This window comes from Caretta caretta, chromosome 10 (assembly GCF_965140235.1).
Source record: "Caretta caretta isolate rCarCar2 chromosome 10, rCarCar1.hap1, whole genome shotgun sequence".
Lineage (NCBI taxonomy): Eukaryota > Metazoa > Chordata > Testudines > Cheloniidae > Caretta > Caretta caretta.
In genome coordinates, this window is record NC_134215.1 from 75,493,719 (window position 1) to 75,565,807 (window position 72,089).

Genomic DNA, 72,089 nt, shown 5'->3' on the forward strand with positions numbered 1-72,089 from the left:
TCTCTGCTTGGGAGCTGCTATAGAAGCCCTTCCTTGAAGATACCACTGCGGCTTTCTTCAAGACTTGCGGTAAAATCCTGGCCTCATTGAAGTCAATGGCAAAATTCCCACTGACTTCAATGGAGCCAGGATGTCACCGTTGATGTGAGGTCTTTCCGACTGGATTATCTTTGGCCATTTTTGCGTATTCTTTTCATTCGCTCTTCTTATTCCCAGTTAGTGACTTTTTGACTTTTTTTGTTGTTAGAATTGCAGGTCTCTAAGGGAAATTGGAGTCTTCAGAATCTAAACTGTTGTTTGTGGTGATGTTTCTGCTGCATACTTGAGGCTCATGATTAAGTTCTATACAAAATTAGAAAATAAGAGGTCAGTTCTACAGCCTTAACTACAGTAACCTGAAGAGCTCTGTGTAAGCTCAAAAGCCTGTCTCTCTCACCAACAGAAGTCGGTCCAATAAAAGATATCACCTCACCCATCTTGGCTCTCTACTGTGATTAAAGGCTGCTGAATTGAGCCTTCAGGAAGCAGCAGGTAGGCAGTATTGTCCAGCGGATAGAGCACAGTGCTGGGGTGAGGAGCTCCATGTTCTATTCCTGGCTCTGTCACTGACCCATGGAGTGATCTTCGGGTACTTATTTCACCCTTCCATGCCTCAGCCTCCCGATCTGTAAAATGGGGATCTTGACATTTGCCCTGCTTTGTCAGACACACTGATCTATGGAAAGGCATGGGAATAACGTTATCATTTTAAAGAATGGTATTTTAATTATTTCAACTCACCAGAATATACACATAGCAAAGATAAAAGTGCCTTATTTGTGTATGAGCCAATAAATAAATGCTTAGTTTTAAACAATACCAGTGAGAACATCCTGTAACATGGCTTGAAAAGAGGCATTTTTTCTTTGTTGTATTTGTATTTGTATTGCCTCTTGGGGCAATTACTGATACTTGTCTAAAAAGCCAGGACTTCTGGAGTATACATGTTCTATAGCGTAATATTGCAGTGCAATGCAGAAGCAAAAAGTGCAAAACCATAGGCAGTTTTGGGTATAGGTACATATATCATACCATGGAGCAAGTAGGAAATACGAGGAGGAAGTCTCTCTCCATAGAGATCTGGTGGTACCACACCTGAAATAGTGCATTAATTTCTAATCACTTCATTACCAGGAAGACATACTAGAGAAGTTCAGAAAAGAGCAAGCAAAATGGGGCTTCCAGAAATGGATTTATGTGAAAAGATCAAGATGGGTATAAGCTTAGCAAGCAAAAGGCCATCTAACTACAAATATTTGAATGGGGGTCAGACCGAAAGATGGGAATTCTTTAGGGTGGGATAAGGGTACTTAATTGGGAGTAAATGGATGAAATTAAGATGGAGAAAATGGAGGCAAAATATGATGGCTGGATGAATTTGTTAGGCCTACTTACAAAGCCACTCAAACATTGTGGACTCTGATGTTCAATATTATGGGGTTAAGGCAGACTGTGGAAAAAGGACAGAGAAAAATCCAACAAGAAAATAGAAAGGGGGAGTGAGTAAAATTCTAATGAAATGTTAAAATACAGTATCTATCCATCGTAAATAGTAGGTCACGCATGCCATTCTATCTCTTGCAGGGTGGGGGGTGATTCTTCTATCCCTATACAGTCAGACTTCCCTTTAGCTTGAAGTTTGTTTTGCTTTTTTAAATCATCCGTAAGAGGTGGGGAGAGTTTAAGTTACAAGAAGAAGGAGCTGTGAATAGAGCTGGTGGGCAATTTTATATCTATGCTGGCCTTATTGCCAATAGCCACATGGTTAGGGCACTCTGCTTGAGTGTGCAAGATCCAGGTTCAAGTCTGTGCTCTTAGCCAGACACAGCAGTGACTTGCACATGGGTCTCCCACAACTCGTCATTCTGGGGTGGTTCACTCTCTTTCTACAATTTTTTTAAAAAGCTCTAGTTTTCATTCAAATAATGAAAACAAATATTGAAACCTCACAATTTTTGCAGAATAGAATTCTTGTTTTCCAGTGAGCCCTATTTGTGAACTCTAGCTAGCTTTGAAAATCCTAATAATAGTCTGAAAGGGTCACAAACACTTGAACTGTCTGATTTTCCCCCAGCCCTACTGAATATAAAGACAAATGCTGACAGTGAGATGTATTAGACCGTGCAATAGTCTCCCATGTGGAAGTGATAGAAGCCCAGTCACATGGGACCCTTAAATCAAGATTGGACAAAACACTAGGCAATGTATTATAAGGAATGATCCTCAGCTAGCCCCAGGATCGATTAAACTTTCTAATAAGTGCTTATAGCCTCAAATTCTCTGCTTAAGGGTGGAGTGTAATTAGGCAGATTCCATCTCCAATTTCTGTGTAGCGAATCAGACAAAGCAGGTCCTTGTATTAATATATTGACAAGTTTCAGAGTAACAGCCGTGTTAGTCGGTATTCGCAAAAAGAAAAGGAGTACTTGTGGCACCTTAGAGACTAACCAATTTATTTGAGCATAAGCTTTTGTGAGCTATAGCTCACTTCATCAGATGCATCCGATGCATGCAGTTATTTATTCCAGTGAAGAGTGGATGCAAAACTCATTCTTTCTGATTTGGTGCTGTTTTATACTTTTTTTTGCACTGGGGTAAATGATGATTTAGTGTTCAGGGTGACCAGGAATTGGAACCACTATTGTCATATGTGATTTAATAATCAGTTAAAAAACAATGCATGCTACAGCATGTGTGATCTGTTCCATCAGCAACGTATACTATGCAAAAATTGTGATTTATAGTGTTGTCATAGGTAGATCACATGTAGTATCCATTCCAAACAGCCTGCTTAGGATTGATCCTTTCAGAGGTGACAGTTTACCCTCTGTGGCCAGCTGAAACTGGGATTTTTACCTTTTTTGATGGTTACATAGCTTAAGGAAGAGTAAAAAACAGGTTGTCAAAATATGGCAAGGCACCAGAATCACAGAGTCACTGTATTGACTTGCTGACATTATTGCAAAAGGAACTTTTAATGACCCCTAGCCTGATGTCATCAACAGTAAAGACCCATGTACCATGAAAGAGATAACATTGGGTAAGCATTTCGTTCATTGAAAATGTCGTTCATGCTTGATAAGCTCTGAGCTACTGCAGAAAAGAAAGAAGGGTGGAAAAAATTGAAAAGAAAAAGGGGAAAAAAGTGGTTTCTGTCTGTTTTGTCCTACAGGCAGAAGTGCCAGGACAAATCAGCAGGTCTTCAGGGGAATTTCCTAGTTACAGCAGATGAAGCATCTCGTAGGCCACTTTGACGGATTGTTAATGTTAGTAGGGCTGAGTGTGATTAATATGCCTGCTCCCTCAATGACAGGGAGGAAAAGGTTCTGCTAAAACTGAGCAGAGGTGACTCTGCTGGAATTTGTTAGAGGTACACAGCAGAGAGTGAATTTGGTGGAATGGAGGCAGTCCACTTTGAGCAGGGGAAGCATGAGTCTTTCATTCCCAGCTGTGGACTTTTGGATCAAAGCAGAGGTGCCACTGATTTGAAATGAAAGATTGGGGGGTGTCCCTACTCTGAATTGGCACGGGGAACGATTGATATCAAGTTGGTTCCCGTTCCCCCGTCTGAGAAAACAGTACAAAGAAGTAATAGTGCTGCTAAACTGTAAATGATTATGCGATTTTCAAACGTGTGAGCTGTCAGGTTAAACAAAAATAATAAGGGGTCGCTCTTTTGTCTGCTAACAGCTGTGTCCAACATTTGGATACTCGCACTAGGATTTTGCATGAGTCAAAATGAATGTATGTAATACCTTGACAGTAAATCTCTCACCACCATTAAAATATACTAATAAATGAGACTGATAAATGCGAAAGAGAAGCCATCGGAAAAGTCACGAGTGTCTGTCCAAAATATTAGGAATTAATATCTGCAAGTGGTTAGCAGGGTCAATGCAGAGTCTGAACAGTTCTGTTAACCATTCTGTTCAACAGGACCCAAGGGCAGATTTTCCTTCCACTTATACCAGTTTCACACCAGTATAGCGCCACTGATTTCAGTGGAGTTACTCCTAATTTTCACCAGCCTACAGGGGGAATAAAAGAGACCATTGTGCTTTGCGTGTGCACGCGCACGCTTGTGTGTGAGTGGTTTTAAGACAGTAAAAACACTCTTCCTGTCTCTAGTTACTCCAGAGATAGAGACAACATAATCTGTGATACTTTGCCACCAAATAGTGCAGGTTGTTACTGATCACATACTAGCATGCAAGCTTAAAGGCAGGTCAGTCTACTCTTCTCGGGAAGAATCTGAGCAGGGAGAAGCACAATCAGCTGTAAGGTGCAGGGAAAGCGACACAGAATATAAAACTCACTAGCAACAATAGTAATCGACTAATTTGTATTATGATAAAGGTACAAGGAATGAAATGCTTAAAGCACAGAAACAAAAATATGCTGCTGCTGATGGAACAGTTACAACCGGTAATAAGGTGAATATTTTCTTCCCAGGAGATAGCTTTACCTTTACTGAGTCTTATTCAGAACCTTTTACTGCTACAAGACTCAGAAATTATTTGTGAATATAAGCCACATACTCCTTACATTACTAACTGGGTATATAACTCCATCATCTTGATAGTTTTAGCTTGCCAGTGGCTTCAGATGTCAACGAGCTCGTGGTGAGATATATATATAAAAAAGGAACAATAAAGTTTTCTGAAACTCCTCAGGAAAAGAGTTTCAAACAAAAGCCCTCAAGCTGTGGAACTCACTGCTGCAAAATATGTCTGCCTGTTGAGGGCTAGAACTATAGACGTCAATAGGCCTGTGTCATTGCCTTTGTCTGGAGTTGGATCGGGTCCCTGGACTACCACATTTCAAGGGGAACAAACTGTGGGCTAGATCTTCAAGCCTTCCCAAGCTACAGTCGGTTTAGGATTTGAGGGGGAAGCAAAGATGGATTAAAGCTTAGAGATAAGCAAATAATGGATTTGTCAGTTTGGGGGCAAATTGAAAAATCCCCCTGAAAAATCAGTTCTGTTCTAACCAAAACTGATTTCTTAAAATATTTTGTTCCACCCAAAGTGAAATTTGATTAGTTTTTTTTTCATTTTGTTTGCCCAGAAATGATTTTTTTCCAGTTTTTCATTTGGGGTTATTTTCAGTGTTTTTCACTTTCTCTTTTGTTTTTTGATTTTATTTAAAAAAAAAAAAGCTTAAAATTTGAAACGAAATGCTATTTCAAAATTAAAAGTCAAAACTTTTCATTCTGAAACGGTTGAAATGAACATTTCAAAGTGGCCAAAACAAACCATCTTGATTTTCTTGCTGAAGCTATTTGCTGAATTCGACATGAATTCACAAAAGTTCACCCAAAAAAATCACTCAGCTCTATTTAAAAGCCACCTTTGCACTTCCCCAGTCCTGGGATCAGCTGGGGTCAGTTCAGCCTCTCTGATAAATTACAGCGGACTCTGAACTGATCTAATTGATTTAAAAAAATATATACTGGAACGGGAAAAGGTTCAGTAAAGGGAAACAAAAATGACAAGGGGTATGGAACTGCTTCTGTATGAGGAGAGATTAATAAAACTGGGACTTTTCAGCTTGGAAAAGAGACGACTCATGGGGGGATATGATTGAGCTCTATAAAATCATGACTGGTGTGGAGAAAGTAAATGAGGAAGGGTTATTTACTCCTTCTCATAACACAAAGACTAGGGCCACCAAATGAAATTAATAGGCAGCAGGTTTAAAACAAACAAAAGACTGTGTCATATTTGTTGCACCACTGTATCTCTGGCATGATGTTCATACACTTATGGCCTAATTCTTTTCAAAACATGTATGTTGCCAGCCCACTTACTGGAAGTCAAATCCATTTTTATTTCTTGTTGCTTCCTAATTGAGAGCAGCTAGTAACACACCAATATCTTCTGTGGAAATTTTAACTAATGGTAAATTAAAGAATTCTGGTTATATTGACACACATCATCTCCTCCAGCCAGAGTGACAATAAGGCAAAAATTAAACACAATAATGTTTCCTCAATGTTTCTGCTGAAGTAAAAACTAATGTAAAGAAGCAGAATCATCCCTGGCATAACTGCTGATTTCACTGGATTTACACCAGGACTTAATTTTGCCCAAAGTACCTGTGGCAGCGATGAGCAGAATGCTGCCTCATTTCAGAGAATGTTTTACAGTTAAACATGTTCACTTTATACAAGAAGATTATTTTCATGATCTTGTAGGTTGTATTTAAAAATATTTTATGAGAGCTATTTCTTCTTTTTCACCTGTTAAGACAAGTGTTGTAGGTACCACAGGTACAAATGTGCTGGCCTGGGATGGAAGCTAAGAAAAAAATTCATAGTTTAAAACGGCACAGAGTTTAAGACCAGAAGGGATTGAAATCATCTGGTCTGACCTCTCGTATATCACAGGCATTTTAAATTTCACCTAGGTACCCAAATATGCCCAGCATCTTTAAAATGAAAAACGTTTCAGTCCTCAGGAAACTGAAATCTCTTCAACAGACAGAGAATAGGAGAGACCAAGTGGTCACCAATGCCCACGGTCCCTGTAATGGCAGAGGACTGATTAAATGAAATATGCTGAGATGATCCCTGTAGGCAAACTATGCCCCACTCTACAAAAGAAGATGAAACCTGTTCAAGATCTCTACCAATCTGACCTGGGGGAAAAAATCTATCTGGATCCCAAATCTGGTGATTGGTATAACCCTGAGTAAGACACACAAACCAGGCATGTAGAAGGGCTTCTCTATACCACTTCAAAGCACTGGTCCACCTTGTCTACTGTCCCATCTCCAGCTGTGGCCAATCCCTGATACTTCGAAGTAAGGCAGAGGGGAAAAAAAACCAGAATACATTAAACCAATTAAAATCAGAAATAAATGTAAAACACCTTTAAAAATAAGATAAAATATTTTTCTATATATAAAGTTGTCCTGGAACAAATCCTCCGCTTGTACAAATTGGTGTTTGCCCATTGGAGTTGAAGGAGCTATGCCATGTTACACCAGCTGAGGTTCTCTCTCAGGACTTTGAGGTCTATTATGTTAGGCTGTTCCATGACTAGAAGTGAAGTCTGGGTCTGATCATGAAGCTAGGGATTTCCCCTCCCAGTGGAATAAATATCCTGTTTCTAGCTCTGCAGAAACATACAATAATGGACTCTAAAGCTAAGCCATTATGTGCATCAGGGAGAAGGAGGAAATATTTATCTGGCAAGTTGATTTAAATGGGGGAAATGAATTGTAGACTGTTACAGTCAGAATAGTTAGGTTACTCCTATCTTTCTAAATACAGGTATAGACCCCAATCCTGCAGTAAACCCACTGTAGCTCCTGGGTTCCTCCTACAGGGCTGTCGTTTCAGAATTGGAACCCTAATGCGATATCACCAAAGCAAATGGACATAAGAATCCCACCCAATTATATTCACATAAAATCATAACTAATTAGCAGCTTACACAATATCTGCTGCAATTAGAGAGATTAGAATGGTGGGACAGTCAGTGGACTATGCTATACTGAAGTAGGCTTTGTATGCTGACTGCTTATGGGCCAGCTGTTGTGTGTTTTGGGGAGAAGCACTGACTATGGAAAAAAAGCAATCAGCCTATTCTCTTGGTGAGGGAGAATGCTGTGGTGTCAGCCACCCGGTACGAAGTAGGGAGTAAAATATAGTGAATAGGAAGAGAAGAGGGAAGATTAGAGAAAAATAATGAGCCAAATTCTGCTCTCATCTAAGTGGTTCTAGATCTAGAGCCACCCAATGTCATCCATGAAGTTACACCAGATTTACAGCCACCCAGTAAATGAGAGCAGAATTTGGCCCACTATTTGTCTGAAGCGTATATTTCGCAGATGGTGAAAACTGACATAGCTCCATTGGCTTCAGTTCACAAGCTAAGGAGCTGAACTGATTTACACCAGCTGAGGACCTGTCCCACAATTTTTTGTGAGTGTTTGATAGGACCTGGTTTATCTACGATTATGAAATTGGAATGATATTGACGAAATGTTCACATTGTCTCTGAAATATAAAATATTAATACCCTCCTGCAATGCACTCTTTCAGTATCAGCAGAATTTCCTGTAATTATGCTTTATTGTGTTCAGCTTATTAATGACCAGAGTTGTTTTTGCTAATCCCAGTGGCTTCAGATACAGTTTTGTTTGAAAATGCAACATTTCGTTAACAAATCAGGCCCAAATTGTTATCGGCTTGTGTGTGGAAATGTATCTGGCTCGCCCCCAAGGTTTTGAGAACGTGGCCACTCCCCTTTAGTCATTATAGAAAGAGACCTGCCAAGATGAGAAATTACACCAGGAGGGTTGAATATTAGGATTAATTGTCTTGAACCAGTGCAGTGGAGCAGGTAGGCAAGTCAAATCGAGGTGGGGATAATGAGGGCCAATAAGCAGCCTTTATTGTCTTCTTTCATAAAGAAAAGTATTTAAAAGAAACTATTTCACATCTTTCAGCACAACTAAAATTGGAATTTAAAGCTTCTACGTTTTCAGCAATGTGAAAATTATAGTGTTTAATAAAGAGGGTTTTTTAATATATCTGGTTGAACAAAGATTGTCTGTGGGCCATTAGATATTTCTTTTTTCTTCAGTAGCTTGGCATCATATATTCTCTGCACCTGGTAGGATCAGTGTCACCTTTTTTATTGATCTTTGACCGGTTCAGTTGCACATTTTTTAGTTTGTTTCAACTGTAAACTGTACCTACTGACTGCTCTGAAAACTCTGTTGTGGTAATTCATTAAAGCTAATAGTAAATGAGATGGAAAAGGTGGAGGATGACCCTAAAAATTCTAATGTAAGAATGATGTTCTGTTGATAAACACAAAGAGCACTCGTGAAAATTAAGATTTTTTAAGTATGTGAGTTAAAATAATCATAATCTAATATTCCATATATTTATTTTCATTATTGCCTTCTTTGATCCACTGCTTTCTGAAGACTCACCCTAGTGCCACAGAATTTCAATATTCACACAACCAAGAAACTCAACAAGCTTTTCCCTCGACAGTATATTCATTAACGACCTCCCCTTTGCACATACCTCACAATGGTCCGCATTCCACCTGACATTTAGAGAGAACTTCAAATTGAACTTAGTTTTGACTTCACTCCTTTACCCATGTGTTTGTTCAGTTGTCCATTTTTAGCAAAATCTGAGAAGAACTTTCAAGATTTCAACACTATCAAATTCAAATCAAACAATCAGCCTCAACACAGTGACAAATCCTACACTCCATATTTCTTCCTTATTCAAGGAAACTGTCTTTGACTTTAGTAGGAGTTTTGCCTGAATAATGACTGAGTCAGTTATTTAGATTTAGTCTTCAGTCTAGATAGGTATCCTTACACTCCCTTTTCAGATCATTTAATATAGATGTAGATATGTAATATTAAATACACACACAACTAATATTGTATTAATCTTCTGTTGCAGGTCACTGTACTGTTGTATTTCCCTGCTGAATTCCAAAATAAGACAAACTGCACAATGCAATCCAGTGTCTTCCAATCAGGTAAGGGTTTGTTATTCAGATACTCAGGAAATGCATGTATGCCATATATCAGTTCCATTACAAAATCAGTATCACCACAATCAAAGTAAAGAGAATCCTCGTGTGTTTGATTTATCCTTATCATCATTATCTCTTTCCTTGGGCTTAACTAATTAGATCTCTAAAAGCATATGAATCATTTGCTGGGCCACAGACTTTCTGGGTGACCTTAGTATCTCTGTGCTTTGTTTCACCAGCAGTAAAATGGGTGTAGTGATACTTCTGTACCTGACAGGGCTATTGTGCAAAAAAAATTCATTGTTTGTGATGGGCTCAGTGATGGGGGCCATCTGAGTGTTAAGATAAATTTCTTTCATACAAATTCAGAGATGCTGAAGAAGGACATTTCATATTGTTTGTGTTTGAAAGGTAATGTGAATATAACTAAGCAATCAAGCTATACTGTTTACCTTTCTTCTAGGCTTTTATGTCTGTTACTAACAGACAGTAGTGTGGCAAAGCTGTTACTATAGCACTAAAATTATCGTTACAAAGATATAGCGAACATAGAAACCAATCCACAGCCCACTGAAAGCAAATGGAGGATTCCTGTTGACCTAAGTGCATTTGATCAGATCTATAGGAGATAGATTTCATTGATAACTAATCACCGAAAATGACTAAGCCTCTGGAATAATCTGGAAACAATTCATGCTTATCATTTGATTTTCATTGCTTCATCATGTATAAGGGATCAAATAATAGAGTATCAAAAACTAATTGCGGCACTGAGAGACTACTAAGTCTCTCTATGTAGGAAATATGTGACTTATTGTAGAGTTACTATTTTGTAATGATTTGTATAGCAGCACAGGTACGACGGTGTCTACATTAAAAGCGCTGAGTTATGTTCTGTAACTGTCCCATTATACTTTGCGGATAGCTTGGACTGGTGCCAGGGTATCCTGACAGGCAGCTAAGCTGCTGTTTAGTTTATTTTTGCACAGGTACTTTCGTCCAAAAGCCATCATGAACTTTCAAACATCCTTTCCCTCTCCCGTCCCCTGCCAGTCCAAACGGCCTGTGATTGTAGTTTGTTTGGAATTGTGGAAAACTTTCGTCATCTCAATCAGCTCTTTGTGATGAGAGAGGAAGCTCCCCCGAGATTTATAGGTTTCTCCCACAAGGGCCTTTTGTATCGCTGTTCTCCAGCTTTTCTGTCCCAAATGAAGTTATCATATCATCAAGCTCAGTGAATGGCAAAGGCAGCCTTATCAATAATGGAATGTACTTCACTTTCCAGAACAAATAAGTTGGGAGACTACATCACTATCCCAGGACTTAATAGATTTCATTCCAAATACATTTTTCTTGTATCCACCAAACATCCTTCTCCTCTCCACCACTCTCTAGCCACTCATTTTCCCGATCCTCTTTTTACCTCCTGTCAAGATACGTGCTTTTTGTAAAACTGGTTGTGATGTACCAACCGCTTTGAAACTCTGATGCTTCGACATATGATCACTTCTGCATGCAAGTGATCAAACGGCCTGTGTGTATCAATCCCATCTTTTCTATGCGCAGAAGACGATACACAAAAGTGATTTGTTTGTGTACACGAGAGCGAAGGGTGGGTTGAAATTCTGACCCACAATTATTATCACGGTATTTCATGTTTTCCAGAGAAAAGGGGGGGAGGAATCCCTGTGCATCCCATGCTCACTTCAGAATGGCTACAAAACTTTTGCCAATCTTTTACTAGCTAAGGCAAAAACCAATCTCTGTATGTCCTATTATTTTCTCTTTCTCCCTTGTTGATTGGACCTAACCCCAAAATAGATTCCCTCGATTTCTCTTTTGCATTAGTTCTATGCTTTGACAAAACTTAAATAATAAACATGTTTTATAGCTGAGACCACTTTACATCAAAGGCAGCAGGGTTTTTGTTTCCCAGAAGAATCATACTTTGAGAATGAGAATAAGAATAACTGAATCTAAAGAGACCAGTTTACATGTGGTCTGTAGGTTATCAAACATTATTAGAATTTTCCTCTGCTTTCCATTACAGCTAAAGTCTAAAGCTGCTTTGCAGGAATTTAGCACAATCCTGCTCCCTTTTAGCTCAATGGCAAAACTAGCTGGTTTCAATGAGGTTGCATCAGGGTGATCATTTCTTTCTGGTGTTTCACAGATAAAATTATTTTCCATTTTATCTATTTGAAATTGCCAATCAGTACTTCATTTTATTCTCTCTAATTTCAGTAGGGTCTTGACTGTTCTGTACAAGGGTATATCATAGCAACATAGCACTGGAAAGGAACCTCCTGGGTCATTGAATCCAGTCCTCTTCCTAAGGGATCTCTGTCCTTTGATAGGAGAGTAAGTAAAGGGCAAAAGTCTCCTTGATTCTAGGCATGTGGGCGCAGAAAATTAAAATCTTTCCATAAGGCAGTGCCAAAGATGGACCAAGGTATTTCCATTCTGAGGAAAGTGGATTAAATTTAGCTGAAAACACAAGAGAGCACCTCAGGACCTAGTTACACAAATAATAATAATAATAATAATAGTGAGTGTGTATGTATATATATTCACCACACACATACACACACACACACACAGATGCAGTGGTTCCCAAACTTTCCCCCTGCTCTATAAAATGGCATCCTCTGCACAGCCTGACCTGGCACATTTGGTGTGTGTGAGATTTTATAAAATGGCGCCCTTGGCCTACGCCTACTTGGGATTGCTGTGACCTCATTTGCTGACAGAGCAACCCCACTTGAGATCATGACCCACAGTTTGGGAAATACTGTCAGATGCCTGACGTGTTCTAGCAAATACAGGTCTGTTTACAAGCAACGAGAGATTCGTGTGGAATACATGTGAAAATTCCGGTATCATGCTTGTTTTCCAGGCCAAAAAAAAAAAAAATAGACATTTTATCAAAAATTCCAGAGAAACTAAATAAGAGGTGATGCAAAGCTTTGTTTAAAGTATTTGCAAAAACTTCCATGTGAAATTCCACAAAATAATTCTTAATTTCATACGGTGCTGATTTTTCAGTATAATTTTTTTAAAGATATCTCCTCTATTAATTAGGATTTCCATTTAATGAGGATTTTAAATCCTCCACGGGAGGAGGGCAGTTCCCATGTATGTGCATTCTAATATATACTGCATAAAAACACATTCATGGGAAAAACTGGATTCTTGTATTTGAAATTAATACTACTTCCGTTCTCCTTTTACACTTACATGCTCTGACAGAAACACTGCCTGCCTTTGACTCTCCTGTGGTTTATCTTTATTCAACAGTTTATACAAAGTAACTTTTTAGGTTTAGGAAACCTTCAAAGTTTCTTCTTCAGGTATTGGGGTACATGAAGCATCTGATCTGCCGTGGAAGATATTTTAGCCATCATCTAAGATATGCCCTAAGGTTTATACTTAACATTTTTTTAAGCTTATAAAAAGATTAGTCATAAAAATGGTCTAATTGGCCAGAAGTCTCTCCAAACATTATGCTGAGATAAATCTGACCTGACTTTTGCTAATGTTTTGTAAGAATAGAATACCAGACTATGTGGGAATAATTTTGCAGGTCCCTCCACCCCAGGAAACTAGCATTGCTTTTTAAAAAACCTTTTTGTGAATTTTCTATTTCCTATTATCAGGGATTTTCTCTTCACCCTCACTCATACCAAATAATGCACTGAAAAATGTCAAAGGTTAGGACAAAGGGCCAGAGAACTAGCCACCTGCTATCTGGGCAGCATAAGTAGTGACAAGGTCAGGATTGAAGTCCATGAATCCCTTCATTACCTCAGTCTCCCACTTTCTATTTCATTTTTAAGGTTGCCCTGAAATGTGAAGACTTCTTTTAATGCCTTAGAAGAGAGTTACTGTGAGAAAGGTGATCAAAAGGACTCTACTGACTTGGGTGCCCTTTATCTCCAAGGAAGGTGATGCACAGCATCTGGAGATGATGGAACGCATGATTAACGTTACCACAGAGAATGATTAATATCTTCTTAAAGCACCTACTTCCAGATTATCCATCATTTCATTAGAGTGAGAAAAAAAAGTTCTTTCTGAAAGGGGCTGTGCCCCTGAACCATGAATAACTAACCCACCTCTTGACATGTTTACCAATTGAGGAACAGAGTATTAATATTATGTTGCACAAATGATTTTTTCCCCATTTCAAAAAAAAAAAAGACAGCATTTTGGACAGTAGTTTAATAAAGCAGTTACGCAATTTTCATACTCATGTCAAGGTCTCATTTGTTAAAAATATTAACCCTTCCTTCTGACATAAACATTTATTTTATATTTTTGTCCTAAAATGTCCTAGCCATATTTTGTGCAAGGGATTTTTTTAATAAATACCAAAACATTGTAATTTGCATACATGTTCAACATTAAAAAGGGGCCTCTTTTGCCAGGATCTCTTAAAGAAGCCTGCTGCTTTCGCAGTGCAGCAGTTCAGGTAGGTAGATTTATTTAGGCCTTTCAGTGAATCAGCTGCATTACAGTCCAGGCCCAATCTTGCAAAAAGACTCTCAGGAAGAGGCCTTCTCTCAGTGCTAATGAATTTGTTAGCGGCTGCACCAAATCCATCAGGAACCACAGGCTGGTAACTTTTGGATCCGAATGAAGAGATATGGGAGCCTGCTGAGAAACTGTAGGAGGAAAGAAACATCAGTGTAAATTTGGCAACCATCTCCCTGTTTACTGGTATCTGCATTTTTTATTTTTATTTTTTATTTTTTGCTAATGGCACTGCACATCTCTAAAGTTCAGATCAATATAGTGCCACTTTGGTGTCATGCTCACATGCATAATATCTTCTTATGTTAATCCTATTTCCAGGGGGTTGTGACAGGTGGTGGTGATGCAGAATGCTGAACTGGTGATTATTAATCTTTTGATTTATCACATTGCAGTACAAATGTCTTTCAGATCAATAAGAGCTTACAGGAACTTTGTGTATGTTTGTGTCAATTTAACAGAAGTATCTGTGTAAATTAATAGTGTTATATATTTAATAATTTGTCATAAGGAACCTTTCCCCTTTTCCCTGAATCAGCCTGGTGAGTTGCAGATTTTACAGTACTTTCTTGCTGAAATGACATCCGAAAGGATCAAAACCATCAGTAGATGCTCTAAAACAGTACCTCTCCCACCACCCTTCTTCCTTTGTTAGAGTCTAGATTCACTTTTATTATAATGTGCCCAGATTCTATTGGCCAAAGTTTGAACTCTGGGCAGTCTCTTCTTGCTGTGTAGGTAACAACAGAAGCCAGGAGAAATGTCTCCTGAGAACTTCAGTCAAATGTTCGTTTAAATCCCTTAAAAACCATGAGAAGTGAAAACCAGCTTTCATCTTCCTGACTGTTTTCGGGATTGATGAAACAGCAGCCAGCAGCAAAAGAAAATGTCACATTTTTTAATGCTTCTCAATATCCAGAAGCCTCTTCCTAATGCATAGGTTGTGCAGGTGGTGGTATAGGGGAGAATAATGGCTCCGGAAAGATACCTATGGCCTATGTGTTACAAGAGACAATGAACTTGAACACTTTTCTCTCCCTCTTTTCCTCCAAAGACCATGCACTTGCGACTCAGTTGTGCATGCATGAAAGTTCTGTAAACATTACTTAAACAGCAGCCAAAAGTGACCTTTAGCCAGCTCTGGCCTACTTCTCCTCTTGTTGGAGCTCAGCACTCCCACTCAGTTGACTACTTGTCCTACTCTTTGCCCTCTCTGCTCTGTTGCAGTCGTCCTGCTTTTTTTCCTCTATGCAACTGCTGTCCAAACCAGCTGCACCCACTACATCTTCAGCAGTGGACCGGAGAGGGTATTAATCATATTTTTGAGGAGGACACTCTGCTATTTATCTCCCTGACACCTCCAGCATTTGGGAGCCCAGTGCTGCGCACAGACCATTGACTAGTAATATTACACATTACCGTGCTCCATTGCCTCTCCCTGCCCTCTTCATTGAGTGGCTGTTCAACAGTGGAGTTGTGTTTGTTCAATCAGACATAATTTATACCTTTTTTGTTCCTTCTGGAGAGCCCTTGTTAATTTTAAGTTTAAGCACTGCATTTCCCGTATAATTCCAGCCCCAACGTCACTGACACTGAAGATGCTAAAACAGACCTGATTCCAAACTCACTCAAACATATTGGTTTTAAATCACCAGATAGATGGGTTAAAAATAAAATGTCAAGGGAGATCATCTCATGCACACTCTAAAGCTTCTAAGTTTCATTGCATGTCTAATATATATGTCTTCTATCTTAAAAGGGAATTCCTATAACAACATATGGTACTGCGATTCCCTGGCTATTATCCAAAAGGCAAAGACTGAAAAGGGTAAGAGATTAATAATTCAGCTAATTTCTAGCAAGTTTTTTTTTAATTATTTAAAAAAAATTAAGGAGGAAAAAAATCTGTTGTACAGCAAAACAACTAATCATTCTTCCTGGAGTTTGTTACCCTGCTGGATTAATCAACCTGTGTAATGAGAGTACTTGGCTTATGATCTGCTTAATTTTATACCGTTTAGACAATATATAGAAATAGCAACTGTTATGTCTATAGGTTTGTGGGGAGGGGAGGGTTATTCATTGTGTAGTGCATGTGATTTATTTGTGATAGGAAGTCCTTCCGAAATCAGCTCCAAGTTCCTGTCTCTACTAAGTAAATACAGATATAAAATGTTATGTTTTAGCTTTTGCCTCTCGTGGAGCCCTAGGATGGATTATCAGCAAATGTAAATTGATGTGTCTCCATTGATTTCAGTGGTGTTGGGCTGATTTTCACCACTTGAGAATCTGGCCCCTTATGTCTCAAAGCAAAATGTCCTGTTGACAGAGCGGGATTGGAGGCAGATCCCTCCAGATCCAATTAGCACAGTGTATAATAATACTCCTTGCTCCAAATTGGCTTCAGCCCTCTCCACTCCATTGAAATTGCTCTTGCCAAGGTCTCCAGTAACTTTCATAGCCAAATCTCAAGGCCACTATTCCATTACCATTCTGCTTGACCTCCTGGCTGCTTCTGACAATGTTGGTTATAAACTCCTTTTTGAAACCATCCTCTTCTGGTTTTCCTACCTCTCTGCTCATTCCTTCAATGTGTCATTCAGTGAGTCCTCCTTACCTCTCCCACTCTTGCTGGGGTTCCTCTCTTCTTCTCTATTTACACCCTTTCTGTATGTGACCATATCTACTCACACAGCTTCAACTATTCCCTTGATATTAACAATTCACAATTCTACTTCTCTGCTTACTTGTCTTCAAGCATCCAGCCCTGGATCTTTGCCTTTCCCTCTGACATCTGCTTAAATTTAATATGCATAATACTGAAAGACAACTTCATCACTCCATCTTCCCAGTCACTCAGGCCTATCAACTTGGGTGACATCTTGATTCCACCATTCCCCTTTCCTTACATATCCAGGCAATGTCCAGATCTTGCCACTTCTTTCTATCACATTCCCAAGTTTTAGACTTTCATCCCAGACTCCACAGTTAAAAGTCCACTCCAGGTTGTCATCATCTCCCATCTTGACTGCTGTCACCCCTCTAACCTCCCTGGCACACTCTTTGAATCCCTTGAAAACGCAACTGCAAAGATCATCTCCCATTTTGCAACCATGTCACTCTCTTCTTTCAATCCCTCCACTGGTTCCCCCTTTTTCAACTCATCAGCTTCAAGTTTCTGGTCCTCACCTTATAGCCCCTTCACAGCTCAAACCTTCCCTATTTATCTGCATTTATCTTGTATTTTATCAATTCTTCCCCATCGCCTCTGTTCTGTTAATGATTCCAGGCTGTCCACATCTCACAAACGTATCTGCACTCTTTCTTCCATGCTATTCTTATTATGCATGGAATGCTCTCCATAAATCGTCTGTAAAGTCACTACCCTGTCCTCCTTCAAATCCATCCGGAAGCACCCTTTTCTTCCAACATGCCTACAGAAAATTGCCAACTAATAATGGAGTAGAGGGGCAGTGGACTGATGTCTATTTTATTTGTTTGTTTATTTATCTTGTACTTAACACCCACCACCACACACACTAAATAACTTGCAGCCATCAAGTTCAAATTCAATGTAACCACATATTCCTATCATTATTGCCCTCAGTCGTCTTCACTCAATCCCTTCTTTTGCTTATTACACCCTCTTATGTGTTTTGTCTTAAATTAGATTAAATGCTCTGTAGTGAAGGAATCACGTTTTCCTTCATGTTCCTATGGCACCTAACACACTGTACCCAAAGTCTCTCATATCTTCTACCCAAGAATCTCAAACAACCTCACAAATATTGATTCTCAAGCACCCCAAGACTGCATTATTTCCACTTTATAAACAAGGAAAGTGATGCACAAGGAGGTTCACAACATGATCAAGCATGGAATGAGGCAAAAATAGTATATGATCTTATAAGTAAAGACTGTGTCATAATGCATAGGCACAAAGCAGGGAGGGCATGAGCCCACAAAGCATGAGCAACCTTAATTCTGGCATTCCCTAACTTTGCACTGCTTGACTTTGCAACCTTAAAGTTCTTTTAACATAGTATTTTGTATGTAATTTCCTAGGTTTAAAAAAAAAAGTAGACTTAAAATGGAAATTCCATCATGTTGACACCCACGTAGGTCATCAGAAGGTTGCAACCTTTAGATCTTTAGCCCAAACCTCTAGCACTTGAGCTAATGGAGTCATTGGTAATAGTAGTAAGTTGTTATCCTCTGTGGCCCACCCACTGAACGGGAATGGAGAGAGACACATTGCCATTGGCTATTGCAGATATTTGGTAGCAGCAGAGGAATGTTACTACTCAGAGATCCAGGGTTCAGTTTCAGGTTCTGTTCAGGAGTTTACTTTGGTGGTTACAGTCGCCCCCTGTGTCTTTCCCTCAGTGATCCGCTCCATTTTTATCTTCTTTCCAGGCTGTTCTTTTCCTACCTCTCCTACCTATCTCCCCTCTGCATTTGAGTCAGGTTGTTCCTCCTCCTCCTCACAGCATAAGCACCCCCATGGAGGCCACCTGAGAGCACTGGTGAGACAGTCTCCAGTCTCAGTTATGGTGCCCAGTGCCACAACAGTCCCCAACATCAATTACAGGAATAGTCCTGCTCTGTGGGAGTTGAGCATGCCCAGTGTAGTTGGCACAAAGTCCTGTGGGGTAGAGCATAACCATTGTAGCTGGCATGGAGCTCTATGGGGATGGAGCATGGCCAGTATGTTTAGCATAAAGCCCTGCAGAGGTGGGCATACTCAGCATAAACAGACTATTCAGAGAATTGTACTGCTAGCCTCTAACAAACCTCTACTGAGCATGTGCAGAGGGTGGATTTTTTTTATGAGGGCAGTAAAAGGCACCTCTCCGATCCCAGGGTCACCCTTCTGTCAAATTTGAAGACACTGCTTCAAAGCACGGAGGGCTAGAGCTGCTCAACAGCATGATTATAAATGCTTTTTAACATAGGCAAAACAATTTATTTTCCCCAAACTTCATTCTTGGAAATGACTGAAGCTATTTTTCTGGCACTTTACAAAATATTTCAGCTCAAAAGGAGATACTGAGGGTTGAAAATGTTAGTCCAAATCTCAAACTTTGGGAAACCAATAAGTAACTGAAAGCTGAGTCTCATCATGGAAAGCATTAGTCAACCTTAACTATGGACATTGCTGCCCACTGTCCTTCTATCTTTTTTTTTCCTTTTAAATATTTTTGCTTCACATTCATTTTCAAATTTTAGCAAAAAGTAAAATGATGCAAATACTTAGGGGAAATTTAATATTTGTTTCCTGACAGCAAATCAAATCAAATTCTTCAGGACACATGGAACGCAGAGGATCATTAGTCAAAAAATCAAAGTACAGTAATACATGCACCCTTCAATAACAAATGAAAAAAATGAGAGCTTTGCCTAGTGAGTAAGGACCTGCACTCTATTCCCTGCTCGCCACATACTTGTATCTTGACTCTTTTTCTGATGAACTCAATGGAGGGTTTGCCGTCGACTTCCATGGGCAAGTCACTTGATCTTCCTCCACTTAGGTTCCTCTATGTGTAAAATGAAGATAACACTAACATCACATGGCTGGTGTCAACCTTAGTTGATTAATGCTTGTAAAGCCCACTGAGATGGTTTTATAGGAATGCAAAGAATTGTGATTTAAGTAGTGTAGATAGGAGACAGATAAAATCAAACCAGCAGGAGAAGCCAAATTAGAAAATTAATAGTACAATTACAATTACTACAGTCCTGAGTGTATGATGGAAAAGTGAACAGAGGGATGGCCTTGTCCACAATTCTGTCATTCCTGGGTTCTGATTTGTTATATTTCAGGGTTTTTTTTGTAATGTAGAGTTTGCTTACCCCACAATGGGATAAAAAACTAACTCACAATTTGAAATTTCTCTCTGTATTTGGTCTTTGATGAAAAACTGAAAGCTAAGAAAGTCCTACCGTAGCTAAAAATGTTGTAATTGAATAGTCTGAATAGTTCGGGGCAGGGTAGGACAGGTGATCTTGTTATTTCAGAGCAAAGGACAAGACAAGGACCTCTCTAGATTTAGCTGCAGAACAAAACTCTTGACCTCAAGAGCTGTGTAAACCTATGTGAAATTCAGATTGCAGTGTTAAGTAAGAGCTGCTTGAACAAAAGACAGAGCTTGTCTATTACATGCTCACATTTTAATTAGATACTCTAGCTGTGTCTCCTTTGATCTTGAGCTGCAGGTGATAACAAACACCTTGAACAATAGGAATTACACCAGGGATGAATTTGGCCCACTATGTTTTTCAGTCAGCTGCTGGTTTTGCCATTTCAGAGCTTTCCACACCAGAAAGTTATATTAATATATCTTGAATTTTAATCTGCCATGGTTAAGCTGACACAGACGGCTGTGTGGCTACTATTATTTTGGTTTAGTTAAGCCAGTTTCTAAATGACTTAATTAAACTCAATCGAATTAACCCCCGCTGATATTGAAATAAGACCGTCCACACAGCCTTTAGCACCAGCTTAGCTATGGGTATGATGGCACTTCGAGCTCAGGATGTAATTCCGAGCTCAAGGAGACATATCCTAAAACCAGCTGTAGCCAAGGTGGTGCAAGTGGAGGGAGGGGCTCGCAACTCCAAGGATGTGCTCATCCAAACTGCTAGATACACACTCAGGGCAGCTAGCCCTCTCCACCCCACCCCCGCTTTTGCTGCCACAGCTACACTTTATCTTTAGTGTGATAGCTCAGAGATAGCAGAGAATCCTCTCCCCCCCCCTCGCCCCCTCCCCACACACACACATCGCCAGCGTGAAGCATGGACATACCCTATCTCAGTTTAAATTCACACCTTCAGTTATATGGGTACAATTTTCTGAGGCCGACAAGCCCAAGGTATCCAACTATGATGGGTACCACTGCAATCAGAGGTGAGATTATAGTATGGCCAGGCACTAATTTAAATTTATGTAGCACAGCTAAAAATATCAGTGTCTACATAGTGACATGAGCTTCCGTGCAGGCTCCTCAAGCCAACCCAGGACCCTGAGAACATACTCATACTGCTAGCCTGCGCTGAAGCCCATCTTCCCTACTATTTTTAGCCATACTAGCTAGCTGGTATGCCTACCCAAACTGCAATCCCACATTTGATTGCAGTGGAGACATCCCTTATAAGGGTAAAAGCTACTATGATGCAGGAGATAGTCCCTGAAAAATGCCAGTAGGTTGCCTTCTCCATTGCAGCGCTTCACACATTGGTGTCTCCAAATAAGACAGAAACCTGCTTCCATAGTTGTTTGCTGCTGTCACTTACCATTATTAGTGAGGTGCTGAGACATGTGCAGTAGTTTTACTTTAAAATAATTTGTTACATTTAGGTATTGAACGGAGTGCTTTGAAGTGCCTCACTCCCAAAGTTGGGAATGCCCCTTATTTAGTGAACTCCCATGGAGTTTCAGTCAAGGGCCTTAACCATAAAACCATCCTTCCTCTTTGAAAGTCTTTTCAGGGCCAAGGGGAAGTAGATGAGGGCAGGCACGTCCTGCCCCTATTTCATATCAACATGGACAAGGACAGGACAGTGACACTTATCTGATACTCCTCTTGGAGAACCTGGGGGAGGGGCTGAACAGGGTAGAAGCAGCTGCAGCAGGAAAGCTTATGGCTTGGTGATCAGCATTAGCCTACATGCAGTGTGCTTCTCTGCACCTTTGCTGAAACAGCTAGCAATGCAAACAGATCCCGCCCACTTAATACGGCTCACTGCCACTTCCTGTAGAGATTAACCATACAGATGAATTAATTTTTGGGGGGGTCTGGTAGAACAGAGAAATGTTCAGCAGTAATGTTAATATTTCACATATAATATTTAGGTTTGCTGTCATTTCAGTGCAGCTTTATGCTTTTCCACCCTTCAACTATGTCATTACACTGTTGATTACTGAGCTCTGGGAGTACATGGAAAGATCTGGGTGTGGTTTTTGGAAGCAATTAGGGGTGTGGGTTTTGTTTTGTTTTTTGTAATGTTATTTTAATAAATATTTGGTTCAAAGCTATCAGTAGTTCTTGGAAAATAACAGACTTACTATCAGTGGGTAGCAACCTCTAGAATCCTCTGAGTACAACTGATTGGATGCTTTGTTTTTTGTTCTATTAAAAAAAATGTATTTGAAGAATTAGGCCCTGACTCATCAGAGCACTTAAGCCGATGCTAAAGTTCTGGAAGGCACTTACGCATGTGCCAGAAGGCACTGGAACTACTCATATACTGAACTTTAATCACACTTTTCAGAGTGTGATTAAACTTTTTAATCACACTCTTACACACTTTGCTGAATTAATACTTGAAACCATAAGGAAACCCCTGTAAAAATATCTATTGTTAAGGAACAAGTAAAGTAAAGCTTGGAAAAAAGTAAATAGCCACATATCAGTCAATGGTCAATTTTCACATGGTGGAAAAAATAGCTGGGCCAGGTCTATACTAACATCTGTTTCCACTGCCACTGGTGAAGCTGCTATGGTGTCAGTGCAGTGAGAGGGAAATTCCTAAAAATGTTGAGCACAGACATAACCTGGTGCAACCATAGCTAGAGCACTTTGTTCGTTTCTGAGTACCTCAATGACAGTGACATTGTCAACGAGGAGGCAACTCAAAGACAAAAAAAGGAGACCGAAGAGAACAAGAAGATGATGGTCCGGGACCTGGAAAGAGTAATTTATGAGAAATGAATAAAACTGCGAACTATGTCATGTAAATTGCTAACCATGTCTAACATGGGCCATGAGAACCCCTGCTAATATCTGAAAATGAACACCAAGGACAACGAATTATTGAGAGCCTCATAGCAAGGAGAAATAGAATTCAGTTAAGGAAGGAAAATGAAGATTCAGTTTAAGGAAAAAATGTCTTGATAGTGAGATTGCTATATTCTCAAGCAAATGCTCCAGGGAAATAGTGGAAGATCTATTGCTTAGTGCATTTAAAACTAGTATGATGAAAGCAGTGGCAAATCTATTATAGGCAGAAATCCTGCATTGGCAAGGGGATAGAGCAGATGATGATGATGATTTAGTTATTTATTAATTACCCTAGGACCTTGCTAATGCAGGATTTCTGCCTTCACTATGGACCGGACCCCACTGTGCTAGGTGCTGTACAAACACAGAGCAAAAAGATGGTTCCTGACCTCTGAAGAGTTTACAATCTAAGTATCAGGAGACACCAGATAGATACAGGCAGGCAGGCAGGCAGGAATACAAGGAAACAATGAGACAATATTAGTCAGCATGATAAGCAATCTGTCTCTTCCATCTCTAATATCTCTGCTTCTGGGATTCTAATAACCAGTGTGCAAATCAATAGCTTTATTTTCATTAACATTTTATTTTAAATGTTGGTAGCACCTTTCAAGTAGTGAGAACTCCCAAGCCCCCCCACCTCAGTAGCTGCAGGTAATATCCTGATGTTTCCCTTCATGGTGTTGGCAGATACTGTATATATTAACACATTATGACAGCCGTCTACAGCATCTTTGAGTCAATCAAATTCTGCTAAACCTAGTCAAAAATTACTATTAACTACTACATAATAATAAAAAAAACAATAAATGAAGAATGATACCAGTCCTGCTGTCTTACAATTTTAAGAAGATATTTTCTTTGTCTGTCTGCCTGTCTCTCTCCCCATAATATCTGATTTTTTTTCCCCCTCACTACACCACTATGAGGTTGGGAAATATCTCAGTTTTACAGATAGGAAACTGAAGCACAGGGAGAGTTCAGCATTTTGAAAAATGGCCAGTGACTCCCGGTGCCTCAATATTTGGAGCCTACCTTCGTCCTGATTTTCAGAGGTGGTTACAAGCTTCAGTTCCCACTGACTTCAGCTAGTGGTGCTGGTGATCAGCACGACTGAAAATTTTGTTGGTTGAGATTGGGGTCCCAAAAATTGAAGTACCCAAGAATCGTAGGACACTTCTGAACATTTTGGCCGAAGTGACTTGTCCCAGGTCACACAAGAAGTCTGTAGCAGATATGGGGCTTGAATCCAGATCTCCTGAGTCCCAGTCCAGTGGCTAAATCACAAAACATATATCCTTTTCGAGGAACCACAATGACTATGTCCCTGGCAGAGTTTTGTGTCCTGTAATCAAGACAATTAATTAAATAAGAACATAAGAATGGCCCTACTGGGTCAGACCAAAGGTCCATCTAGCCCAGTAGCCTGTCTTCCAACAGAGGCAGGTGCCAGGTGCCCCAGAGGGAATGAACAGAACAGATAATCATCAAGTGATCTATCCCCTGTCACTCATTCCCAGCTTCTGGCAAACAGAGGCTAGGGACACCATTCCTGCCCATCCTGGCTAATGGCCATTATGGACCTAGCCTCCATGAATGTATCTAGTTCTTTTTTGATCCCTGTTATGGTCATGGCCTTCACAACATCCTCTGGCAAGGAGTTCCACAGATTGACTGTGCGTTGTGTGAAGAAATACTTTCTTTTATTTGTTTTAAACGTGCTGCCTATTAATTTCATTTGGTGACCCCTAGTCCTTGTGTTATGAAAAGTAGTAACCAACACTTCCTTATCTACTTTCTCTACACCAGTCATGATTTTATAGACCTCAATCATATCTCCCCTTAGCCGTCTCTTTTCCAAGATGAAAAGTCCCAGTCTTATTAATCTCTCCTCATATGGAAGCCGTTCCATACCCCTAATGATTTTTGTTGCCCTTTTCTGAACCTTTTCCAAATCCAATATATCTTTTTTGAGATGGGGCAACCACATCTGCACACAGTATTCAAGATGTGGGCCTACCATGGATTTATATAGAGGCAACATGATTTTTTCTGTCCTATTATCTATCCGTTTCTTAATTATTCCCAGCATTCGGTTCACTTTTTTGTCTGCCGCTGCACATTGAGTGGATGTTTTCAGAGAACTATCCACAATGACTCCGAGATCTCTTTCTTGAGTGGTATTAATTATTAAAATTAAAAATGTGTTTGATTAATTTCAAAACAAGGTCCATGACTAGTAGGCAAAGCTTCCTGCACCGTGTGCATATGATGATGTGAAGTAAGATTCTGGAGAGCCTTCTTCCACAAAGGTGGGAATTCAGCATCCCCAAACCCTTTCACTTCACTGAGTCTGGGACCTCCAAAGCCTACCTGGATCCATTGAAATTCTAGCTTTATTATGCACAGGCAGGGACCCATCACCACTTTCCTTTTCTCCCTCCCCCCAATACAAAAAGGCAAAGACACAGTTTTATGTATAAAATATAAGATAACGAAACATTAAGTTTTCACATTTTCAGGAAAATGAAAAGTGACAGTTCTGATAGTAATAGTGACATCAGCTCCCCCTTATTGAACCCATTGTAGCTGTAACCGTTCAACTGATGCTGGTTAGTTAATGTTAGGAGACAAACTTTTTTCATTTCCTGATTTCTGAGCATGGCAATCTGTAATCTAACATTGTACAACTGCAGTTTCTTTGCTTTCTTTGCATCACAGACCTAATTCAACAGCCATTGAAGCAAAATGCAAGTCTCCCAATAACTTACATGAATGGTGCATAAGGGCCCTATTTTCTGAGTTTGTGTGTCTATATAAAATGTAGTATGTAACATGCCATATATACATAAAGGCACACATATGTATGTGTATATACTGCATGCATGTATAAACATTCTGCTGTGTATGTTTTTATTATCTTGGTTTTTAATCCCACCATCATTCAAAGTCTTACCAAATAGCACTGTGGGCAGCATGCCAGCTCCTTTCACATTCCTGCTAAAGTCACTTGGAATATATCTGAATGTGGCAAAACACATTTGCCAAGTTATGTGCATAAAAACATCCTTTGATCTTCCAGACTCATAAATATGTAATAAAGTACATGATTGCCCTACTGATCTGTCCTCCATCAATCTTATGTCCCTCTTTTATTGATTCATCCAAATAAGATAGGATCAAGGTACAAAAGAGTTAAAGAAGCTATTTATTTTAATGTTTCCTTGGAGAGCTTGCATGTTATTGTGAGTACAAATTACATATATAATATTTCATGAATGATGTTTGAAGCATTAAAAATCACCTCTGCACTTCAAGTTAACACAAAACTCTGGCAGTCAGCCATCTTTTCTTCTCTCTCTCTCTCTCTTTCTCTCTCTCTCTCTTTTTCCTATTTTTAAATCATATATTAGACTAGTACTGTAATTCATCTTTGAAATGTTCAGGAAATCATACTTTGCAGTAGATTTAGTATATGTCCAAAACCAGGGATTTGAACTCTTGTCCAAAACCAGGGATTATCCAAATTTGTACAAGGGATAGAATGAGGACCAAGGAGAGTGCATAAAGGAGGCATTGCAGAGGTAATGGCAAAAACTTGTCCTGAAAGCTTCCGGGATAGCAATCCTAGCCTTTGGCTTGTGGTTTCTTAGATGTCTTTATACAACAAATTTCAAACACTGGCTACATCAGATGATAAACTCTTGAGGTTGTTAAAAGTGAAATATAGTTGGAAAGAGTAAAAATTATGCAAACCATAAACAGAGTGACTTAAATGGTTGGGTAGTAAAATCTACATTTTGTTTCACAAGGGAGAAATAAGGTGGAGTCTTTAAGTGTTTGAGCCATTAGTCTTGCTTGCCAGGAGAAGAATGTGCCTTTCACCATGGTGCCACTTCTATTGAACTAAAGGACCATCTGAGTTCACTTTGACGTATTTAGTGCATCCCAACAGAGGCTGGTTTATGTCTGCTAAAGCAGTTTTCACAACCACTTTATGGCGCATACTCTTTGGCAGCATAAAAAAGGACTAGTTTTGGAAAGGCACTACTAATGAATGAAATAATTTTTGAGCAGCGCATGTCAGTTGAGTAATAGGGAATGAACTTTAACACACTTCAGTGAAGGCCTGAAATCTGGAAATAAATGGCAGAGGTGAGAAGGGGCTCATCTTTGTCATCTTCATTATTGGCTTCTGATATGAGCTTCCAATAATATGGGAAAGGGGTCATTTTTCTATGCAACCCTACAGGCAGTGAAGAAACAGATTGTTGAATGAAAGGTTTCAGAGTAGCAGCCGTGTTAGTCTGTATCCGTAAAAAGAAAAGGAGTACTTGTGGCACCTTAAAGACTAACAAATGTATTAGACCATAAGCTTTCGTGAGCTACACTTGTTGAATGAGTTTATGGGACCCGAGAAGCTAACCATTTTGGATACTAAGAGAGAATAAAAGGAGGCCAGTTGCTTAATTTACACTTCTACAGCACTTTTCATTTGAGTCAAAGCACTTTACAAATGTTAATTAAGCCTCACATCACCCCTGAGAGATAACGATCATTATTGTCTTGCACAAGAGAAAACTGAGGCCAAGTGATTTACCAAAGGTAATACAGGAAGTCTGTGGCAGAACTGGGGAAAAAGTTCAGACCCCCCTGAACCCCAAATCAATGGTTTAACCACCAGAATGTACTCTTCTTGCCTACCAGAGAGCAGAAAACAGTGGTTTAACATTAAATCCAAAAATGTTGTACACAGTGAGTGTCAATATGACAGAACTCAGAGATAACGAGCCATGTATTGTACTCAGTCACATGGGGTTAACCAAAGAAGTAGTTTTGTCGACAAAGTTGGGAGGGAGCAAACCCTCCCCTCTCCACCCCCTCCACCCCCCCCCCCCAATAGCATGATGCCACATGCACATGAGGTGTCTGGCAGCATACGTTCTTTTTTATTCTCTTGTTCCTTCCTTTTCCCTCCTGCCCTTTGAAGCCCTCAGTACTCAGTGTGGTGCCAGTTGTCATCCTTTGGCCTTCTTCAGCATTCTAAGAAGTCTTTGGTCAGATCCCTGCTGTGTTCCTCCAGATTTTTCCAGCAGCAGGCTTTGGCTGGCACCAGGAATCTCCAGGGGGCTCTTGGCCTTCATAGCCAACCAGGAAATCCCTCCATTCCTTCCCAGTCAGTTGTCGTTTCCTTCTTTCTAGAACATGGCAATTAAAGAACTGATAGGCTACCAGCAAAGGAGAGTTAGGAGGAACCATCTGAAGCCTGTGCAAAGCAGTAGTCTCAGGCTGATCCTTGGTCTCTGCTCTGCCGCCTCCCCTCCATTTGGTGGCTGAGCTCTCCCCATCTCCCACCATAATCACTTTCATGTGACTAATTCCCTCATAGACTTCATTGGGGTGGGAATGCTTATGCCTGCATAGGTGAGAGCAGAATTTGGCATGACGTAATATGAAATGACCAAGGAGGATGGGTCCAGTCAAGAGGCCAATCTCACTCCCACCAGTTCTCCCAAATAGCACTGATGAGCAGTGAAGCATTTAAGTAGTTGCCAGACAGATGCCCATATATTCAGGCAAGGATGCCTGATGCTGCCTAGACCAGTCTGATAACCTAGTATTAATATGAAAAGCTCAGTACTCCTCTAGAGCTTCCCTATTTATTATTTGTATTGCAGCAACATTGAGGAGCCACGGTCATGGCCCAGGACCACATTGTGCTCGGCACTGTACGGTGTGAATACTTTGTATTTAAATTGCCTGCCTTTAGGAATATCATAGACTTGTGGTTCCAACCACCGTAGCATTACCAGTTCTTTTACTTTTCGTTTGATACTTCAGGCTCCTTCATTGGCACCTTAATTGTAAGTGCAAGTAGTGGGCCCTGATGCATTGATGCTGACTGACTCTCATTCCACCACGCATAAATCGAACAACCCAGTTCCCTTATAAGCTAGGGCACATACTTTTGAATGGCATAGACAATGGATGGCTAAGCTAAGGTTCTGTGGACTGATCGAAAGCCCATTTAAGTCAACTAAAATCTTTTCAGTGAGCTTTGGAAAATCTAGCTTTTAGTCTGGTAAACAGGTAAAATTCTAATATAAATAAGGAGCCACTTGCAACCATTCTTTGATTCTCTGTATGTAATTTTCTGACATTTTACTGGTTATACAATATACTTGAATACCAATATTTTATTATTCCTAGGAGATTCTCTAGTTTGTTCTGTATGATCCAACTGTCCAAACTCAATCTCCAAAAGGATATACTGAGCCAAAATATCTTGTCTGTTACTGACAACAAATGCAGCTGAATCGTTGTAGCCAAGAATAGAATTTATTCCATGGGGTAGCTTGGGAAAGATCAGGTATTGAGTTTATTACAACATTATATATTATTAATTAAAGAATTATTATTAATTAAAGGATTGGAAGACCTAATATGTTTAAATAATGACAGTTTTGGATTAATAAAATCTATCGTATTTTCAGTACCAAACCAAAAGGGCAAGGAGCCATTTTATATGATTTCTCTAAAGGGGTAAAAAAAAGGCAATTTTTTCTGTGCACATATGTGGGAAGGGTATTTTGAATTTTTTTTCCTTTAAAAAAAATTATTTTTTTTTCTTTTTTCATCAAAAATACTGAAACTAGACTCATTTCTTTTCAGCGTTGTTGTAGCCTGTTGGTCCCAGGATAAAAGAGACACAAGGTGGATGAGATTATACTGGGCAGTAGCAGTGGCGGCTGGGAGCCCTGGGACCTTTTAAGTTGCCTGAACGGGCCGCAGGGTTCCTAGGTGTGTGATACCGCTCCAAGCCCTGAGGGGCAGTCACGGGAAGTGACTAATTAGCCACTTCCGCTCTGGGCCACACCCTGCCCAGGGACGGCCCTGGCCCTGGGACCCGGAATTTCTGTTGGCAGGCCTGAATGATACCTTTTATTGGACCAACTTCTGCTGGTGAAAGAGGCAAGCTTTCGAGCTCTGTGGCAGTCAAAAGCTTGTCTCTTTCATGAACAGATGCTGGTCCAATAAAAGATCATACCTCACCCACCTTGTCTCTCCCATTATTTTCAGTCTTTCAAAAACCAAACCATTTAGAGATTTGGAAAAAAATGCCATTTTTCATCTAAATAAAACCCCAAAAGGTGAGAAATGTCAAGCAACTCTAACAGCAACATTCCATAGTTTCCCCATGCCCTCCCACAGGGCCGTCCCTAGGCGGGTGTGGGGCCCAGAGCGGAAATGACGGATTCATCTCTTCCAGGACTGACCGTGCCAGCCAATTGCACCAGCCCGCAGGGCCCCCCAAAGCGTGGGGCCTGGAGCGGTCATCCTGATTCACCCTACCCAAGGGACGTCTCTGCCCTCCCATCAGTGAGCCTCCGCCATGAGATGGAGTGACCACCTCAAAGGATGAAAAAGTAGGTCTAGGATGAAAGAGTCCTTTTTGCTGAGTCAGCCAGTCAGTAGGGAACAGTTAGTAACAATTATGATGTGGACACTTGTCAGGCAGTTACTGGAGTAAGACCACTGAACTCATTTTACATATGTTGCCAAATGGTCATTGAAGGTGGCAACTTTGGATCTCCATACCCAACTGAAAGAGATTCAAACAAGGTAACCTAGAGGTACCAAACTAATGTCCCAGTACAGGTCCCTCAAATGGGAAGCTCTGATCCTAAGTTTATACTAGCCACATCTTAAAAAGATAAAGGAAGTTGAAAGAGCCAATGTTGTGATAATTGGTTTTCAAAGTTGGCTTGTTAAATCTGTCTGAATTATTCAGTACAAATGAAAACTCTGCAACTTTGATTTGTAGGTGAAATTGTTATTTTTAGTGGTTTTCCCCTGGTAGGATTAAATGTCAAGGCTTTCAGTTCCCCAATGGAATCAATAAGCCCCTGTACTAGTCCCTGTAGGAAATGAAATTGCAGAAAAGAGAGAAGGTAATCGCTTTAAATGGTCTAGATGTGCAAGTTTCACAGATTTCCTTGGTGGACTTTTCCTTTAAACTTGGTATCACTGGTTTAAAAATATTGCTGTTCCTGTCAACAGGAGTGTCCGGCCTTGGCCAGACTTTTAGCTGGTTTAAACCGGTCTCAGTGAATCCCTGCTAATTTGTATCAGTTGAGCTTGTGGCCCAGGGTCTGGTGGGTTATGTGTGAGTAGCCCACTGTGCTATCATGCGACAGCTTTACATTTGGCCCCAGAGATGACCCATGCCTGCCAGCAGTGGGGGTGAGGGGCAAAGTGAGGGCAGCCGGCTACAGCAGTGCTAAGCAGCCCCACCCATCCCCCCCTCCACACACACATGTCACCTCTGCTTGGCCCAGAGAGAATGGAAAATGACCGTCAATGGGATTTTGGCTGCTAAGGTCCTAAATTCCTTTTGAAAATGAAATTTAGGCTCCTAAATCAGTGAGGCTTTGCAACGCTGAGTGCAGCGATGCCTAAATGCCTTTAAAGATCTGGGTCTTAGTCTCTGTGTGCCTCAGTTCTCCACCTGCAAAAATTACATTAATGCTACTCCCCTTCTTCCTGGGGGTGTTTTGAGAAGAAATACATTAAATGTTGTGAGGTGCTCAGATACTATGGTAATAGGGGCCATCCGAGCACCCTAAATAGGTGGATAGAAAGGAAAGGAACTGGGCATAGTAGGGGAAAGGTGAAGGAAAAAATGAACCCAACTCAGATCTTTTTTCAGAGGAAAAGTCTGTCTCAGAGTGAGTCAAAGCCAGCCAGAGACTGAAGGGAAGTGTGCTTGGTGTTCAAGGCAGGTTGTGCAGGTTTGGTAGGATATTTGGATATTGTTTCTCTTTTTCTGCTTTCTCCTCCTTTTTTCTTCCTTGCCCACCTCTCTCATCCTCTGCAACCCTTCAGTCTTACTGAGTGTGCAAGATTTGCTGCATACTTGCAACCTGCTATCCTACCTCCAGTCTTTCAGCACGGCCATCGGTGCACCCTACTCTGCCTAAAACATATGGCTCCACTCTGGTCATTATTTCAGAGGAAGTAGAAAAGAGAAACAATCTTGCGGGGAACAGCCTAGAGGACTGTGCCAAGCCCCAAGTGGGTACCCATGTACATGTGCACCCTGAGTCAGATATCACTTAGGGGCAAGAGTTTTGGTCAGGGTCAGGGCAAGGGAATTAAGGACAGGCTGAAAGGAGGGTTGGGAGGAGAAGGAGGCAGTTTGGACACATGATGAGGGAAAGAAAAGAGCTTTCCCAAAGTCCCACTGCACTTAAGCTATATTGGTACATATAGTAAGGGAAAATGACTGCCCAGAGTAAAGCAGAGGTGGCTCCGAGGCTGGATAACTGTACAACCCTACTCAGATCAACTTGAGTCCATTTGGGCATCTGTTGCTGGCTGACATCAGATGGATGAAATAGGGAATGTCCTAGGTTTCTAAGGGAGCCCTTCAGTAAGTGAGAATATTTGGAAAAATGTGTATTATATTCCTCTGCTTATTGCAATCAGTATGAGGTACCAATGCAAATATTGAAAGCTGGCTTACTAATAGTATGCATTCCAAAGGTATTGTGTACGTTTCCAATTTTGGTTTGGAACAGCTCTAAGGTAAAAAGAGGTCTCAGGATACACCTTTATGAACAAAGGTCCTTCTTCAATCCTTGCGTAGCATCATTGATTTTTGTTTGTTTTTGTGAGGCTTACACTGTGCCTGATTGGAGTAGGAAGAACCAAACTTTACCTGTAAATTCCAACTAACTTCAGGAAAAAAAGAGAAAAATGTTATATTTAGCACTTGTATACCGCTTTTCATCTACAAAGTATGGTAATTAATCAGAAATGTAAACAGCTGGCAAGAGACAATGGCTCTTTGCTGATTCTAAACAATAATAATTCAACTGGTCTAAGTACCTTTGCTTCGCATTTTTGATTGTTTTCTCTGCCTTTAAATGGGAATTGCAAGGGTTTTGATAAAAGGATTGAATCCATCATTCTAGTTAGTTATTTATACCACACTCATCACCATGGTATCAGAGTGCCTCAGAGATTGTGTCATTTCTCTGTATGAGTCTGTGTATCCTCTGCTAAATTCTTGTTGTGAAAATTCTTAAAGTCACAGCCCATGGTAGGACCAGTATCTGGAGAAGCAGTCCATTAGGGGGACTAGTTTTCCTCGCCCTTCAGTGATGGAAGAATACTACAATAAAAGCTCTTCTGAATAGAAATAACTGCTTCTAGCCACAGTGATATCATTCAACCCTTAACTTTGGGTAAACCTCATCCCCCTTGAAAAGGTTAATCCCCACTATGTAACTGGCACCGGTGGATATTGTCACACTTCCCTCTACCCCTGAGGCAGGTGTGGAACATCTTTGCAGCCTTCCTGCAATTGTTACTTCAGCTCATAGGCTGTAGTAGAGGCTGCAGCTACTGCTTCCCATTACATGACTAGTTGTGCCCTCCAGAATGGGTTTGTGCATCACTGGATCTTTGCATTTCACAGACCTGTTGGACATGCCTTTGGCATTCCTCTGGCATGCAATGCCAGACATACCCAAGACCTGCTGTGTGATTATTTTGCCCTCTAGTGTCTGGAGGCCCATGTCGAATAGAAATTTTAATACGACTACAGCTACTGGAGAATCTAATTTCTCTTGCATGGTAGAGAGCTTTACTTTTGAAACGGAAGGAAATGGGCATTGTCTCCATGATGACTCGGCAGTCTAAGCAGTTGTAGTGTGAGGACTAGGGGATATTTGTAGTCTTCCTGGCCAGCAACATTATGGGGGTTGCAAAAATTATATTGAACTTCACACTGCAGAGAAGAGAAGGGGAGAGCTAATTTCAGGCCCAAGCTGATTGCGAGTGTTATAACATTTGAGTTTCCTTAATGGCTTATTTAAATCCTGCCCTTTGGTGTGGATGGACATATAGAACTTGGGAGCTTTTGAACTGTAGATGATTTAATGCAACCTTCATGGAGCCAAACATTGTATCAGCTTTTGCTTTCAGAGAAGAGGCATTAAATAAATGAATGGCACAAAATATTTCTAATCACTAATGTAGAAGGCCAGAGTGTGACCATCTGTTGTGCGGATGCTCTGCGGAAGGTGATTTGGTCACAGTCCTTGCACTCTATGCTCCTGGCCTGTTCGCCACACATATCTGTTGCGTGGGCTGCATGCACTCAGAGGAGCAAGTTGCACGATCCTGCATTCCATGTGTGAACCAGCATTGTCCAGCGCCTTACTCAGAGCAGTGCTCATCAGACCCAGTGTATGCTGATAGGAACCATTTTAGGCTTAGGACAATTAATTTTCAAAGAGATGTGTATGGGTTTCAGCCACATGGTTCCTATTGACTGTAAAATCATGCTCTTAAAACCCCACGCAATTTATCCCTTGGGGTTATGCTCTTGTACTTAACGTTCACAACGAACATAATGTTCACGTACATGCACATACGATGTGTGTACGTAACTCCATGCACTAGTGTTGAGGGGGAAATACATCTTCTGGTCAAGAATAAATCAGCCCCACCCACCCTTGTGCCTTGTATGTTGGTGGCTGTGCAAAACTGAAAAATCATTTTTATGGCAAGTTAGCAAGATTTATACTCTAAATATTACATTACAAGGTTCAGACACGGTACTGTTTTCGAACATACCCACTCTTTGCTGCAGATCAGTGTGTCACTTAGATATTTTCTTTGAAGAATACATTTTTGAAACACATCATAAAAATTCCAGCACTGAGATTTCTCAGCTTGCTCCATCACAGGGTGTGTCAAAATGTCTTTATTAAAATAAGACATTAAAAAAGTTCTCGGTTTGACTTTGGGGGAGTTGCGAGGCATTCGGAAAACAGGCAGTGTAGCTTTAATTGAAGGAGACAATGTTGTCAGTATACGTGTTCCTACAGTTATAAAACCCAACAGTATAGTATTCATCAAGTCTGATTCCACCTGACACTTGACTGAAAGCATTTTGCACTAATTTGCTTTGTGCTTGTCTAGTAAATCTAAAAAGAATGAGTGAAGGGGTGATAGGTGGCCATTAAACAGAATAAACAGCCCCTGGCAAGTGAATGAGTTTTACAGACTTCTTGCTTTTGGGGGGAGGGGAGAAGATGATAGGTTTCTGGATCAGCATGTGGCTGACTCCATCACTCTGTAATCACAACTGTTTTCTTTGGCCCAGAGACCCAAGTGTACCTCCAGAGAGGCTACTAGGGTGAAGAAGGAGGCTCTGCCCATGAACCTCCACAGGAGACCCCTCTAGACATATGATTCATATTCCAACTGTGCTAGAAGCCTAAATGGCAATTATTTTATCGTATAAACACCAGTGAGATAGATTTCAGTCTGGAGCTGATTGCTTTCCTCAGATAATCCTTTTCAAATTTTCCCTTACATAAAATGTAACAGCTTTAGGGTGTTTTCAGGTCCCCACTTATGGTTCAATTTATGGTAAAAACCTTGGGCCTGTTGTCATCTTTGTCTAACTTTGCTGATAGCAGGCAGGAAATAGCTGTGTAAAGGCAGGAGGGGGTAAATAGCTCACTCTGTGGTCTGTAATTGGTTCATATTTTTGGACTGTGAAGAATAGAAAAGGAGGCAGAGACGGGCTGGAAGACAGCCTAATAAAGAACACATGGGCATCTGAAAACTAAACACAGCTGGACCAAGAACTACATTTGACCACCCATTCCATCCTTTCAGATTTCTTAGCGTTGTTGTTGTTATTAGCGCAGAATATATAGCACCGGATTTCTAGGGGGAGGATGTGAACTGTGCTGCGATAAAAGGCTAAATATCATGACTAATGAGAAACCAAAACAAGAACTTCCTTTTTATTTATTTATTTACTTGCTTTGGGTTCTCTTATCTCAGCAAGTTCACTGCTGCAGCTTTGCTGCAGTATGAAATCAGCCAAAACTTTTCAGGGCTTCGTTCCCTAGAAAATGAAATTCAGCTGAGAGGATTTCTTTCTCTCTCCCCTCCGCCCCCTAAAGAACAGAGGTAGGTAAAAGCTCATTGATTGAGCGAGGACATAGTGAGAGTAAAAAACATACCCTGTCTTTCATAGGGTCAAAAGGGGGTAGCTTGTATTGCTCCGCTTACCCCCAGCATAACCCACAAGTTGCTGCATGGAAGGGCTGATCAGAACTATCTCTAAGTCTCCACTGCACCTAGACTGAAGTTGCCTCTCTTGGGACCCCAAGAGCTGCTTCTGTGCTATGAGCCCCCTTGGGATCAGGGCAAGCAGTTGGCTGTGGTTTGGCTGCCTCTAGCATGTTGTGGGGAGGGAAGGACACCCTGCAACCCCTTCCACATTGTGTCTTACAACACCGCAGTCATAACTTGGGCCTATTTACAATAAACAATTTTGTGCATGTAGCAGCGTCCCAGGGCAATGGTTCTATTCCTTCCCCTCACACACACCTCGCTCCTTTGGTCTATGAAAGTGTGTTAAATTAAAAAATGCTGCCGTTTCAAGATTATATTCACACTCCTAGTTACATGTAGACAAACAAACAAACACCTCCTAAAAGCTCTCACCGCAGCTTCGCCATTCGTGTTGATTGTGTTGAGCATGAGCCACTCCACTTCAGAAAATCATCATCCTGCACTTTTAACAAATGTTGTGCACCACGGACAGAACAAACACGGACGGCTTTCATCCTTCAAACACTGAAGCAGCGTTGCAGAGCCTGACATGAAAGGGCCTCCCTTGCTCTCTCGTCCACATAGGCCTAGAAATGGAGCTTGTAATGGCTAACAATGTTGGTAATAATAGGGGCCTGCCTGGCATCAAGAGGTGAGCTGAGGGACTTCAAAAGCTGGCGTGAGCCTGGCTGCAAGAGCATTTGGTCAGGGATTCTGGCTCCAACTTTTATTCTCTTCCCTTTGAAGGCCTTACAATTGGGCGAGCGGGGTTGGAAATCAAGCATTTTTGACATGAACTCTGCAAGGGGAAATTATGAGAGATAAAAAGGAATGTGTCCTGATGATCCTGCTGTTTTTTTTTTATTATTATTTTTATTTTATTTTTAAAAGGCTGCAAAGCGAGGGAGCAGCAACACTGTAATCATTGATCCTGAAAAGGGTCTTCAGAGATTAGTGCTCTCAGTGACAAAGTGTACCTCAAGGGTGGGAGGCGGCATGGAGGAAAGAGACCCTTAGGCACGAAAAGAATACAAGCTCTTAAAGGAACAGTGCCCGCCTGCAGAAAGCTGCATATGAAAAAAAGAAACGTTGGCAACATAGCTTGACCCCCGACTTTGAAATAACAACAGGGGCTGGATCGTGGAAGCCCTGTTTACTTCACCACATCCTGATCTCTCTTTGCAGGGCCAGACTCTGGCCTCATTTGCACGAGTACGAATCCAGAATGATTTCATCGGCTCTAATGATGTTACCGTTGATTTACACTGGTGTAAATAACTTTGATGGAGTCCCTCAGTATTTAAACTGGTGTGTAACTACAATCATAATCTGTGCCACGGTTTCATTCTCTCGATTGTTTTTAATAAGATTTCGTTATCTTCGGAGAGGCTGGCACCACCACCTCTTAGGAAGGTTGCCCAACATTTTCCATTACAAGATCCTGTTTTCAGCTGCTTATGACTTTGCCAAACTTTTAACTACTTGGGCTGAAATTTTCCATACTGGGTGTCTGCCTCAGGCTGAATTTTTTGGAGTGGGGGAGGAGAGGGTCCCCTGCCTGATTCAGTACACTGGATGGACCAGCTCTGGGGATCAGTCTGGGTTGTGTTGTGTCATCTGTAGGAGCCCTGTTTCATTTGTTGCAGAAGCTGGAAGGTGTGTACTTATAGTGGTTCAAGGGGACGATGAGACTCTCCCCCTCAACTGAGAGGGAGGGACCGGTGAATACTGGGGACAACAAATGAACGAACAGGGATGGGAGTAAACGTCAGAGGGTGAAAATCAGGGAACTAGAAAAAGACACTGAGCAGAGAATTCAAAGGTGTCTAGGGAATCAGTGGATGCTGCCCAGAGGAACTCTGCTTTGAGGTGTGACTTCACAAGGGAGCAGAAAGAGGCCCCACAGTTACAGAATGCCCTCCCCCCCCATCCAACTTCCTCCTCCTGGTATGATGGATGGCCATCTTGTCCAACGGTAGGAGGAGGTTGAAAAGAAGGTCCCATGACTTTATGGGGCCACAGATAAGGTGTACCAGGATCAGGAGGTGTGGGGGAGAAGTGCAGCCAGTACCTCAGGAGGAGGTTCTGGAGGAGCTGGAAGAGGGACTGCAGTCTGACACACTCTATGTAGATTTCTGAGTAACAGCCGTGTTAGTCTGTATTCGCAAAAAGAAAAGGAGTACTTGTGGCACCTTAGAGACTAACCAATTTATTTGAGCATGAGCTTTCGTGAGCTACAGCTCACTTCATCAGATGCTGTAGCTCACGAAAGCTCATGCTCAAATAAATTGGTTAGTCTCTAAGGTGCCACAAGTACTCCTACTCTATGTAGATGTGTGCCAGAAGGGGCAGGTGTACTGGGAGTTTGTGAACCATGCTAGGTACAGCACTCATGCTCATGGCTCCGTGGAAGGACCTTTGGAAGGTGTGCAGTGAATGAGTCAGGGGATTACAGGAAGAAAAAGGTGGTTTCATGGTTAAGACATTTGAATGCTGTTCTGGAGAACTGGAGTCTATCCCTGCCTCTGCCACAGAATTCCTGTGTGATAGTGTATAAGTCATTTAAACCAAACTTTTTCAAGTGATCACTAATTGCGTGTTCCTGTTTTCTAGGTGTCTGACCTGAAACCCTTAGCTCTTAGCATTTGCAGAAATGCTGAGCACTCACAGCTGCAACGAACGTCAGTGAGACTTATAAAGGGCTATATTAAAAAAAATCTGAAAAATCAGGTCCAAATCATCTAGATTTGGTCATCCAAAATTAGTGGATACTTTTGACCTTATTCTCTCTGTGCCACAGTTCCTCATCTGCAAAATGGGGATAATACCCACTCCTCTCAGAGAGGCACTGTGAAAATCAAATTAATGTCTGTGAAGCACTCAGGTGAGCACCACAGAAAAACCCATGTGGAAATTAATAATTCTGGCTGTAGAGTAGGATTTGAATAGTGTGCAGTAAATAAGCCAGGGGGCCACACGTTGAACAATGCGAAGAAAACAAAATATTGAATAGCTGCTCATTAAGTGAGCGCCATCCATTCTTTGCTCTGAATGAGTCAGATGGTCCTGTGGGAAAAAATAACTTGTGATCATCTAATTAAAGATTATAAAATAATCCTTACACATAAGGGGGCCAAATTAAGGTTGTACAAGCAACCTTAATTCTGGCATTTTCTAACTTTTGAATGCTTGACTTTGCGACCTTAATAATGTTCTTTTAATGTGTTTCTGTGTGTGTAATTTTATATTATTCCTCTGTAGTGTTTCCAGCATAAAAGGCACTACTTGATGTAATCACTTGCAGAAAGTGATTTCTCAGCATGTAGAAATTTCCTTTCCTGTATTTTTATTTTTTAGCTCTGGGATTAGACACAGAAAGGTATACACCTGATCCAAAGCCCACTGAATTAAATGGGAGTCTGCCACTGATTTTATTGGGCTTTGGATCAGCCCCTAAGAGATTTGGTGCTAAAGAGCAAGGGTGATCTGGCCCGGAAGCTTTCAGAAAATTATAGCTCTCATGTGCTGTTTCTAAACAACTGATGCCCAAACTCATTCCTGGTGTAACTGCACTGATGCCATGCCAAGCACTGAAAGGAGATGAATCTAGCATTGTTAATTACTGTTTGCGCCCGTAGTACTATTGCCTGCAGCACAGCCTGATAGATACCCATGGACCTGGCCATGAAAAGAAAAATGTCAACAACTTCCATCTGGCAGAAAATTTTAGAACAGTTATTTAGTCTATAAAATAGGGAATTCACTTCTCCAAGTATTTCAATTTGTTAACAATTTTATACAATGTATTTCCCCTACCTCCCCATAGCTGCCTCTCCCTTATGAATCCAAGCAGGAGGAAGTGGGTGGAGGGCATCAGCCTGGAGTTTGTCAAACCCAACCTCCTGCCAATATGTATGTTTATATTGCATAAGAAATAAAAGTATGAAATTCACTCCAGTGCAGAAGGCCCTCGTAAGGTCCTATGTACCATCCAAATCCTATTTCAGTCCATAATGCACTAAGTGCTTGGTGGGGCTCCACAGGGGAATGGAGTAAACCTTCCTGGTTCTCGTGTACTTCTTTATATGGTAGGGGAAGGAAGACTACAAAAGATGCGTGTATACTCTGGCCACTCCAAACAGTGTCGAATAAAGAACAGGACAGGATATGAAGGAGCAGAACAGGATGTGAAGGTTATTACTCAGTGGGGGCTGGGGAGACAATAATAGAAAATGTGGAAATGGCAGAAGTGCTAAATGTCTTTTTTGTTTCAGTTTTCACCAGAAAGGTCAGTAATGATTGGACATCTAACACAGTCAACACCAGTGAAAAAATGAGGTAGGATCTGAGGCTAAAACAGGGAAAGAACAAGCTAAAAATTACTTAGGCAAGTTAGATGTCTTCAAGGTAGGACCTGATGAAATACATCCTTGAATACTCAAGGAGCTGACTGAAAAGATAGTTGAGCCATTAGTGATTATCTTTGAAAACTCATACAAGATGGGAGAGATTCCAGAGGATTGGAAAAGGGCAAATATAGTGCTAATCTATAAAAAGGGGGAAAGGACAACCCAGGAAATTGCAGACTAGTCAGCTTAACTTCAGTACCTGGAAAGATAATGGAGCAAATAATCAACCAATCAATTTGCAAATGCCTAGATGATAATAAGGTGATAAGTAACAGTCAGCGTGGATTTGTCAAGAACAAGTCACGTCAAACCAACACAATAGCTTTCTTTGATAGGGTAACAAGCCTTGTGGATGGGGGGAAGTGATAGATGTGGTACCGACCTTAGTGAGGTTTTTGATGCAGTTTTGTATGACCTTCTCATAAACAAAGTAGGGAAATACAGCCTAGATAGAGCTACTATAAGGTGGGTGTGTAACTGGTTGGAAAACTGTTCCCAGAGAGTAGTTTTCAGTGGTTCACAGTCAAGCTGGAAAGAGTATATCTGATCAGCTTTTAAATATAATCCAAAAATTCCCCATGGAGATTATTTCTCTCCCCCACCTACATATTTCTTTTACTTGTGGAAAACAAGTGTCAATAGAATAAATGTGATTGGACATTAAGTTTCAGAAAGGAGGAGGTCAGTGCCTGCAAGGAATGTTTAGGCCTTGATGCTCCTTGGCTGTTGAGCATATATATGGTCACTGCTGTGGAGTATCACTGAACAGTAAGTACATTCCTTCTTCATTTCATTTTATATGTACCCAGCTGGACCTCTCATTATAGGCCTGGTCCAAAGTCCGTTGAAATCATTGGAATGGGGTCACATTGACTTTGCCAGCCTTTGGATCAGGTCCTTCATTAGCTTCCAACATTAATTACCATGCACTCAAACCTAACCTACCCACACCCTTTTAGGATAGTGTCATTGTACTATCCTGTATCAATCTGATTTAATATTCTCCATCAACGGTTCTCACATCATGCTCCATAAAACACTTCCTGGTGGTCCTAAGAGAGCAGGAAGGTCACATATTGGTTACATCTCATTTTTCATTCTAGCGAGTATTCACATTATAAGGCAGCTGCAAATACATGAAATACTTGCCTAATTTATCCATGTGAGTAATTGCTGTAGTTGCCACAGGGATGTTTTGTGATTGTGAATGAAAACGGAGGCAGTTCTTGTGATAATTAATTAGCGGAGAGTTGTCCATGAGACAATCTCTTCATTAAGTTTTGATCCAGAACTATAAGAGAACCTGAGAATGCCGGTTCTGCATTATACTGCTTAACTCTTGTGGCCAATGTCTCCATGAAAATGAGGTTGTGTCCTTAAAACCTTTTAAATATTAAAAGTCCAGATATGTTTATGAAATAAAAATCATGTAGCAAGGCTTAAAAATGTTGTTCTGTGAAAAGGCTTCCTATGGCAATATGACTTAAAAATTAATGTACCCCATCCTAAAGTCACATTTGCTTTCACAAGTCCAATTACAATCACATGAATACCCCCATTGTTAAAGTATAAAACTTAAACTTAGTCTATAAGATTTCAAACCAATATCTGACATTGGTCTTTCAGTTCCCTTTCCCAGCCTCTTTTTCAAAAGCAATGAAAAGCTGCTTAGCATTTCTAAAGCCAAGTTGCCAAAGCCTTTTGCTGTTATTAAAGTTTGTGTGTTAGAGCTTTGAATCAATACTACGAATTGTTAAGTAGTGAAATCTTGAACTTGGGGCGGGTGGGGGGGGAAGGCGGGAGAGTAGTACGGGAGAAGAAAACAAAGTCCCTGAACCAGTGGTAGGAGGTAAAGCTACTGTGTTTCTCATGCACTGCTAAATCTGAGCACTTACAACTAACAATTAAGGCTAGTCTAAAATAATATCGGCAATCAAAATCTGTAAAATTACTGCAAGGACAAGGGAGAGGGCAACCCTTAGTTTTATTGCTAAATTGAAGAAATTTGCAACGAACCAAAGCATGAGGGAACCCAGCAATAATTCCCAGGGTTCCCAACTCACTCTCCAGCTTACTTGATGAATCTCTTTGATCTCGTATTGACATCTCATCAGATTTCTTGCACTGTTTTGCCCACTTGCCAAAGCCAACTTCCCAGAAGCAAAAATGTGTGTTCCTTTCCTTGGGGTAATTTGAAACATTGACATGAAATAGACCTCTCACTCTTCCTCTGCTGTGGTTTGCCTTTCTAGTAGTTCCCCTGCTAGTGTCTCCTTAAAAACACTCAAAGGTCAATGCTAGATTCAAATTGCAGTGTTCTAATCTATTGTGAGTAATACAATGATTAGGTATTAAATGTATGAGTACCAAGAACAGAAAAGAGAGAACACATAAATTGATTTGGGAGCCTGGGATTTGCACACGTCCAATATTTTTGAAATACCTGTACAAAAATGATGGGCTTTATTAACCATTTTTGGCTACTTGAAGAATCCTGGCTATTGACTCTTTGTTCAATGCTGCATAGACTTTGCATGACAGGAAGAAATGGAAAACATACAATACCTTATAATAATGCTGTCATATGAAAGTGTCGCAACTGAAAAACTTTCTTAACCCTTCCAAAAAATTGTTTGCAGGGATGGCCTCAAGCATAGGTGGATGCTTAGGGTAGCAGATCTTACGGGACACCAGAATAGCATGGGGAACATTTTGGACCGTCCCCAGGTGGCCGTTGCAGAACCGTTTTGTTCTGCCAGTCGAGTTTTTCAGTCACTCTGGGCCTCCTGTACTGTAAGGTAATGGAGCCCCCATTCCCCAGCGGTCATGTGCACTGGGCATCATTGGGTCCCAGATATGACCCACAAAGCAACGGCTGCTGAGGTCCCGTCTTGGGAGCATTGGCAAAATAATTCATTTGAAGCATTTTCAAGCAAAAACCAGCCACCGCACATGACTAAGCCGAAGCAGGGACTTCCATTTTGAGCCAGACGTGGCACAAGCATTGGAGCAGGTATGGGCTAGTGTGCAGCAGGATGCAGTGACTAGGTGCCTGGGGTGGCAGATCATGGATGTGCTAAGTCCTATCTTTGGCTAGGACATTGGTGCATCTAGGGTGATCCTTATTTGCAGTCCTAGATTAACCCACCATTGGGTCTCAGAAAAACATACATGCCTGCAACAGGCTCCTAATTAATCATCTCCTTTCCAGGTCAGTCAGTGACTGGCTTCTGCTGCACACTCTGAGACACTGCCCTATTAAGCCCCTGGTGTCAGCCCCCTGCCGGCCCTCTCCCGGCCAGCTCCCCCATGTGGACACTCACCACAGCTCCCCATCTGGCACCTGGATGATGGCCGTGAAGTTCCGGCTTGTCTGATTCAGGTGCCTGTGCTGGAGCTGGACCCACAACAGCAGCAGCAAGGGGCAGCAGCATTGGCCTTCCCGCTGCCCACTCAGGTTGGCCCCGGTGCACCTCTGTCGTGAGGGGGTCACATCTGAGTAGGTGACATTGAGACCTGGTGGACAGGGTCACAGCTTCGCTCAGCTTTGCCTCCCCGCCCCATGAATTATGCCGTAGGCGTGTGCCCAGGTTGAACATGCCTTAATGCAGCCCTCCTTATTTGCCTGTTTATGCTTCTGCCTTGTTTGGTTGTCACCACTCCATCTAATGGGAAAAAAATCCTCAGAAAAAGGAATTCCATTGCGTTCATAAAGTTACAATGTCAGTGAGGAGAGAAACTTTCCTTTGCCAAATGGAAGCAATGAATCTTACATTCAAGAGGCTTGGGTCTGAGGAGAAGAAAAATAACTCTTTTGTCAGGGCCAGGAGAAACAGCATCAAGGTAACTTGTGAAATAGTAGAAGGTGCAGTTCACTGAGCACCTCTCTCTTTGCATTTTAATTATGTCTTTGTGAACTTGAACTATTGTGGGGCTTTTAGTAAAGCTCTCCTGAGCTCTACGGGCTCACCAAGTTCAAAGCTGCATTGTAAGTCGTTTTTATTTAGCGACTACTGACAGCAAGTACTGTAGGTAGAGAAATATTAAGTACCACTTAAATCCATTCCTGAACATCGTGTTAGAAATATACTGGAATGATACTGGCTCTGACTTCATTGAAGTCCATTATAAACTCCCCTTTGGCCTTTTCTAACACACACCTTGCTACGACGTGGAGAATCTTCAGCTCTTAAGTGGGTGAATTCTAATTCTCTCACCCAGTGTTCAGCAGTTAGTGCTCAAACCCCAAATCAACTTGCTGCAAAGTCAGTATTACCATACTATTGATTCTGTACTCATGACCCCACTGACATAGAAATCAAGGGTGTTGCTGACTAGTAAACAGAGAGTGAGCCTCTAAAGAAGGACCACTAGAGTCACACACAGCGGTGCTGTCTGGCATGCTTTCTGATGGAAAATCTCAGCTACGCTGGAGAGAGCTACACAAAAGGTTGCAAGGCATGCCACGGGGAATGGAACCCCAGAGGGTCCAGCTTTTATTAAAGTCAACTGGAGTTTGGCCATCAGCTTCAGTGGGAAAAGGCCCAAGACATAAAAATGTATTAAAGACTTGGTTTTCTCCTCTGAATCTGTAGCATGCAACCGCAAGAGGAGATGATAGACCTCAGCAGCACCCTTCATGAAACCAAGGTAGAGTGCATTAGAACCGCTCAGAGATGTTCTTTGTGTGCTGATAATGCAGTGAAAGGTGGCAGAAGTCATTGGTAGTACGGCGACTACCAAACGAGGCAGTAATGCTCTGCCACTTATTATAAAGTGTAAAAAGAAAAGGAGGACTTGTGGCACCTTAGAGACTAACCAATTTATTTGAGCATGAGCCCTCGTGAGCCACAGCTCACCCCATCGGATCCATTGCACCCCATTGCATCCGATGGGGTGAGCTGTGGCTCACGAGGGCTCATGCTCAAATAAATTGGTTAGTCTCTAAGGTGCCACAAGTCCTCCTTTTCTTTTTGCGAATACAGACTAACACGGCTGTTCCTCTGAAACCTGTCATTATAAAGTGTGTCCATGTAAATGAAAATGAGCACTCCAGGGGTCTGTTCCCTTCTTAATGCACAGGGGAGCCAGGTGCTGAAGTATTGTTTTCATTATACCATTAACACCAGAGGGTTTTGTTTTTTTTTTTGTTTTGGGTGGTTTATTATTTGTTTGAAGAAGCCACGGATCCAAGTCATTTGACCCCTCCTCCAGCAAAGTCTATATGCTCCCTGCCAGTCAGAATGGCGAATCCTAGTGTTATTGTCAGATGCCTTTATTTTTCCCTCTGCCCCAGCAAAAAGCCATCCTCTGCTGTCATACCAGCTGCATTTTCTCTTCATGAAGACGGCACTCACCCTTTTGGTGAGGAGGGGCAAGCTGGAATGTCTGGCCAACAAAGTCTATCATAAACCACTGCTTCCTGTTATGACAGTCGTGTGTCTAAACATGCCGATTTATTTGGGTCAAACTGTCTAACCTGCATGGATGAGACTGGAATCAGCAGGTAGTAAGTCATGTAACAGTGGAAAAGACCAAAATGTGACTTAGGTTTTCGAAGGAATTTCAAATGACTTTTATACTTTTTTTTTCCTCTTTAAATTGAACACATTCTACAGAAGTGCCTTCCGCAAACTTGGACCACTCTTTGAATTTCTGGCCTTGCATTTTTACACCTGTGCATTTCCCTACAGAGCAAAGCGGAAGTTTGGGAATTGCAAATACTGAACTTGGTCATTGAGAATAAAAAGGGGAGAGTATCAGATTTTGATTCTGATGAGGGGAATCTTTGTTTATATGAGAACAATGCTGTCTAGTGGTTAGAGAAGGGGACAGAGACCATGGGGACACCTAAGTTCTATTCCTGGCTCTATCATTCAGTTAGCCCCGGTGCCTCAGTTTACCTGTAGGTTTACCACTGTCTATAATACCACCTAACTAACTGGTAGATGTGTTGTGAAGCCTAATTAATTTATGTGACTAAAGTGTTTTGAACAGAAGAGACCCAATATAAAATATTTAAGGCCTGATTTTCAGAGGTACCAAAAGCACCTCCACCTCCTGTTGACTTCAGTTGGAGTTGTAGGTGCTCGGTACTTCTGTTCTATATACGTTTTTATACCACTTGAAATCAGGATGATCAAGTGCAAAACATTATTGTTAGAAAAGTGTATGTGAGTGGGGCAGGGGATGAATTGCATCTTTACACCTTTAATAATAATAATGCCTAGCTGTTATACAGCACATCTCATCAGACAATTTCTTTTGTATATATGGACACAAGTAAGCGGGACTTCACAGCAGGTGGTATGTTACTTTTATTTGAAGAGAGGAGTTATGCAAAAAGTTTATGTGCAATCAAAATCTTTCCAGTTCTAATTATATATATTAGATATATATGAATTGTAAACAGCTCATGAAATATTCTTTAGTGAAGTGTCCTATGTTGATGCTAATGAAAAAGTAATGCCTGGTATATTTCACATTGAAGAGCCTGGGGATATAGATCCATGGAAAAGCAATTCATACTAAACTGCTTTACAAGTGCTAAAATTCTGTTAGCCTAAAGCTACAGTTCTGCATAATTGTACAGTGTGGAGGGAAAGAAAAAAAACCCTCCTCTGCCCTGTGTTTGCAGTGCAGTCATTTATTTTTCAACTCTGGTAATGGGTCATTCTCTCCAAGATGATGACATACATATTTCAGCAAAGAGGGGTTTTAATCTACCGTATTCACAGCCAATCCTGATGAGTTCTGGTCATCTAACCAAACTGTATGTCGTTCCTGTTCATTTTCAGCATTGTAGCATTGCAAGTGGAGGTAAGGAAATGTATGAAGGCCATGGGGAGGAGGAAACTACCCTGGAGAATGCTTTCATAATTATAATAGCCCATTTAATCATTGTGATTGTTTAATATATTACAAACACAAAGAAATAAGGATAGAAATTGTGCTTTAGCCATCAGTCTTTTGTTATCACCTAAGCTTGTTGGAGATTCAGCAGTATATAGTCCCAATACTTTGCTCACATTATAAAGTGGCCCTAATTATGTGAGCAGATAGAATCCCCTTGAGAGAGTGGGATGGATAAAAAAACAGCAGGTAAGAAATGCCTGCTCCTTACTTCTTTGTTTCTTCTCAGTTCCTTATACTTAAGCCTGCATGTGGCTGTCTCTGTCTTTGTGACACTTTAAATGTGAAACAAGTAATTTAGTTGAAAATTTTCTGTTATTTTTTTACATGCTTCATATGCTGGGTTAAAATCCATTAGCATACAACAAAAATCTGAGCAGATGCAGTGCAACAGATTCCTTAAGGGAGTCCATATTTTTACATATTTTGTAATAAGGAAACTGTCACTCCCAGATGGTATCTAGCTAATAGTGGTGGTTTGCTTGCTGATAACACACTAAAAAATAAAATTAATTGTATTCTATTTGATGACAATGAAGCCATTATCATATATAATGTACTCTTAAAGGAAACATATCCAAAAGATGGCCTCTCTGAGGGTATGTCTACACTACGGAATAAGGTCGAATTTATAGAAGTCGGTTTTTTAGAAATCGGTTTTATAAATTCGAGTGTGTGTGTCCCCACAGTAAATGCTCTAAGTGCATTAAGTGCATTAACTCGGCGGAGCGCTTCCACAGTACCGAGGCAAGCGTCGACTTCCGGAGCGTTGCACTGTGGGTAGCTATCCCACAGTTCCCGCAGTCTCCGCTGCCCATTGGAATTCTGGGTTGAGATCCCAATGCCTGATGGGGCTAAAACATTGTCGCGGGTGGTTCTGGGTACATATCGTCAGCCTCCCGTTCCCTCCCTCCCCCCGTGAAAGCAAGGGCAGACAATCATTTCGCGCCTTTTTTCCTGAGTTACCTGTGCAGACGCCATACCATGGCAAGCATGGAGCCCGCTCAGGTAACCGTCACCCTATGTCTCCTGGGTGCTGGCAGACGCGGTACGGCATTGCTACACAGTAGCAGCAACCCCTTGCCTTGTGGCAGCAGACGGTACAGTACGACTGGTAGCCGTCATCGTCATGTCTGAGGTGCTCCTGGTCGCCTCTGTGAGGTCGATCAGGAGCGCCTGGGCAGACATGGGCACAGGGACTAAATTTGGAGTGACTTGACCAGGTCATTCTCTTTAGTCCTGCAGTCAGTCCTATTGAACCGTCTTATGGTGAGCGGGCAGGCGATACGGACTGCTAGCAGTCGTGCTGTACCATCTTCTGCCGAGCAGTCATGAGATGTGGATGGCATGCAGTCCGTCTGCTGCCAGCCAAAGATGTAAAAGATAGATGGAGTGGGTCAAAACAAGAAATAGACCAGATTTGTTTTGTACTCATTTGCTTCCCCCCCCTCCCCTGTCTAGGGGACTCATTCTTCTAGATCACACTGCAGTCAAGGTGCAGCGAGGTAAATCTAGCCATGTATCAATCAGAGGCCAGGCTAACCTTCTTGCTCCAATAAGGACAATAACTTAGGTGCACCATTTCTTATTGGAACCCTCTGTGAAGTCCTGCCTGAAATACTCCTTGATGTAAAGCCACCCCCTTTGTTGATTTTAGCTCCCTGAAGCCAACCCTGTAAGCGCCCCTCCCAGCGTCAGAGCAATGGCAAACAATCGGGCATCTGAGAGTGCTGTCCAGAGCAGTCACAATGGAGCGCTCTGATGGGGCTAAAACATTGTCGCGGGTGGTTCTGGGTACGTGTCGTCAGGCCCCCGTTCCCTCCCTCCCTCCGTGAAAGCAAGGGCAGACAATCATTTCGCGCCTTTTTTCCTGAGTTACCTGTGCAGACGCCATACCACAGCAAGCATGGAGCCCGCTCAGGTAACCGTCACCCTATGTCTCCTGGGTGCTGGCAGACGCGGTACGGCTTTGCTGCACAGTAGCAGCAACCCCTTGCCTTCTGGCAGCAGACGGTGCAATACGATTGGTAGTCGTCCTCATCGTGTCCGAGGTGCTCCTGGCCGCGTCGGCTGGGAGCGCCTGGGCAGACATGGGCGCAGGGACTAAATTTGGAGTGACTTGACCAGGTCATTCTCTTTAGTCCTGCAGTCAGTCCTATTGAACCGTCTTATGGTGAGCAGGCAGGCGATACGGACTGCTAGCAGTCGTACTGTACCATCTTCTGCCAGGCAGGCAAGAGATGAGGATTGCTAGCAGTCGTATTGCACCATCTTCTGCCAGGCAGGCAAGAGATGGGGATGGCTAGCAGGCGTACTGTACCATCTTCTGCCAAGCAGCCATGAGATGTGGATGGCATGCAGTCCTTCTGCACCGTCTGCTGCCAGCCAAAGATGTAAAAGATAGATGGAGTGGGTCAAAACAAGAAATAGACCAGATTTGTTTTGTACTCATTTGCCTCCTCCCCTGTCTAGGGGACTCATTCCTCTAGGTCACACTGCAGTCACTCACAGAGAAGGTGCAGCGAGGTAAATCTAGCCATGTATCAATCAGAGGCCAGGCTAACCTCCTTGTTCCAATAACAACGATAACTTAGGTGCACCATTTCTTATTGGAACCCTCCGTGCAGTCCTGCCTGAAATACTCCTTGATGTACAGGCACCCCCTTTGTTGATTTTAGCTCCCTGAAGCCAACCCTGTAAGCCGTGTCGTCAGTCGCCCCTCCCTCCGTCAGAGCAACGGCAGACAATCGTTCCGCGCCTTTTTTCTGTGCGGACGCCATACCACGGCAAGCATGGAGCCCGCTCAGCTCACTTTGGCAATTAGGAGCACATTAACCACCACACGCATTATTCAGCAGTATATGCAGCACCAGAACATGGCAACGCGATACCGGGCGAGGAGGCGACGTCAGCGCGGTCCCGTGAGTGATCAGGACATGGACACAGATTTCTCTGAAAGCATGGGCCCTGACAATGCATGCATCATGGTGCTAATGGGGCAGGTTCATGCTGTGGAACGCCGATTCTGGGCTCGGGAAACAAGCACAGACTGGTGGGACCGCATAGTGTTGCAGGTCTGGGACGATTCCCAGTGGCTACGAAACTTTCGCATGCGTAAGGGCACTTTCATGGAACTTTGTGACTTGCTTTCCCCTGTCCTGAAGCGCATGAATACCAAGATGAGAGCAGCCCTCACAGTTGAGAAGCGAGTGGCGATAGCCCTGTGGAAGCTTGCAACGCCAGACAGCTACCGGTCAGTTGGGAATCAATTTGGAGTGGGCAAATCTACTGTGGGGGCTGCTGTGATGCAAGTAGCCCACGCAATCAAAGATCTGCTGATATCAAGGGTAGTGACCCTGGGAAATGTGCAGGTCATAGTGGATGGCTTTGCTGCAATGGGATTCCCTAACTGTGGTGGGGCTATAGATGGAACCCATATCCCTATCTTGGCACCGGAGCACCAAGCCGCCGAGTACATAAACCGCAAGGGGTACTTTTCGATAGTGCTGCAAGCTCTGGTGGATCACAAGGGACGTTTCACCAACATCAACGTGGGATGGCCGGGAAAGGTGCATGATGCTCGCATCTTCAGGAACTCTGGTCTGTTTCAAAAGCTGCAGGAAGGGACTTTATTCCCAGACCAGAAAATAACTGTTGGGGATGTTGAAATGCCTATATGTATCCTTGGGGACCCAGCCTACCCCTTAATGCCATGGCTCATGAAGCCGTACACAGGCAGCCTGGACAGTGGTCAGGAGCTGTTCAACTACAGGCTGAGCAAGTGCAGAATGGTGGTAGAATGTGCATTTGGACGTTTAAAGGCGCGCTGGCGCAGTTTATTGACTCGCTTAGACCTCAGCGAAACCAATATTCCCACTGTTATTACTGCTTGCTGTGTGCTCCACAATATCTGTGAGAGTAAGGGGGAGACGTTTATGGCGGGGTGGGAGGTTGAGGCAAATCGCCTGGCTGCTGGTTACGCGCAGCCAGACACCAGGGCGGTTAGAAGAGCACAGGAGGGCGCGGTACGCATCAGAGAAGCTTTGAAAAACAGTTTCATGACTGGCCAGGCTACGGTGTAAAAGTTCTGTTTGTTTCTCCTTGATGAACCCCCCCGCCCCTTGGTTCACTCTACTTCCCTGTAAGCTAACCACCCTCCCCTCCTCCCTTTAATCATTGCTTGCAGAGCCAATAAAGTCATTGCTGCTTCACAGTCATGCATTCGTTATTCATTCATCACACAAATAGGGGGATGACTACCAAGGTATCCCAGGAGGGGTGGTGGAGGAGGGAAGGAAAATGCCACACAGCACTTTAAGCACAGCACTTTAAAAGTTTACAACTTTAAAATTTATTGAATGACAGCCTTCTTTTTTTTGGGCAATCCTCTGTGGGGGAGTGGCTGGTTGGCCGGAGGCCTCCCCACCGTGTTCTTGGGCGTCTGGGTGTGGAGGCTATGGAACTTGGGGAGGAGGGCGGTTGGTTACAGAGGGGCTGCAGTGGCAGTCTGTGCTCCAGCTGCCTTTGCTGCAGCTCAACCATACACTGGAGCATACTGGTTTGGTCCTGCAGCAGCCTCAGCATTGAATCCTGCCTCCTCTCATCACGCTGCCGCCACCTTTGAGCTTCAGCCCTGTCTTCAGCCCGCCACTTACTCTCTTCAGCCCGCCACTTACTCTCTTCAGCCCTCCACCTCTCCTCCCGGTCATTTTGTGCTTTCCTGCACTCTGACATTATTTGCCTCCACGCATTCGTCTGTGCTCTGTCAGTGTGGGAGGACAGCATGAGCTCGGAGAACATTTCATCGCGAGTGCGTTTTTTTTTCTTTCTAAGCTTCACTAGCCTCTGGGAAGGAGAAGATCCTGTGATCATTGAAACACATGCAGCTGGTGGAGAAAAAAAAAGGGACAGCGGTATTTAAAAAGACACATTTTATAAAACAGTGGCTACACTCTTTCAGGGTAAACCTTGAAAGTTAACATTACATACATAGCACATGTGCTTTCGTTACAAGGTCGCATTTTGCCTCCTCCCACCGCGTGAACGGATTTTGGTTGAATGCCAGCAAACATACACTGCAATGCTTTGTTCTACAGTGATTCCCCAGTACGTGTTGCTGGCCTGGAGTGGTAAAGTGTCCTACCATGAAGGACGAAATAAGGCTGCCCTCCCCAGAAACCTTTTGCAAAGGCAGAACCGCAAATGCCAGGGCAAAGTAATCCTTTCACATGCTTGCTTTTAAACCATGTATAGCATTTTAAAAGGTACACTCACCAGAGGTCCCTTCTCCGCCTGCTGAGTCCAGGAGGCAGCCTTGGGTGGGTTCGGGGGGTACTGGCTCCAGGTCTAGGGTGAGAAACAGTTCCTGGCTGTCGGGAAAACCGGTTTCTCCGCTTGCTTGCTGTGAGCTATCTACAACCTCCTCCTCATCATCTTCTTCGTCCCCAAAACCTACTTCTGTATTGCCTCCATCTCCATTGAAGGAGTCAAACAACACGGCTGGGGTAGTGGTGGCTGAACCCCCTAAAATGGCATGCAGCTCATCATAGAAGCGGCATGTTTGGGGCTCTGACCCAGAGCGGCCGTTCGCCTCTCTGGTTTTCTGGTAGGCTTGCCTCAGCTCCTTCAGTTTCACGCGGCACTGCTTCGGGTCCCTGTTATGGCCTCTGTCCTTCATGCCCTGGGAGATTTTCAGAAAGGTTTTGGCATTTCGAAAACTGGAACGGAGTTCTGATAGCACGGATTCCTCTCCCCAAACAGCGATCAGATCCCGTACCTCCCGTTCAGTCCATGCTGGAGCTCTTTTGCGATTCTGGGACTCCATCATGGTCACCTCTGCTGATGAGCTCTGCATGGTCACCTGCAGCTTGCCACGCTGGCCAAACAGGAAATGAGATTCAAAAGTTCGCGGTTCTTTTCCTGTCTACCTGGCCAGTGCATCTGAGTTGAGAGCGCTGTCCAGAGCGGTCAGAATGGAGCACTCTGGGATAGCTCCCGGAGGCCAATACCATCGAATTGTGTCCACAGTACCCCAAATTCGAGCCGGCAAGGTCGATTTAAGCGCTAATCCACTTGTCAGGGGTGGAGTAAGGAAATCGATTTTAAGAGCCCTTTAAGTCGAAATAAAGGGCTTCATTGTGTGGACGGGTGCAGGTTTAAATCGATTTAACGCTGCTAAATTCGATCTAAAGTCCTAGTGTAGACCAGGGCTGAATAACCAGGTTTAGTTAGTTTCTATGCAGGTCCCTTTTCTTCCCTTCCACGACAAAAAAAAATCCTTTGGAATTCCTTGCAATGGAAACTTCCAGATGCAAAGTGCAATAGCCTATAGTTAGTGTAGCCAAAGAGCAATGATAATTTGTGTCATGAGTTTGGGTTGGCAGGTCTTCGATACTATGATTATAGTGGTTACCATTAAACATCAACATATACCAACCGTTTCCAGACATCGCTATTTGGGATACCACAGTTATGTGTTGTAGTGTGGAGAAACAACTACAAAATCTCAGCTATCAATGAGTGGTAGTATACCCGGGGTTCTTTCAACCCAAAGCTTTTGGTAACTTTTATTCTGTGCGATGTGGTGTCAGGAAATAAATCAGGGGAGACACGGCTGTCCAACCGATAGATGGCTGGCACAAACAGGACAGCACAAGAGTGCTTTCACTTAAAGCTAAACTTTACTTAGTCCCAAGCACTTATACACACGTCCGCAAGAGGTTAGTAAAACACCCCCAACCCTTGATAATTACCAGAGCTGAGTGTGGCTCTCGAGTGGCACAGAGACAGCCCGTCTGCCACTGGGAAACACAAGATGCATCCAGAGAAAGAGAGAGTCCAGTCCTGAAGAGTCCCCCTACCTCAAACTTTTTCCCCTTATTTATACATTAGTAATAGAATGACGTGTCCCTTAAAGCAAACTTGTTAAGTAAGCAGTTTCAATGGTCAAGTGAGAGGTTCCTTCTGATTATCGATTAACCAGGTGTGGGTTTTTCCAGCGTTTGCAGCCTTGAGGCCCCAATAGACATTCCTGGGGCACATCCTGCTCTTCTAAGATGCATGTATCAGCAACTTCAACACAATTCTTATCAGGAAGGACATGGGGTCAAGCTGCCCTCTCTGTGGCACCCAAAAACCCCCTTCCCCTCCTGCCTTGGTTAAGCTAGGCCTGCTGACTTGGCTGCTTTTAGCAATAAGCCATAGTGGTTTCAGGCACTTTACTGATTTGCCAAAGTCTCCCCGTACAGTAGCTGTTGGTAATCATTGACATTTTAGTGCAAGATATTTAGTGTAAGGCATTCAGTGTAAGATATTTCAGCTACTGTATTGACTAAAGGTCAGTGCCAGTTCCAGGATTGATATTTAGTAGCCAAAGGCTATCATGGCAACCTTTTAAATTAAACATTTTATATAAATATGTTGAGATCGCTATGCTGTAGAAAATTTTCAAAGTAATTTTTTTTTAAAAAACACAGGAAACTTTCCTTTTCAAAGACCTTTTGATAGCATGCAATGTTTGGCACACAAAACAATGATGCCTGATCTGAAAAATTCCATTCTTTGGATGTCTGTGAAAAATTCCAGACAGTATTTTCTTAAATTGAAGTCAGTAATATCATAGTGGAAGTTAAATGGTCAAAGTCACATTGGGCCAAGATTTTCAGAAGTGACTACTGATGTTGGGTATCCATCTTGAGGAACTTTAATGAGGCCTGATTTTCAGAAAACAGTGAAAACACCCACCCTTTTAAGAGATCTCAAGTCGGATTCCCAAAATTTGAGGAAGTGTTACAACGTAGGTTTGAGTGGTGTTTGTCCTTCTAAAACCATACTGGACTGGGGCTGAATGACCCTTCCAGGCAGCTCCTCAAAAGCACAGGAGGTGGTGCTAGCCTGCAATCTTCCAAACCCTGTGCCTGGGTCTTCCCAATTATCAATGATAATATGTAGCTTTTATGGAACACTTTTCATGTGTAGATCAAAAGATGGCCAGCACCAAGGGTCTTGAACCCTGACCTACAGGCTTTTAGGAGCTTAACAGTCCCAAGCTGCCACTCACTGATCTGCTGGCAGCTGCTTGAACAGCAACTGAGTTCTGACAGAGGGCTCCAATTGGTGGAAAACTGGGAGGTCCTGGGCTCCAATTGGTGGAAAACTGGGAGGTCCTGATTGGTCCCCAGCCTCTATTTAACCCAAGCACAAGAACAGGAAGTTGTCCATGCAGCTAGGTTTTTCTATAATCAGCACTGCTTCCCTTGTGATACCTGCTCCTACTGGTCTCTTGACTCTGTCTGCCCTCTGGCCTGTTTTGGACTCTGGCCTCCTGGTAGCCTCATTCATGCTCTGAGCAATAGCTCAGACTGCCCATGTCCCTGCTGTGACAGTAAGTACCCTTAGACCTGTTCCCTATATGGGGAAATTAAGTAAAGAGTGGTAAAGTGATTTGCCCCAGCTCTCACAACACAAGGAATAGCATCCAAGTCTTGGGGCTCCTGGTGATTCACAGATCACTCTACCACAGCATAAAGTTGGGAAGATGTATTGTTATGGGGAGATCCTGCTTCATGGCTTGGGTGGAGGGACATTTTGTGGGAATACTAGAATGTGGGGCTTTGTGTGGGAGAGGGGGAGGAGATCACTTTGTTTTTCTAACTATTCAGCCAAATTTTTTAAAGGTTCCTCATAACTAGAGGAATGTAGTTTTGTTGGTTTGTAGTTTGGCTGTGTGAATGCTGGTTTTCGAATGTTTGTTTATTTCAGTCCCCTTCTTGTACAGAGCAAAAAGGATGTAAAGAGAAAAAAGAGATTCTCAGTTAAGCAGAACACTACTGTAGTCCTCTCTGTTGAATGTGGCTCATCGTGGTGCTGGGGTGGGGAGAGTATGTGAGGTGCCTCCTTCCAGATGCATATTTTGAGCCTGCATTCACCGCAATGTGTAACTGTCTTTCTGAATGTGCAATCAAGCTGCTGTAATGTTTGGCCACAGCTTCTCAGCAAGTGAGAGGATCCTGGTTAGGATGCAGGCTTGATGATTTCTCTGTGTCTGCGGCTGCCAGAGTTTCTTATTATATGTTTGTTGGACCATCGCTCCTGTGATTGTATGCATGCATCACACGGGACATAAGGACCTGGAGCACTCTAAGGATACTGTGAGACCCTGTTGGAAAACAGCCTGGTTTATCTTTCACAGCAGCTGAAGCTGCTGTCCAGTGTTTTCAGTCCAGTAAGTGGTATGATCTCTGAGTCAGACCTCCCTAGCCCCTGACTCTTGGCTGAAGGCTCTGGCTTCTGAATATGTTCCCTGGCTTCCCAGCTGCATTTCCAACTCTTAGTGACCTGCCAGCATGGGTGGGATCAGTGGCCGTAACTCCTTTCCCTGCCAGCCTCCTTGACTTCAGCTCCTCTCCCATCCTCCTGTGAGGGACCCAGAGGGAGCCGGGAGAGGAACCCAAAGCAGGGCTTCTGAGTAGTTTGCAGGATTAGTGGAGGGGGTGCTATTGCAGCTATCGACCAAAGAGACCAGCTTGCCCAGCCCAACATGTGTGTGTGAGGTTCTAAGAGGTGTGGGAGAAGAAGAACTGAGAAGGAAAGGAGTGAGGCGTAAAGTGAGATTGAGGGAGAAGAAGAAGAAAAACCCAAAAAGGCTTGGGAACAAGAGAAAACTGTGGGGTAAGAAGCAGGATTTGTGGACTCCAGGCTACATGGGGAGGGCCAGACCAGTGCCCAGCTATCCTGGGGTTGGAGATGGAGGGAAAAGGAAGACACTAAAAAGTGACTTAAAGCCACCTTTGCATTCCCCCCCTGAGCTGCACTGTGTCCTCATTGCCTGTAGCCTTTGCTTGAGGCCACACAATCACACATCCCATAATGCCAGTTGGAGTTATTGGCATGCACTGCTGTGAAAATAGATCTCTGAATTTACATGAAATAACTAGTTATAGAATCAAAAGTTGCCCATGAAATCTTAAAAATACACTGATCAAGGCTTAAATGACACTGTGTATGACACTTTAATGACTCTTATGGCTCAGTTAAAATGTTAATGATCAACAAGTGTTTGATTTTGTTTTAGCTTAGAAATGGGACAAATCTGGAACCCTTTTTGAATTTCAGGGGGATCCCATTTGAATCTCTAAATCTGAACTGCTGCTGTGCTCTCAGTTGCTATTCAGATTCAGAAAGAAAAGATGTTAATTTCTTAATCTTGCTGCGGCTAAAATCTCATGGGAATGGTCATTCTCATAAGATGGCAGCCCAAAATGGCAGAAATCTCATGCAAATAATTGCTCTTGTAACACCAACAGATCCTGGTTGTCGGTGAGTGAGATCAAACCTGGGACCTCTGGAGCATAGTGTATGAACCTCTACCACAGTGGTTTTGTACTGGTGACCCCTTTTGCATAGCAAGCCTCTGAGTGTGACCCCCCCCCCCCTTATAAATTAAAAACACTTCAATATTTAACACCATTATAAATTCTGGAGGCAAAGCGGGGTTGGGTTGGAGGTTGACAGCTCACGATCCCCCATGTAATAACCTCATGACCCCCTGAGGGGTCCCAACCCCCAGTCTGAGAACTTCTGCTCTACCGCATAAGCTTCCATTTTGAATGGTGGAACTTGCTGGAGATGGCCTATATTAATGAGATTTCTGCTATTGGCAGCCCAGAAGTTAGAAAAACAGCTTTCAAGATTCTAAAACCACTTAGCTGAAATCTTAATCTATATCTGATCCAGAACCAAACACCTGGCTCCATTCCTTATTCATTAAGCACACAATATCTTATTGAACATGAGTTGCAGTAAATCTTATCAAACAATTTTATGTCCTTTAAATATCCCTTGCTTAATAAAACATTTATATATTCAAACCTTACTATTATATAATTGATCTAGTCAATGCTCTGCTTTTAATATCCCGCTAACATATAGTCAATGATATGCATGTATGTAACATAGCCTGTATATTTGTGAATCTTAAGTCATCCCTGATATCACTGTGCTTCCTGACATTACAGAGGCCTTCCAGGCAACACAGCTGATGTGTTCTCACCTCAGTGTTTTAATACTGTAGCAGAGAGTGTATTTTATGCATGATTCAGAAGGAAACTTATCTGATGGGAAGGAATTTGGGCATTATTAAAACAACATGAAATTCCACAGTAATCATAGGGAAAGAGCTATTTCTTCCTAGTCATATAAAGCATCTGCTTAAATTCTCAAGCATGGAATGTACAGAGTTGTTAGGCAAGATTTTTGACAGACTGTTTGGCACTGGGTAGAATTATCCCAAAGACCTGGCAGTGGAAATAGCTTAAATAATAATGTGTCAAACACTCCTCAAGAGAAACGCTAATTGATGCCTCCTCAGAACCTGGCTGTGCACCATGCCGGAAAGGGACTGAGCACTTCCTGTTCTTTCCTATTGAATGAAAAAGGAGACTTGACAAGACATACTTTGCGATGGTCATTGTACCAGCTTTCAGAGAAATTCCTTCAGAGCTCCAGATACAATGAACCTCATGTCACGCAGGTCTATACCAGGGATCAGCAACCTTTGGCACATTGTCTATACTCTAATTTAAATCAGTTTATGGCGAGCACACGTATGATGTAAAATGGTATATTTTCCAGGTAATGATAAGGAAGTTGGTTCACAAACACAATTATATTTTTAGAATCAATACTGAGAGAAGTATTTTTAGAATCAATACTTTTTCCATATGCCACTTTTAACCCCACACTCCCCTTCCCATCACATCTTTTCTTAGTTCCCCTGAAGCGTCTGGGTTCTGACCTCCAATATAAGCAAAATGCCCAAGCATTCAGGAAAAAAAAAATATGGGACTGGAATCCCATCTAGTCAAAGTACTATAACAGTATAGCACAGGTATGATGTGAGGACAGACCATGGCCTCTTGAAATAATGGAGAGCCTAGACTTTGCAGGTGTTTGGAATCTGCAACCAGAACCAGATCTGAATTTCAAAGCTGGTCCTGATCTCTAGAACAGATTGAATGCTCCAAAATGCTCTATCCAGACTTCAGGGAGAAGACTGAAGATCTTCAGATGAGATACTATAAAAGGGTCAAGTATTGTTGTTAAGGAAGGATCTGAATGAAAAACAAGTTTGGGTTAAAATTTGGATTTTTTTTTCGAAGTGCTTAACAAAGTTAAGTAATCACATCTCACAATCAGACTTGCACAAACAGGTTGGCTGGAATCCAGAAGGCACCAGAAATCAGGGATCGGTTTGGATGCCAGCTGAATCCATGCAATTTCAACCCAGTCTATAGATATTTGAGGTAAACTAATGATGTTCATGCAACCCTGTTACCCTTCCTACAGCTCTGTGAGTGACCCAAAGACACAAGTGGATGAATGACTAGGACTTATTCTGTCCTGGGACTCAGTGCCCTCCCACGAGGTCTTCAATGGACACTGAGCAGTTGCTTCTCATTGGGCCCAGGGGTGTTGGAACTAGCAGTATTGAGGGTGCAGCAGCACCCCGTAGCTTGAAGTAGTTTCCATCATATACAGAGTTCAGTTTTGTTCAATGGGTTTCAGCACCCACACTATAAAAATTATTCCAATGCCACTGATTAAGATTTTCCCACCAAGACTCTGTGGTGTTTAGATGTTGCTTGTAATTATTAGAATTGGGAGCACTGGCTGCTGGGAGTCTGAAAGAACAGGAAGAGGCGGGGGGAGGAGTTGAGAGGCTGGGAGAGAGCTACAGAGGGTGCAGCAGCAGCTTGATAAAGAGGTTTCCACTTTGAAAATAAAGTCCTGTTGAAGCTTGTTAGTACCTTGCTGGTTGATACAACAGACTTCTTTCAGGAGCGGAGGGGGCAATAAACATCTGGTCCTTATTATGCAGAAGGGTCAGGGCAGAGACACTACTATTGCTATGGCACAGTGGCTGCCACGGAAGTATGCCACCTGCAGCACTGGTAAGGCTTTAGGGTTGAGGCTGCAGTGAATCTGTTTTTCTGTTTCAGTGATGGCAGCAGCAAGTTTGAATGACTTGATCAAGGCTACAAAGCAAGTCAGAGCTGGGACTAGTACCTAGAACTCATGACTCCCAGTGCTCCTAGACTACCTCCCCCGTCGGACTCCTGGTGTGCTTTTACACAGAATAGGATTATTTAGAATCAGAAGTACAGTAAAAGGTACAGGCCATCCTCACTCATGAGGAATAATGTTATGAGTGAGAAATAATAGTATTCTTTAGTATCAGTGATATTATAATGAGTGCAAGCAAAGCCTTATGCTGAGAGGGAGTTATCTGGTAAAGTGAATTATGGAATTTTACTATCTTAGTACAAGGACGGATATAAACGATCGGCTCAGTGGCATTGAATTGGTTTTAAAAGGCTCCACAAGAAGTTGCTTAATGCCCATAAATTCTCATTAAATATGAGATGGGTTATCTAATCACATGCTTTCAGGCAAATTCCTTTTCAGTATGTATGTACACTGCTGATAGAAAAACAAGGCATGTTACAGAGGAGAGATTTCCTGCCACAAACAGTTACATGGTGTGACAAAGTTCCTCCTCTGCCTTGGTGGGTCCTGCACTTGTTGGCGGATTTACTCGCCTCAGAGATTCACGGCAGCCCTCAGTTTGGCCACTTTTTGCTAGTGGCTCAAACCTGCTGTTCACTCAGCTAACCTCATCACTGGCCAGCATGGGGAAAAGAAAGGAGAACAATCCCCACGGTCTCTGCTGATCCACTTAGTGGGTCAGGGAACAGCCAGGGACCTTCCCCTCCGGTGCGACCCACAGGTCAACTCCTCTGATATCCAATAGGGGGAAGGGAGGAACCCGGGACTGCTCTCTACTCCAGGTTCCAGCCCAGGTCCCTGTGGATCACAGCTGTCTACTGTATTTCTTGTAACAGCTGTGTGACAGCTACAACTCCCTGGGCTACTTCCCCATGGCCTCCTCCCAACACCTTCTTTATCCTCACCACAGGACCTTCCTCCTGGTGCCAGATAGCATTTGTACTCCTCAGCCCTCCAGCAGCATGCCCTCTCACTCTCAGCTTCTTGCACACCCCTCACTGATTGAAGTGAAGTCCTTTTTAAACCAGGTGCCCTGATTAGCCTGCCTGTCTTACTTGACTCTAGCAGCTTCTTAATTGGCTCCACGTGCCCTAATTAGCCAGCCTGCCTTAATTGGTTCCAGCAAGTTCCTGATTGTTCTGGAACCTCCCCTGTTACCTTACCCAGGGAAAAGGGACTTGCTTAATCTGGGGCTAATGTATCTGCCTTCTAACTCCTGTGACGGTGGGGCCTATTTCCAATCCTCTGTCCGTTCATGCATCCGGGCAGAATTCCTCTGGGCGGCATCCACTGGCTCCCTTGATGCCTTCGAGGAGCAGTGGGCACTGTCAGGGGTTCTCTGCTCGGTGTCCCTGTCGGGTTCCCTTCATTTGGCCCTTTGAGCGCACTTCTGTCCCTGTTATTTCATTAGTTGTCCCCTGGATTCAGGCTTCCAGGTCCTGTGGATCATCCCCTTAGGCTGAGGGATGTCCTTCCACTCGCCCACTTCCTGGATCCCAATAGGTTCACTCTCCTGTAACCATGTGGCCCGACCCTGTCACAGTGGATAACTCTAAACAGTCTTCCCAGTTTCGGTCCAGTTCAGGAGTTTCTCACTTCCTCATTGAAATTCATGCATGGGAACTGGATAAAAATCATTTTCAGCATCAGCTTTAACCAGGCATATGCCATCCAGTTCACAGTTAAGCTGGAACTTCACCAGTCGTTTATCTTGCAATGCAGGGCTGGCCTTCAGTAAAATGGCACCCTGGACAGATTTTTCTTTGGCGTCCTTTAAATACTGCCCCCCAAGCAGTGGGCAGCCACTCAGCAGGTGGAGTGGCAGCAGCTCTGCAGGTGTCATGTTACCAGGAGGGTGGAGAGGGGGTGCAAGCGTGTGCCTGGCTCCCATCCTCCAGCACCCCTCCCCACCTCCTGGATGGGCAAAGCCCTTCTGCAGCCTCTTGACCACGGTGTCCCTCACCCCCAACCATGGCACCCTGGGTGGTTGCCCATGTTCCCCACCCATAAGGTCGGCCCTATTGCAGTGTCATTGCAACAGGGTCACTTGTTTTCAGGTAAAAATGAGTTTGACCCAGTGAGCTTCCAAGCAGCTCCTGAAAGTCACTGAGTACCAGGGAACACCTGCAGCAGCTCCATAGCAGCCCTGGGCTCAGAAGGGAAAAAGTGGGCCAGATGCAGGATATGGGCAGGAATTAGATGAATTGGAGATTTGACTGGAGTAGACCTGCACCCCAGTAATAAAGCCCCAAAGGGCTGAATTGAAACAAAGGTTCCGTTTCGAGCAGTTCTCTGAGCGTCTCAGATCCACACTGGCCACTGCAGGACTTGAATAAGGGTCGGCACAAACCGCTTCATCTCTGTGTCTGCACTGGCACAGCTTTGCCATATGTGTTTAATGAGAGAGGTTTGCATCACTATCCTGATTAGCTTGCCTCATTTGCGTGAGATGAATCTCTGGCAAGCAACGCACCGGAACTCTAGGTTAAATTTGAGCCTGTTTTGTGGTACACATTGCTGGTCCCTGGACAATCCCACACTGGGGGAGGAAAAAATCAGCTGAATGCAATATTTTGAACTCTAAACAATGACACTTGCGGTATTGAGATTCAAAAGATCTTTTTCTCAAACTGACAGTGGAGGTACGTGATACCAAACTGCTTCCACCTGTTTGAATGGCTTGCATTTTAAGCAGGGTTAACTATGGAGCACCATTTGGAAATAGTTTTGTAGAAATGCTTGAATCCTCTTGGGGCAGTTGCTTTATACACCTTGTGGTTGCTGAGTGTTTCAGGGTTTAAACTTTATCTCTAAGTCAATCGACTGGGGATCAGGCAAGAAGACTGGATAACAGTTTTACTGATCAAAACAATTTTTTGAACACTATTGAGCTCCAAAGAGTTTTCCTTGCCATCTAAAATCACAGCCAAAAGACACTGAGAGCAGAATTATAAAATGTGCACTTTAAATTATGTTGCACATGGAATTTGATTTCCTTGACTTTACAATGAGCAATAATAAATTATTTTTTGATTAAACTGAGGAGGAGAACTCTGAGAACCAGCCAGGAAAGTCTTTCAAAAAGAGCCAAAAAAAGAGTTTGAGTCTTACAACTGATGTACCTCGGGAGAACTTGGATAGGTTTTGTAGGATTCAGCTTTGGAGAAAAATTAGGACCATATTTCATACAGTGGTGAAACAAAATAAGCTTTATTTTATCTTTTTATCATGGAATATCTTGGAAGAGTGAACTGGATTTTGCTCTGTTACGATGGAGCAACATGTTTGCTGCTTCAGCCAATCAATAAACCGCAGCAAAGTGTGGATCTAGATCTGAACTTCCTCAAAGATCAAGGAGATTTTGATCTGGATTTCTACTTTGAACCCATTGTGAGCTTTATTAGGGGTCCTTTGGTGTAACTGGGAAGAATGTGTCTTGCTGAATCTCTTCCAAAGACTGTGGGTCAACAGTGGGGTTTAATCACTGATCAGATTTCTGACACACTGCTTTAAAGGCACATAATCTGAGCAAATATGCAGAAAAAGAGATGATGATGTAGGGTAGCAGGAGATCATTTCCACCTGGGTTTTGATTTCTTTATCTGTTAGTAATATGACCTCAAAACGCATTAAAAAGACAACTAAGCACTAAGTAGGCATTGTTGTTGCCCCTTTGGAATGATGATATCTAGAAGGAGTTTAACTTTGGGACCGCACTGCTTCAAAGAGGGGGAAATGCACCAGTAATATCAGGATTCCACTCACATATCAAGGGAGGAATGTTCTCACCTTTCATTTACTTTTTTAAGGGCATATTTATATCCACAGTAATGCCATATAAGGAGCTCTTATTCACACAAGCACAGAACAACCAAGACAGCTGCAGAGCTTCAGTTATCAAGACTAGTCCCTTCTCTTTCCCACCCTACACACTCTCCATGTCAGACCTGTGGAAGGCAGGACTCCCAGCAGGGGTGTGAAATAAAGGGCAGCCCTTTATTTTTGTAACTAAATCATGGACTAGGCAGGAAAATATTTTCCTCGGCCGCAGAAGTGTGCCCGAGGCTCAAGCAAGCTCAAAATGCCTGCTTAACAGGGGGTGTTGCCAGTACTTCAGTAACGAGAAGCCCCACAAAATATTTCCCCACTAGCCTGCCATAAACCCCTTGTACGATGGCAGCTGGCAGAAAGAAGAGGTAGTGTACTGTGAAATCTGTGCATTTATCTTCCTAGTTAAATAATATTAAATGAGAGGCAAACCCACTTGGCAGCAACCTTATAGTAAGTGTCCTTCCCTGGAAATGAAAAATGTATTGTAGGGTCAGATCCGCAGCTGGTGTAAACTGACCTAATTCCACTCAAGTTAATGGAGCTTGATCAATGCACGCCAGCTAAGGGGGTCTGACCTAAGTACTGTGCAAAGTTCTGTGTAATTTGGGATGGGATGAAAACCCTTTTGAGAGGGATTTGGGGGAGGCTGACTGCTTCCCTATGGAGCTTAGTGAAAATACTTCATGCTGGTCACAATCCAGACACTCCAAAAATTGTTTTCTTTTCAGTGGAAATTCTTACCAGTCCCAGACATAAAAGTATCTCTGGCAGGAATGGTTTAGCAAAGTTGGGGTGAACTCCACTGGAGGCAGGGTGAATGCACTCAAAATGTCCCGTCCACTTGGTGACTCATTTTTAACAAGGTGCTCCCCGAAGCCTCGCTAGTATGTACTGGTCAGCTGAACAACTTGGTATTTCTCTCCGTAATGGTCAAGCAGCTGTTAGTTCTTCTCTGCTCTAGGATCTTATCAATTTCTTGTGCAAATTATGTGTCATTCTTGCTTAGCTTAGCAATACAGTCCTTCAATAACTGAAATAATTTGAACAACTTCAATATAGAAATATTTCAATAGCCAATTCAATCATGTCTGCCAAAGCAACAATTAAGAAGCACACGGACCAGCAAACAGAGAGCTGGGACAGAGAAGCAGACTGTGGGTACATACGAGCAGTGACTGGAAAGGGGAGTTGCCTAACAAGCCTTTCTTGGGTTGAGGCTCGTTCCTTGGAGACCTTTGTGACTCCATGATAAATGTGGAAACAGGCTTTAATTATCCTTGGCAGTATTTTCCTCGCACAGAAACAAGAATGAATGACATGTATTCACAACAATTGCTGCTTGTTGAGTCACCTGGTGGTGGGGAGTTATGTACAAACAAGAGGACAAAAGCCTCTTCATGAAGATAAATGGATAACTGTGTCAGTTCAAGCTACTGGTGTGGCAGCTTGTTACATCTCACTTATGCTGTCTGTTAGAATTCCTTACCCTTCTTCGTACTGCATCTGTCCTGTGCCCACCAAACTCAAACTCTTGTGGATTTCATAGGGAACAGGATTGTCTCTTTGATTTTTGTAATTCCTCACAATTTGCTTTCTGGAAATCTAATACTCGTGTGTTTCATTTTTATGTTGGCTTACTGTGCTGAATTGAAGTAGCTCAAGGTCAATGGTACCAAGCTCTGTTTTAGCCTCAGCCAGTCTCCCTTGCCAGTAAGAAGCAGATGCAGGATAGTATTTCCTCTAGGTGGCATCGCAGCCAATTCCTGTATTTTATATGTTGCCTAGGAACCTATCTAATCATACACAGTTGGCACTAGGTAGTTAAAATCTCCCATTAATTAACTGTGAGGTCCCGCTCACCCCAAATATAAGAGTTGGGCTAAGAACTCATGATCCTCCCTCTCCCAGTACTCATGCTCAATCCTACTCTTTGTGGGTTTTTTCCACTTTTCCATCCCTAGCCAAAGAATGTTACCAGCACTTTCTTATTTTTCATCTTGCAGCTCTATGGCACTGTAACTACTTCTGACGCATGACACCATCTTTCCACCTCAGCTTGAAATGTTGGCAAAGTTTCAGGTCCAGTGTTTGTGCTCATACCTAGTTTTTCATGTCTATTTTATGCAAATTTTAGTTGTGACCAAATCATAGAATCATAGAATATCAGGGTTGGAAGGGACCCCAGAAGGTCATCTAGTCCAACCCCCAACATATGTGCAATAGTTCCATTTATCTATGGAGAGGGCAAGTGCAAAAAAATTGTGGTTGCAAAGTTGTTCATCTCTACTCAGTATTTTTTTTGCCCTGTATGCAGAGCAACTGACCAATGAAATGATGGTGCATAAGCAAGCCTCCCATCCAATCAGGGCTGACCGAATAGTTTCCCATACATTCTATTGATGCACTCCTTTGAGAATCAGAAGTATGAATATTTTGCAATTTATGGGGGCTGTAGTGTCTCTGGAGAGAAAGTGAGGTCGCTCAATGAAAAAGGAGTTGCTAGAAATAATCTGTGTCTGGGACCTCAGCAGCTCAATGTGGAGAAATAACTCCCACCATCCCATGAGGCTTTGACTTTCTTGGCTCTAACAGGATGGCAAAGTTAAGTAGTTATGAGTCCCATTCGTTGCAGAACATGCCCAAAGTAAAACATTGCATTGATGATGATTTCTTCAGTGGACACCCAAAAACTATCCAGGCACTGGAAGTGGATGACATTTTTTTGAACAAAGATTTTTTTTCCATCAAGAGAGCCTTTTTCAAAAACGGTTTTGAAATTGTTGACATGATGGAAATTTTTAGATTTTTCACAAGTTTAGTCCCTTATTTTTTAAAAAAAATGATTGAAAGGGTTATCAATTTTTCATTTACTGATAGATGAAAAAAATCAACCATTTTATGAAGTAAGCTGTAGCTCACGAAAGCTTATGCTCAAATAAATTGGTTAGTCTCTAAGGTGCCACAAGTACTCCTTTTCTTTTTGCGAATACAGACTAACACGGCTGTTACTCTAAAATTTTCAGTAATGTTTTTTGTCACAATCTGGGGAGTGGGGAATTGAAAATTTTAAGGGGAAAACCCCTAAAAATTGTTCCATTTCAAACACTTAAAGTTAACTTCTAAATTTGAAGTCAATAGGGCTACTAACTGTGCATAAAAGTTAAGCAGGCTCGTAAAACTTTCCTTCATTCTGCAAACACTTACATGGGTGCATAATTTTACCCACACCAGAAGTGCAGTTGGCTTCAGTGAGACTACTCATCTGAGTAAAATTACTTACATATGAGTGTTTGCAGGATCAGACCTGAAGTAAAGACTTGACTAGAAAAGGAAGCAGGTGATGGGGGATCAGGAACAAGGGTTACCGTAACAAGATGAGTTAACTTAGTGTTACTGAACTTGTGGGTTTTTTAATGTTTTTAACCTTCATTAAACTGAAGGCTTTCCATTTGTTTTGCTTTTACACGTGTATGTGTTTGAGCATACATGTAATGCAGTAACAAACTGTATGCTCTGGTAGGGACCTGACCTATTTGGTAAGAGTGTTTTATGTTATAATTAATATTAGTTATCTGAAACCTATATACATACACAGGGAGTCTTCAGTATTTACTGTGAAGTTTTAAAAAACAATAGCGAACTGTTAGTCCAGCTTTTAAAAGTGCCTGCCATGATTATCACTCATGAGTTTTAAACATATTTGTTGGCCTCTTACACTTAAATGCTTTGTATGTTATTTTTAATGTATATTCAGTATTTGAGAATATAGTTATCACATGCCTATTGCGTCTAATATTTTGGTTTGCAGCTTGTAATTACTGAAGAAGTCAGAATCCTATCCAAATGAGTCTGTGCAATATCGCATATATAGTGCTATGCTACAGTACAGCAACACTGAATTTTGCAAACCTTTTAGTGGCATGGATTTCATCTCAATGATGGGCTACACTTTTGTCTTTTTAAAAAATCATTTCCCTCAATTCGCTGCTTTTTATACATCTGATAGAAAATGCTATTTATTGTTCACTTTCTCTCTCATCCGTTGTTTGTATCTATAATTGAAACTTTAAGCTAAGAGCTAGGATAATTCAATCAGAAGGCATATTGTTTTTACTGTTCTCCATATGAATTCAAATGATCGCATTATTGTGATGTTATAACCATCAGAACGTATTTATTTTTATTTGTACAGTCGTAGTAGACAGTGTCTCTTTTCAGGGGAGCGGGGGGAAAACTGATATTTATCCACATCGGGTCCTCCGGTCTAACTTAAGCAAATGAGATATCTTGTCCCCTCCAGCAAGTGCCTGGTCTGTTGCTAAGACTCTTTCTATCAGTGCTGCTGCGTGCACTGAGACTGCCCTTAAGGCTGAGTGTGATCATGTCGGGTAGGAAACTCATAACCTCCTCATTTGAAGGCACCTCAGTTACTGAGTATGTCACTGATACTATGCTCTTGGCTGTTAGATGTCAGCTCAGTAAGGTAGAGGGAGAAAGCATTCCTGCTTTCTCTACTACAAAATGACTTGTGGAATTACAAAGAGAATAGCGCTCTGCAAGCTCCATTGATACTGTTAGACACCTTTTCACCTCAAAATTAGCTAGTTTACTGTAGAACAAATTGAGGTTCATATGTTTTGTGGTCAGTGTGATTTCTTTTTTGTTTGTTTGTTTGATGTAAAATGAAACCAAATATAAAACATTTCCAATAGATTATGGGGCTGTAAATTTGTATTTACAGAGTCATTTAGATAAATGCATCAAAGGCGAACTAGAGGAATAAGTCATATCTAGGATCTAGCTCCATATATTTTACCCAAACTGGACTAAATGGGATTTATTTATTTATTTATTTTAAAAAAACCTGCAATAATATGTAATATTTTATGAAGCGACATGGCTGAAAAGATACGTTTTGCCCTTTGTTATAGTGATGTAAATGCATTGATTTTCAGTGGCTTTATAGTCCCTATAATTTTATAATGATTTAACTGTAGAAGTAGGCCCAAGGAAAAAAATTTGTCTTAAGAAAACTGTCCTAACTCCAGCAAATATGACTCGGAAATTTTCTGACTTCTGTAGATTTAAGATATGCCCTTGGAATGATTCCAGCATGAGCAACCAAACGCTTAGCCAGACTTCTGTAGTGCGTCCTGTAGGTGGTGAAAAGCTGAGCATCTTTCTGTGTTTACCAAGCTTAAAACCAGTAAATCAATCACTCCGCTTGAAACAAAAGCCCCTGGTACTTCCGTAAAATAACAGAGCTAGAAGTGCAGTTTGTTAATGATGGATAATATATTTTTGGCCCATGTATGATCTCCATTCATTACCTTCTTTCTTTTTTTTTTCCCCTCCCAGCAAGCTTTTATTTGGAAATGCATCTATCTCACTTTATAAGTCATGGTGTGTGAGGCAATAGCATGATTTATTGAACTCAAGAATTTCAGTAAGACCTGAATGACACTGCCTGAGAAATGCCTCTTACGTGATCAGATCTGATCTTGAGGGGGTAACTCTAGGAGTTACCTGCCAAGAAAAAGCACAATAATAAAACTTCCACAAAACTATTTGCTGTTTCCTGGCTATCATTGGGATGAAGCTTCCCCCCCCAGTCCCAAATATAGCACAAATGGGGAGGTACTAGCATCTCCCAACTGGTTGCCTTGTGAGGTAAAATGAAGAAAGCCTTAAACTTCACAATTGCCAATAATGAGCAATCATTACTCAAATTACACCAAGCACTGATTAGGTTTAAAGTAATGAAGAAAACAACACGATCAATCATCATCAACCCAAAGGAAGTCAATCCGTGCTAGAGATGTAGCAAGATCTTAGTTCAGGGCTCCATCTACAGGGTTTGGAAGAGGAGAGAGAGAATCTGTAGCACCGCTGGTCTGAGAAGGGTTTCCCAGGCCCGGACTCTGCAGTTGCTTCCTAATTTCAAAAAGACATTCAGTAGTTTAAAAAATGAAAGGGGCCTGTTCAAAAGACAAAGGCAAAAAGCTTTTAACAGTGACATTGTCGGTTGTGTAGCTGTGGCACTTGGAATGCCAGTTTAATAAAAAAAAACACAAACCCACAAGTGTTAACACAAATCTATCAAATGGCAAGTAAAAATTATAATGAAAGCTCTGACTGTGCTAACAGACTCAATGGAAGCTGAGGTTTTTAATGCAATTAATATTAATAGTCTTAGCGGCAGCAGTAACACTGGAAATTCACAAATTGCCTGGGAAATTCATGTATGTCAGTGTTCATCAGCCACTAAATGGCAATTTACAAATTAATGTGAAGTTTATTTTGAAAATCAAGAATCAATTCCCCCCAGCACCATATCACTCAGTCCCAGAATAAGATTTGATTTTTGGCTAGCTCATGAATCAAGTAAAGTAAAGAGCGCTTTGAAACAGGCACTTAACATAAAATATAAGGTACAAAAGAAATCAAGTAAAATGGCATCATTGAAAAGGAATTAAAATCAAAAGATGTAGCAAGTCAAAGATTGGTTTACGTTAAAGTGTATCTTATGGAACAGTCTTATACAATTTAGTAGAAAATTATAACCTTTCCGTAATTAGCTTTGAATCATGCTGTAGAATGTAATGAAGAATTGTATCCCTGCTGTAGAATTGTATGGGGTGGCCCAAAGAATTTATAGACATGATCTTTTTCTTTTTTTTTATTAAATTGTATAAGTGTTTGGAGACATTTTCAATAGAACTTATTAAAGCCCTATTCAGCAGTACATTTAACATATGCTTAACTTTCAGCACATATTTCAGTCCCTCTGTACTCAGCAAAGTACAACAAAGTGAAGACTTAGGCACATACATAAGCACACAACTTTAAGTATATTTTTATGTGCTTTGCTGAATTAGGGGTGAATTTACTTGCATGCTTAAGCCCTATTTTGGATATTTTTTGAAGACTTTATAGGACTATATTTGTTTCATCCCTGGTAAACTCCATAAGACTTTTCAGGAAGGACCAAGGGACAGTCTTTGATATTTTTCGTACTGAAATTTAATGAAGTTGAAATAATAATTTGGAAGTCTTTGTCCTTTTATAGCTGCACAGGACTCTGCCAGGAGCAGAACCAATGGATTACTCTGAGTTGGGATGGGAACAGGATATGGGTGGCTGTTAGCCACTGGACACAGTTAGGCAGGTATTCCCTATGCACTCCCAAGTAGAATGATTTTGCCCTTATAGAGGAGCCTTATAAAATGTATCCTGGAGGAATGAAGCCATTTGGGTTCTAAAGAATTACTCTGAAACCTGCAAAATGTGATAGAATCTGGTTTGTCTCTAGGCTTTTTTTACACTCTTACGAAACTCTATAGCAGGGATATAATTCTCAATTAAATTCTGTAGGATGGTTATAAAAAAGAAAATGATAACAAGATTATCATTTTATTCCCCTGAGTGGTCACAAGTAGGTGAGTGTGGAGTAATGGAGCCATTCTGTGGCCTTGAGGTAGAGTCCGGCACCTTAACCCTGCAAACTGCTTGATGTGGGCACATCTCCATTGACTTAAGTGGGGTTCCATTCAGGCGCAGGGATTCTCCCACATGGAGAAGCTTGCAGGATCAGTGTCCAAATTCTGGTTAGATTGGGCCCTCATACTGCAAGATCCTTGGGGCAGGGGCAGTTAGTATTACATTGGCTTTCAATGGGAGGCGGGTGTCTAATAACCACTTTGGGCTGTTGAAAACATCCCCCCCCCCAATGTTCCGATGGCCCCAATCCTGAAAAGTCTTACATGCTTAATTTTAAGCACACTTAGTCCTGCTGAATGCATTTAAATCTTTGCAGGATCAGAGCCTATTTGGGCTCAATACAAATATGGAATAGT